Source organism: Rhinolophus hipposideros (genome assembly GCF_964194185.1).
Source record: "Rhinolophus hipposideros genome assembly, chromosome: X".
NCBI lineage: Eukaryota > Metazoa > Chordata > Mammalia > Chiroptera > Rhinolophidae > Rhinolophus > Rhinolophus hipposideros.
The window spans coordinates 83,484,786-83,556,874 of NC_138046.1; the positions used below are offsets into that span (position 1 = coordinate 83,484,786).

The following is a 72,089-nucleotide window of genomic DNA, read 5'->3' on the forward strand; positions in this document are numbered from 1 at the left end:
TTTACTCATCTGCTGTGTTTAACATTGATATTTCTTTTTTGTTCTTGGCTAATTTTGTAACTTGAAAAAAATATACGCAGACCTCCATTCTTTATTCCATCCATTTTTGACAGATAACTTTGACTGCTCACTTTTTAGGACAAGGATATCAGGCTATTACCCTCCCCCTGCTCATTCAATGACCAATATTGTCAGTTTCATCTTTTCTTTACATTGTCCAGATTATTAACATTTACTTTCTGTCCTGTAGCCACAACCAGGTCTTCCTTGCTTTTAGAGTCCTGGGGTTGACTCTAAAACCTGAAAACCAATAAACAGAATATACATTATCATATGCTATGTAAATGTTTTTCAAAGCCCAACCAATTTGTGAGCCAGGAATACACTTCCTTCTCCTCAAGTCCAACATCACAATCTTTGGGCCTCTCAAAGGAGAATGTTTCCATCATCAAGGTCAAAGGGAATCTCAATTGTATTTCATCAGCTGCTTATAATCATGTTATATTTTATTTTGTATTATATTTGGACAGTTATTTTTTGAGCTGTTACAGAGACATAGAGATAGAGGTAAAGAGAGATTCTAATAGTCTGTTTTTTCTTGAATTATTTGCCTGTATTATATTCATTCATTTAACAAATATTTATTGAGCATCTACGAGGGTCCAAGCAGTGTTCTAGAAGCTGAGGATACAGAAGTGAAGAATACAGACATCCTTGCCCCCATGGAGCTGATATTTTAGTGTAGAGAGAAAAAATAATCAGGTAAATATGTAAAGTATACAACAAGTTAAAATGTGATAAGTGTTATGGAGAAAAATAATCAGTGTAAAAGGAATGGGGAATGCCAGAATGGGTGGGAAGTTATGGCAGGTTTTTTTTTTTATTAAATTTATTGGGGTGGCAATTGTTAGTAAATTTACATAGATTTCAGGTGTACAATTCTGTATTACATCATCTATAAATCCCATTGTGTGTTCACCACCCAGAGTCAATTCTCCTTCCATCACCATATATTTGATCCCCCTTACCCTCATCACCCACTCCCCACCCCCTTACCCTCTGGTAACCACTAAATTATTGTCTGTGTCTATGAGTTTTTCTTTCTCATTTGGTTGTCTTGTTCCTTTGTTGTTTTTGGTTTATATACCACATATCAGTGAAATCATAGGGTTCTCTGCTTTTTCTGTCTGACTTATTTCACTTAGCATTATACTCTCAAGATCCATCCATGTTGTCACAAATGCTCCTATATCATCTTTCCTTAATGCCGAATAGTATTCCATTGTGTATATATACCACAACTTCTTTATCCATTCATCTATCGAAGGACATTTTGGTTGTTTCCATGTCTTGGTATGGCAGTTTTAAATAGGTCAGTCAGAGAAAGACTCTCTGAAAAGGTGGGAGAGCTATCCTGGGGAAAGAACTTTCCAAGCAGAAAGAATTGTCAGTACAAAGGCCCTGGATCAGGACTGTGCCTGGCATGTTTTGTGTTTTGTTTTGTTTTGTTTCGTTTGTTTGTTTGTTTTCTCTCTCTCTCATGTCTGCTGTTTTTGAGGAACATAAAGGTCACCGTTGCTAGAGTGGTGGAGGAAGGCAGGGAAGGAAGTAATAGGAAATGAGGTCAGATAGGTAATGGGGGCCTAACCTTATAGCGCCCTGTAATCCACAGTGGGGTCCACAGGAGGATTTTGAGCCAAGGTAGGAGAGGATCTGACTTGGGTTTTAAAAGGATCCCTCTGGCCGCCGTGAAACTATATTAGTGAGGGGTGGGGGGGAAATGAGAAAGGGAGAAACAAGAGGACCAGCGAGGAGGCTGCTGTAGTAGTATTTGCTTCAGTTGGAACCACTATTTCCTGGGTTTGCTGTTCTGGGCCCCTGTTCTGGAGATCCTTCTTCGGCTTCGGAAAATTAACTTCTAATATGTTTTTTGACAAATTTTCTTTCTCTTCTCTCTGTCTAGAACTATTATACAGATGTTGAACCTGCTAGATTAATCTCTATCTCTTGAATTTTCTCTCATTCTTTGCATTTCTTTTGTTGTTTTCCCTATGGTCTGGGAAATTTTCTCAATCTCATTTCCCAGACCTTCTGTTGATTTTTTAAATTTCATTTCTAAAGAGTCTTTCTTCACTTCGATTTTTCCTATTTTGTGGCATCTAGTTCTTGTTTTATTCATGTTTTATCTTCTTGATTTTGTTGAGAATATTATCATTTTCCTGAATTCTCTTTTGTCACCAAAATTCCCAAATTGCTCTGGGGTTAGTTGTTCTATTTGTTAATTTTAGTCATGCTGCAGGTTCCCTTAGTTTGCCTGAGGACCCTTCGTTATCCATTCCTAGTTAAAGGAAAAGGACTGGTAGCTGATGTGGATTTCTCTATTCTTGTCCAAGCAGGGTTGTTTTCTAGCTGGGGCTCTCTCTCATGAGAAAATTCTGACAGGAAACTTCATGCGGACTTGGGGGAGGTGGCAACTGACAGGCTATGGGATGCCCAAATACCAGAATAAGAAGATTTTGTTCCGTGGTGCCAAGTGCCATATGACAAGTGTGATTGTTCCCTACAGTTTGTAAACCGTCCTTAGAGATTTTGCCTGAAGGTAAGTGCCAGAGCTACATGTGTTCTTTGTAGGTAGACAAGGCAAAAAGATAGGGGTTCTAATGGATGCTGGAGTCCTGTGTGTGGACCTTAAGAAATTTACTTTTTTTTAAGGTTTTAATCTTTTATTAGATATACTTTTTAAAAGTTTATTGGAGTGACAATTGTTAGTAAAATCACATAGACTACAGGTGTACAATTCTATATTACATCATCTATATATCCCATTGTGTGTTCACCACCCAGAGTCAGTTCTCCTTCCATCACCATATATTTGATCTCCTACACCCTCATCTATCTCATCTCCCTCCCCCGACGCACCTTACCCTCTGGTAACCACTAAAATACCGTCTGTGTCTATGAGTTTTTGTTTCTCATTTGTCTGTCTTGTTCTTTTGTTGTTTTTGGTTTATATACGACATATCAGTGAAATCATATGGTTCTCTGCTTTTTCTGTCTGACTTATTTCGCTTAGCATTATAATCTCAAGATCCATCCATGTTGTCACAAATGGTCCTATTTCATCTTTTCTTACTGCCGAATAGTATACACCACAATTTCTTTATCCATTCATCTATCGAAGGACATTTTGGTTGTTTCCATGTCTTGGCCACTGTAAATAAAGCTGCAATGAACACTGGAGTACACGTGTCTTTATGTATAAATGTTTTCAGATTTTTTGGGTAGATCCCCAGGAGAGGGATTGCTGGGTCCTATGGTAATTCTATTCGTAATTTTTTGAGGAACCTCCACACTGCCTTCCATAGCGGCTGCACCAGTCTGCATTCCCACCAACAGTCTATGAGGGTTCCTTTTTCTCCACAGCCTCTCCAACACTTGTTACTATTTGTCTTGTTGATGGTAGCCATTCTGACTGGGGTGAGGTGATATCTCATTGTGGTTTTCATTTGCATTTCTCTGATGATTAGTGATGTTGAGCATTTTTTCATATGTCTATTTCCCATTTGTATGTCGTCTTCGGAGAAATGTCTCTTCAGGTCCTCTGCCCATTTTTCAATTGGGTTGTTTGTTTTTTTGTTGTTGAGTTTCATGAGTTCCTCGTATATTTTGGATGTTAGCCCCTTATCGGAGGCACTGTTTACAAAAATCTTCTCCCATTCAGTTCGTTGCCTCTGTATTTTGTCAATAGTTTCTTTTGCTGTGCAGAAGCTTTTCAGTTTCATATAATCCCATTCGTTTATTTTAGCTTTTACTTCCAATGCCTTTGGAGTCAAATTCATAAAATGCTCTTTGAACCCAAGGTCCATAAGTTTAGTACCTATATTTTCTTCTATGCAGTTTATTGTGTCAGGTCTTATGCTTAAGTCTTTGATCCATTTTGAATTAATTTTGGTACATGGTGACATATAGCAGTCCAGTTTCGTTCTTTTGCATGTGGCTATCCAATTCTCCCAGCACCATTTATTGAAGAGGCTGTCTTTACTCCATTGTGTGTTTTTAGCTTCTTTGTCAAAAATTGTCTGTCCATATTTATGTGGTTTTATTACTAGGTTCTCAATTCTATTCCATTGGTCTATGTGTCTGTTTTTCTGCCAATACCATGCTGTTTTGATTATTGTAGCCCTGAAGTACAAGCTAAAGTCAGGGAGTGCGATACCTCTAGTAATGTTCTTTTTTCTTAAGATTGCCTTGGCTATTCAAGATCTTTTGTGGTTCCAAACAAATCTGATGATTTTTTATTCTATTTCTTTAAAAAAATGCCATTGGGATTTTGATGGGGATTGCATGAAATCTGTATATTGCTTTGGGTAATATGGCCATTTTAACTATGTTGATTTTTCCAATCCATGAGTATGGAATGTCTTTCCATTTCTTTGTGTCTTCTTCAATTTCTTTTAAAAATGTCTTGTAGTTTTCAGCATATAGGTCTTTCACATTCTTGGTTATGTTTATTCCTAGGTATTTTATTCTTTTTGCTGCAATTGCAAAGGAATTATTTTGTATTTCTTTTTCTGAGATTTTTTTGTTAGTATGTAGGAATGCAATGGACTTTTATACATTGATTTTGTAGCCACCAACTTTACTATATTCGTTTACTGATTCTAATAGCTTTTGGTGGAGTCTTTAGGGTTTTTTATATATAGCATCAAGTCATCTGCAAAGAGTGACAATTGGACTTCTTCATTCCCAATTTGGATGCCTTTTATTTCTTTCTCTTGCCTGATTGCTCTGGCAAGGACTTCCAACACTATGTTGAAAAGCAGAGGTGATAGGGGACAGCCCTGTCGTGTTCCTGAATGTAGAGCAAAGGGCTTCAGTTTTCCACCATTAATTTTGAGGTTACGTGAGGGTTTGCATATATGGCCTTTATTATGTTAAGGTATTTTCCTTCTATACCTATTTTTTAAGTGTTTTAATAATAAATCGGTGTTTTCTCTTGTCAAATGCTTTTTCTGTATCAATTGATATAATCATATGATTTCTGTCCTTTATTTTGTTTATGTGATGTATCACATTGATGGATTTGCGGATGTTGAAACATCCTTATGCCCCAGGGATACACCCCACTTGGTCGTGATGAATAATCTTTTTAATGCATTGTTGTATTCGATATGCTAGAATTTTGTTTAGGATTTTTGCATCTGTATTCATGAGCGATATTGGTCTGTAGTTTTCTTTTTTGTGTTGTCCTTACCAGGTTTTGGTATCAGGTAAATGTTGGCCTCAAAAATGAGTTGGGAAGTACTATCTCTTCTTCAATTTTTTGGAAGAGTTTGAGCAGGATTGGTATTAGATCCTCTTTGAAGGTTTGGTAGAATTCACTAGTGAAGCCATCTGGTCCAGGACTTGTGCTTTTGGGAAGATTTTGGATGACTGATTCAATTTCGTTACTGGTGATTGGTCTATTTAGATTTTCCAGTTCTTCATGGTTCAGCCTTGGAAGGCTATATGTTTCTAAGAACTTGTCCATTTCTTCTACGTTATATATATGGTGGCATGTAGTCCTTCATAATATTCTTGGATGATCCTTTATATTTCTGTGGCATCCATGATAACTTCCCCTTTTTCATTTCTGATTTTTTTAGTGTCTTCTCTCTTTTTGTCTTAGTGAATCTAGCCAAGGGTTTGTCAATTTTGTTAATCTTTCAAAGAACCAGCTCTTATTTTTTTAAATTTATTAGTTTCAGGTGTACAAGAAAAGGTAATACTTAGACGTTCATCATTTATATCCCTCACACTGTGATCCCCCCTCCCACCATCCACTATCCCTCCGACCTCACACCGAGCCATCACATTATATATATAAAATTATAGTTGGCATTCATTAATGTTTAGCTTCTGTACTAGCTCTTTTTAACATTAATTTTTTCTGTTGTCTTTTTGTTCTCTATTTTATTTAGTTCTCCTCTGATTTTTGTTATTTCCTTTCTTCTGCTGACCTTGGGGTTCATTTGTTCTTTTTTTCTAGTTCTTTGAGGTGTAATGCGAGGTTATTTATTTGGGATTTTTGTTGTTTCTTGAGATAGGCCACTAATGATACAAATTTCCCTCTTAAAACTGCTTTAGCTGCATCCCAAAAATTTTGGTAGGATGTATTTTCATTGTCATTTATTTCTATGTATCTTTTGATCTGTCCTCCAATTTCTTCTTTGAACAGGTTGTTCTTTAAAAATATGTTGTTTAATTAATGAATGCCAACTATAATTTTATATATAATGTGATGGTTCAGTGTGAGGTCGGAGGGATAGTGGATGGGGGGAGGGGTTTCACAGTGTGAGGGATATAAATGATGAATGTCTAAGTATTACCTTGTCTTGTACACCTGAAACTAATAAATTTAAAAAAAAGAATGTAATCAAATAAAAAAAATGTTATTTAATCTCCATATATTTGTGGGGGGTTTTTTGCTTTCTTTTTGTAGTTGATATCTAATTTCAAAGCCTTGTGATCAGAGAATATGGTTGGTATGATTTCAATCTTCTTCAATTTGCTGAGGCTGATTTTATGTCCCAATATATGTTCCATCCTTGAGAACGTTCAATGTACACTAGAACAAAAACGTATAGTCTGATGTTTTAGGATGAAGTGCTCTATATATGTCAATGATGTCCATTTCATCTAATGTGTCATTTAGGGCTGCTATTTCGTTATTTATCTTCTGTTATGATGATCTATTCATAGCTGTCAATGATGTATTTAAGTCTCCTAGTATAATTGTGTTTTGGTCAATTTCTCCCTTTAGTTCTGTTAGTAGTTCCTTGGTATATTTCGATTCTCCCTGATTGGGGGCATAAATATTGATGACTGTTGTGTCTTCTTGTTGTATAGTCCCCTTTACCATTATGAATTGTCCATGTTTGTCTCTTGTTATCATTTTCACCCTGAAGTCTGTTTCATCTGATATCATTATGGCTACACCTGATTTTCTCTGGATACCATTTGCTTGGAGTGCCAATTTCCACCCTTTCACTTTGAGTCTATGCTTGTCCTTGTAGCTGAGATGTGTCTCTTGGAGACAGCGTATGGTTGTGTTTAATTTTCTGATCCAATCTGCTCCTCTGTGCCTTTTTATTGGTGAGCTCAGTCCATTTACATTTAGGGTGATTATTGATATGTGAGGATTTCCTGTCATTCTATCTTTAGTTTTCTGGTAAGGCTGTGTCTCCATTGTTTCTTTGCCTTTTTGTTGTTGTCTATTATTTCTGTGTGGTGGTATTCTATGACGTTTCCCTCTGTCTCTTCTTTTATGACCATACGTATTTCAGTTCTGGATGTTTTTTTAGTGGTTCCCTTAAGTTTATGTAAAAGAAAGTTTGATATTTAGAGTATTCCATTTTCCTCAGCACACTTAATTTCTCTATTCCCATATTCCAATTCAGGCCTTTACTCTCCCCCTTTTTATGTATTTGTTGCCATAAGTTGTCCCTGTTGATGTTGGTCGAATAGCCTCCTTTAGTATTTGTTGTAGTGCAGGTCGTGTATTATAAAAATTCCCTCAGCTTCTCTATGTCTGGAAAGGTCTTCATTCCTCCTTCATATCTAAAAGATATCTTTGCTGGTTATATTATTCTTGGCTCATAATTTCTCTCTTTCAATAGTTTGAATATTTGGTTCCAGTCCCTCCTGGCTTGTACAGTTTCTGCTGAAAAATCTGATGATAAGCTAATGGGCTTTCCGTTGTAGGTTACCGTCTTCTTTTCCCTGGCTGCCTTGAGGATTCCTTCTTTGTCGTTGATTTTAGACAGCCTCAATACAATGTGCCTTGGAGAAGGCCTGTAGGGATTGATGTAATTAGGTGTTCTATTTGCTTCTTGGATTCGAGGATCCAGTTCTTTCCACAAGTTTGGGAAGTTCTCATCGATGATTTGTTTGAATATATTCTCTGTTCCCTTTTCTTTTTCTTCACCTTTGGTATGCCCATTATTCTTATATTGTTCTTTCCGACGGAGTCAGAAAGTTCTTGTAGAGTTCTTTCATTTCTTTTAAGTCTCAAGTCTCTTCTTCCATCCTTGTCATTTCCAGGTTTCTATCTTCCATGTCACTGATTCTTTCCTCCATCTGGTCGACTCCTACCTAAGCTGGCTATTTCATTCTTAATTTCTTCTATTTATTTCTTAGTCTCAAGAAATTCTGTTTGGTTCTTTTTAAAAAATTCAATCTTTTTCGTAAAATGTTCCTGTTGTTCTTTGATCGTGTTTCTGAGTTCATTAAACTGCCTTTTTGTGTTTTCTTGTATCTCGTTTAGTTTTTTAAGAACTGCAATCTTGTATTCTCTGTCATTTAAGTCATATATTTCCACATCTTTAAGTTTTTCTCCTGGAGACTTCATTTTCTTTCTGAGCTGTCTTGTTGCCGTGGTTATTCATGGCAATTACTGATTATTACTTATCTTCCTAGACATCTACAGAAGTGGCTTCTGCAACAGGTTGTTAGGAAGAGGTCTTTCTTTTGTTTTCTAGGACTTGTTGGCAGAATGTTTTATTTTCTCTCCGACTACAGCCTTTTTTTTTCTCTCACACTGTAGTGCTATGATTTCTCTGCACTATTCCAGCTTCTCACACAATGGGAGGTTTCCCTGGGAGACTTCTCCTCTGTAGACAGTTAGCCCAGGTCACAGGGCGCAGTGTCCATGTAGGTATGCGGAGAGCTTTTGAAGTTCCAAAGCTCTTCCTGCACCAGATTCAGAGTCTGTGTGTTTCAGCAGCTCTGTTTACTCCTGCAGGGATCCGCCCAGATAGGTGGGGACAGGGGCGGGGTGAGTTGTGAGAGATAGCCCAGAGCAATGGCGGCGACCACCACCACAGCTACTCCTGCTTCCATGGCTCCCTCCCCTTTGCCGGAACTAGTTGGGCTGCGAATCTGTGTCTGCGGAGCACAGTTGTTAGAACAGCAAATATTCTGTTCTTTTGATCTGACACTGCTACTGCTCCGCTTCTTGCACCAGGCAGGTGGGGGCAGGTAGAGCTCTGGGAGGGTCGGGAGGGGACGGCCAGTCTCTGCCTAAGGCTTCCATTCTCTGCTCAGCAGTGAGGGCTTAAACCACCATTTTCAGCCTTCTTCCCTCAGTCTTTTCTCTGAGGTCTCTGCCGTGTGCATTGGGTTCAGACGTGTTATATGCTGCCCCCTCAGCCCTGTGGGCCATAAACGGAGCCCTAGCAGTCCAAGTTCTTCCCTCTCCCGCAGCTGCGGTAATAACGGGATGCATCAAGCTCGGAACACTGAGCTAGGTCTGTGTCCTGCACCCGTGGGGCTCCGTCTTCGCACTTCTCCCTTCCCTCCTCCCCCACTCACTCAATTCTCCCACCTTTAGGTGAATTCAGTAGTGGGCCTCTTCGTCTTGCCTGTCTGCTGTGTGGGGAGTCCATTGTGGCGTTATTGTTGTTCGATTTGTTGTAAATTCCAGGGGAGATTTACAGAGGCTCACCTCATGTCGCCATTTTGATGATGTCTCCCAAGTAATTTACTTTTTCTCAACTCCACTCCTCACTCTTGCCCTCCACAGTACCTGCAGACACAGTCCAGAGCATCTCTGGGTTCCCACAAATAGACTGATGCCCATAAACTTGGCATCTCCCCATCCCTCCCCCACTCAGGACTCTGGAAAAACATAGAGTTTCCCATACTTTTGATCTCAAGCGGGCCTCATCCTGCTCTAGTCCTAGCAGCTGATATTTACTGAACACTTACCATGTGCTAAGCATTCCAAAAGTACAGCCTCAATCTTCATAACAACTTCACGAAGTAGGTGCTATTGTTATCCTCATTTTATAGATGAGAAAACGGAGGCTACAGAGCAGTTAATGAACTTGCTCAATATCACACTGTCAGTAAGTGACAGAACTGAGAACGACTGTTATATTCTCAGTCCTGCCCTAGGCTGTGTTGGCTTCTGATTATCTAGAGTTTGTAAGTCTCATGCTTGTGGGAACCCTATTTTTTATAGGACCCTAGGTAAGTCCCTCCTGTCTCATGGTTAAAGTCAGTGCCAAAAAGAACAGGACTGGGGCTTTGCCCCACCAACTCCTCTCTCATATCTGCTACCTTTTTAAGATGATCAGTGCTAAGTGACCTTTCTCTGGCCTCAGTTACTGGGCTCCTGTGGATGTTTATAGGAAAGAAAAACTCCACCCTAAGCCAACATAGCAAACAGACAGACCCAGCACTCTAGTATGTTTAGTTTCCATTCATCTTACAGCTGGATGGGGGGAAAAAGGGAGGCATGAAACTGGCCCCTGTCCAGGCAAGATGCCAGACCCAGCTCTTGGACAATCCTGGCTTGTGTGGGCCTCAATGCTACATTCAGAGCCTTCTCCACCCTTCAAAATAGTCCCTCCCTCTCAAGAGAAGGGATACCTGGAGGTTTAAAAGAGCAAGAGTTTGGAGATCAGGCTCAGATCTTCTGGACATGAACAGCAGACCTGGGCCAGAGGTGGCATCATGTCTGGGTGGAGGTGCCTCATCTGTGTCAGCTTTTTGCTGACCATTCTCCTTGAACTGACATACCAGGGACCTCCTGCCCCCACCTCATCAAGCACAAAGGTCAGTTCTGGGATGAGGGAACAAAGCTCTGGGATTTATGAGAAAATTAGCTCCTTGGGGAGAATAGGGGAATGTTATTCAGCCTGTTTCCTCAGTCCCACGATGGATAAGGTTGGGCCAGAGAAAAGAATTACTATTTGCTAAGCACGTGTCAGGTGCTGCACCAGGAATTTTAGAGTTCTGATTTCATTTGGTCCTCACATAATCCCTGTGTGGTACGCTCAATTATCCCCACCACAGAGGAGGCAACAGAGGCTCATGGGTTAAGACACAGGAGGTGGCAGAATCCAAATTTGAACCTAGGTCCATCTGATCCCAAAAGCCCTCATTTCCCACTCCCCACACTGAGAATGAGCTAGAAGTACGTTATGTGTAGGTAAATGGAGGGATCTTGGCTTCAGGAAAGGTGAGGAAAAAGATCGATATCTTGCTGTGTCACCTCAGTCTTTGGGCCTACTTCACACATTCATAAAATGTGGACAATAATAGCATCTCGCTCTTAGAGCCAACGTGAGGATGAAATGAGATCATGGATGCCAGCCAAATGCTTATTGTGCCTTTAGTGTATGATTGTACTTATCAGGTGCAATTCTTCACACCTGAGAACCTGAAGGGGATATATATATACGTATATATATATGTGTATATATATATATATATATACACACACATATACACACATATATATATATACGTATATATATGTGTATATATATATATACACATATATATATGTATGTATATCAGTGCCTTGCACAGAGTATGGCTCAATAAAAGACAGTTGCTTTGTCATATGCTAAAGACTTGCTGCTCAAGTAAAATCCATGGACTAGTAGCATTATCCTCACCTGGGAGCTTGCTAGAAAGGCAGGAAGTCAGACCCCACCCCAGACTTGCTGAATCAGAATCTGCATATTAACCAGATCACTAGGAGATTCGTGTGCACATTATAGTTGGAGAAGCCCTTGTCCAGAGGTCCCTTGATTTGTAATCTTCTGTGAGTCTTTGGTTCTTAGACTTGGTAAAGCTCACTGAAATGTTAGATCCACGAAATGGAAAACAGTGACACTTTCTCCTCTCTAGACCTCAGTTTCTCCACCTGTACCCAAAGGCCTGTTTAGGAGTCCTGGGTTCCCAAGTACTAGCCCATCTAGACCAAGGATAGAGTCTACCTAACTTATCTGCCTGCCTTCTCTCCCAGTTGTTGATGACGAGTTATTCCATGCGTGCTACTGTGGTCTCCCGCTATGCCCACACCTTGGTCACCTCTGTCCTGTTCAATCCACATGCTGAGGCCCATGAAGCCATCTTTGATTTGGATCTGCCTCACCTCGCCTTTATCTCCAATTTCACTATGTAAGTCTGCTTTCAAACTCACTGTTTCATTCATTCATGCATATATTCACTCATTCTTTTGTTTGTTCTTTTAGCAGAACATAGTGATGAAGAGCATGCTCTCTGAGATCAGGTTTCTTGAGTTTGAATCCTGGTTCTGCAAGCTATGGGACTGAGGACAAGTTACTTCACTTCTCAGAGTCCCATTTTACACATCTGTAAAATAGGGACAAAATTAGAACCCATCTGCAAGGTTTAAATGAATTAATATATCTGAAAATATATGTTAACATCAGCTCTGAGCACATAGTCAGTCCTTGATAACATTAGCTTGATACTTTTTTACCAAACATTTACTGATGCTGACTGTGTGACTTACACTGTGCTGGATACTATGGGAAGAGGAAGATGAATTGCGCTTTGTCCCTGCTCCCAAAGAGTACATAGTCAAATGGGGGACATGAAAAAAGAAGCAGATAATTTTAATAAAGTATGCTGGGGGAAAAGAGAAGTGTGAATGTGGGATAGTGGGAATGTTAAGGCCTACCAGGAGATAGTGGCCAGTTCCCCAACCCCAGGCAATCATAGAAAGCCTCACAAAGATGACACCTAAACTGAGGCTTGAAATATGAGATGTTCACTAGGCAAGTAGGGTGAGGACAGGGCTGCGGAATAGGGGCAAAAGGAGGACAGGAGCAAATATCCCCTCATCAAGGGAACTGCAGGTACTTCAGTGTCACTGGAGTGTAGGGCACAAGCAGGGATAGAACGGGGTCAGAAATGAAACTGGAGAGGTAAGGAGAGATGAGGTGGTAGAGGGCTGCCAATGCCAGACAAAGTACCTAGCCTTTACTTGATTGTCTCCAAACCATCTTGTGTTTGCACACCCATCAGGAAAAATTGATCATGTACTCTCCAGATATGTATACTTATTAATTTATAAATTATATCAATATACTATTGAGCAAATATATTAGGTACATTATAAAGCAAATGCAAAAATGTAAGGAATGAGGGCAAAAAACCTATAAGTAGAGTGTTATTCTTTTCCCACTCCCTCATGATTTGTCCCCAGCACCCCATGGAGCATGAGCACCCCATTTTAGAAATAACTGTGGCTTATAATGAGGAGACTTGGCAGGGTTTTAAGCAAGGAGTGCCAATAATGAAGTGAGGTTGGGCTGAATGGGCCAGCTGCGAAGCAGGGAGCTCAGTAAGGAACCTGTGGCAACGACCACAAGGGAATCCAAGGGCAGAAGCAGTGTGGTGGGGGTGGGATTTGAGAGACCGTAACAGGAAAGAAACAACCTGATGTATATGGGAGCAAGCAACTGATTTCAATTTGTCTGACCTAGTAGATGACAGTGCTTTCCTTGAGAGAGTGAATGTGGGAGGAGGAGCAGATAAAGGAAGCTTAATGGGGCCTCATTAGCCCATATAGCACCGTACAGTGAGTTTGAAAAAGCCTTTGGGGAGAGGGACTCAGATTTGGTAGATGGGTGAGGCTGTCACAAGCAGACTTTTAGCCCTTGCTCAGACTCCCTTACTGGAGTGGGGGCTTTATACTATAAACAGCCTGTAAGCCTCAACAGCAGGCCTGGAGTCTGCGCTTTGTCATGAGGAACCTCCTGGCCTTGATGAGCAGCTGGCACTCTCCTGGAGAAAGGAAAGTTTGGAGGAGGTGAGAGGTGTGCTGCTGGCCAGGGAGTTCAGGGGAGAGGTGTGAGGTAGTCAAGGAGGACTTCCTGGAAGCGGGATTTCCATATGGGTAAGATCTAAAGGGACCAGGATCACTGCAAGTGAGGGACTCAGGGGGACCAAAGGCAAACAAGCAGACATAGGTTTGGAGTACAGGGTGCTAACTAGAGAGGTTGTTGGTCAAATGATGCAAGGGCCAAGCCGTCAGACAGAATTTGGATTTTTGCTTCAATAGAAAAAAAACCAAAAGAAATTTTTAGAAAACATTAAGCAAAGCAGGCTGGAGGAAATGTTCTTGGGCAGACTCTGTGGAAAGTATGTTGGCTAGAGGCAGCACACACAGAGGCCCCAGTGTGTTACTGCCAGACCAGCTCCACCCTACACCCCCACACTCTCCAGGAGACCTTGGGGCGATGCCAGTTCGGGCTACCCCCACACTAGCCCAGCCACTAGTCTGTTTCAGCTGCCTAGAAACTCTTACCGCCTGCGTGGTCTCTTCTGCAGTCTGCATATCCTCCTCAAGTGTTCCTGGAAGCTGCCTCTTTGGTCAAGTAATTTTCTCCCCACCACCACCACCCCAATATCCGTACCTCAGTTTCTCCATTTGCAAAATAAAGACTGTTGTTCCTGCCTCTTACAGAGTTGCACTGATGTTCTCTAGGACACGGCACTATCTATCACTCCTCAAAGGCCAGCTCTGAAACATCCCTCCACTTTTCAAGATTTATCCATGACTCTCATTCTCCACAGAAAAAGTCTTCACTGCCATATGAGTTCATTGAGTCTGGTGTTCAATGCCCTTTGTTATCTAGGCCTATCCAACCACTCCAAACTTCCCTCCATACCTCCTTTCCCTGCTCCTCTGCTACAACCAAACCTGACTAACTACTTGTTATTCCCTGAAACACATTCTGTGTTTTCCTGCTTTCTGTCCAAAATGTCTATTCCACAAATAATTGTTGAGTGCCTGCTGTGTGCTAAGCCATATTGCAAGCACTGAGGATACAGCAGCAAATAAGACAGACAAAATCCCTGCCCTCAAAAAGCTCACAGTCCAATGGAGAAGATAGACAAGGAAAAAATAAACAAGGAAGTATATGTCAGTTTGTAGATGAGAAGTGCTACAAAGAAATAGGAAATAGAGCAAAAGAGCTAGAGAGTGAGTGGGAAAGTGTTATTTTATTTATTTGTTTGTTTGTTTGTTTGTTTATTGGGAAGGTGTTATTTTAGAGTAATCAAGGATGTCTCTCTTGAGGAAATGACATTTGAACAAAGACCTGAAGGAAGAGAGGGTATAAGACTTGCAAAGATCTGGAGGAAGAGTGTTCTGGGTAAAAGGAACAGTAATTGCAAAGACTCTGACACAGGTTTGTGATAAACTGACACAGGTGTGTGATAAACAAATCAAGAAACAGTTAAGGAGGCCAGTGTGGCTGGAGCAGAATGAATGGGGGAAGAGTAGGAGGAGAAGGGCTTAAAGAGGTGACAGTGAGCCACACTGTGTAGGGTCAGGGACTTTGACTTTTACTCTGAATTGAGACGGGAGCCACACAGAGTTCTGAGCAAAGATGGGACATGCCTTAGGATTTAACAGGATCACTCTGACTGCTGTGAAAAGAACAGATAATAAGGAGGCAATGCTTTAAAGAGTGGGCCCAGTTAGTTATTGCATTTATCCAAGTAAAAGATGGTGGTAGTTTGGACCAGGGTAGCAATTGTGGGAGTGCTGAGAAGTAGTCAGATTGTGAATGTATCTAAAGATAGAGCCAAAATTCCCTGATGGATTAGATGTGGTGTGTGAGAAAAAAAGGGGAGTCAAGCATGACTCTAAGATTTTCAGCTGAACAACTATTTCCTGAGATAAAGGAGACCAAGGGAGGAACAGATTGGGGAGGTGGGGGAGGTGCCAGGAACTCGGTTTTGGATATGTTAAGCTTTAGGTACCTATTGGACATTCTACTAGAGATATCAAGTAAGCAATTGGATATACAGATTTGGAGTTCATGGGACAAGTCCACACTTGAGATACACAGATTTAGGATTAATCTGTGTATAAATGATATTTAAAGCCATGGGGCTAAATGACCTTACCTAAAAAGTCACAAAACAAAAAATAGAGGAGGGGAAAGGAATAGGAGGGGAGGGTAAGGGAAGATCAAGACCGAGGAAGAGAAGGAGCCAACAAAGGAGACTGAGAAGGCATGCCCTGTGAGGACCATTTATCCAAATTCGCCCTGTCTTTCAGGCCCAGAATCAAGGCCACATCCTCTAGGAAACTTTCTTGAAGACATGGGCAAAAGTGCTCTCTCCCTTCTTTGAATTCCTTTACGCTTTATTACCGTCCTTAGAGCAATGGGAAAACCAGGGGTAAGCAAGTCTGAGTTAGCATCCCATCAGTCTCTGAGCTCCCTGAAGTCAAGGTCCCCTCCCTACTCAGGGTCAGATGCCTTTACAGAAATTTGCATTCTGCTTTCATAATTTTTACTGCCTGTGCCACCTAACATATTATTTACTTAATACATTTTCTTTAAATAGATACACTTTTTAAGATTACCTAAGTTAGTTTTATCCTAAGAAACAATATGTGAGCTCATGGGTTCAATGTGATACTTATATGTTTAATGCACATTACAGTAAATACATAACAATTATAATTAAAATATTCAGTTGTGTCCCACCTCAAATCATTTTGTGTGCCAAAACATGGAATTCATTCAACACTTTGGGAAACATAAACTCCTAACAGCAGATCACATACCAACTGTGGGGTCTCTATTTCTCCACATGACAAAAGGAAATAATGATAACTATTTCACCTGGTTTTATTTCCGTCTCCTCTCCTCTCTCCTCCTGTTCCTGCTCTCACTCTGGTTTTATGGTACTATTTTGCTCTTTTTCTCTCTCCATCTCCCATCCTGCTCCTTCATCTTCTTTATATGTTTCTTTCCCTCTCTGGCTCTCACCATTTCATTTTATCCTTTCTTTTTCTCTGTCTGTCCTTCTTCTTTCCTGCTCCATCAGGACCATAAATAATAAAGTCTACATAGCAGAAGTCAAAGAGAAGCACCAGGCAAAGAAAATCTATGAGGAAGCCCATCAGCAGGGAAAGACAGCTGCTCATGTAGGCATCAGGTAAGCCTCCATCCAATCTGAAGCGTGACAAGTTCATTTTAGCTGTGTGATCAAGGGCTTATACATGTTCTCTCTGGGCCTCAGTCTCTACTTCTGCAAAGTGGGGACAATAATCTCTACTTCATAGGATTACAAGAAGATGATGTGATTTAATGAATATCAAAGCCTGTAAGGAGCAGGTGTTCAATAAACGGGAGTTTACTTCCCCATTTCTACTTTCCTCCTGCCAGCAGTATGTGGCTTGCTTAAGAATTGGCATCTTCCGGTAAGGTTATGTTCGAATGAGATTTTTCCAAATTGAATCCTGTTTCCTGAGTTCCATTCTGCTGGCAGGAATGTATTGTCTTCCTTCAGTGTTTCCTCCCAGCTTCCAGAAGAGTTTTGACAAGCACGTAAATGTTAGGTTTCACTACTGCATACTGAGACAAGCTTAGTCTAAAGCATGGGGGAGGGGGGGATGAGGGGCTATTTAAAGGGGAAGAGGCATACTGCGTTAATTGAAAACTCTTTTTGTAAAAGAAATCATTAGCCCCTTATTGTGCTATTCCAGATTCAGAGTTTCACCGACAGTTTCCTTATGACTAAACTGCCTGTGGTAGAATTTCTCAGGCAGAATATTTAGGAGGGTGAATGAGGGAGAAGGACAGCTTCATGAGTGGATGAGTGGGTGACTAACTGTGGACAAGAGATTTAGTTGGACTAGAAGCCTGATCAGGTCTACTGAGCAAGGGTGGGGGTGGGCAGAACTCGGTCACTAACAGCTCCCTCCCCCTTATGAGATCCCATCCCCTTCCCACCCTCCTCCTTTTCATGCCCAGGGACCGGGAATCAGAGAAGTTCCGCATCTCCACCACCCTGGCAGCAGGCACTGAGGTGACATTTTCCCTGGCCTATGAGGAGCTGTTGCAGCGTCACCAGGGCCAGTATCAGCTGGTGGTGAGCCTGAGGCCTGGCCAGTTGGTGAGAAGGCTGAGTGTAGAGGTTACAGTGTCAGAAAGAACGGGCATTGAATATGTTCAAGTACCACCTTTGAGGACCAGCCGCCTGCGCACAAACATCCATACAAGTATGTCGGCAAAACTACCATGAATGGGAAACTGCTCTTTACACTGAGCTTTCCTCTAGCACCACTTCTGCTCTGTGTTCGGCCAAGAAACCTCCACATTCAAAAAAATGAGGAGAGATCACATTTGGAGTTAAAGATTTTTGGGTTACAAACTTGGTCTCATCCTTCCAAGCTGTGTGAAATAGCAAGTTCAATAACCTCACAGAGTTATAATTTCCCTCAAGAAAAAACACAGATTGAGGAGGGGTTGCTGGGTGGGCTCCATGAAATCATGTGTTGACAATGCTAAGTGTTGTGGAAGCCACACTGGCCAAATCTTGCTTCCCTGTGGAATCACCACTCAGAATGGAAGGACCCTGTGAAGACAATATAAAGTGCAGGCTGTCCTTGATGGTACCATCTGAGACCTGTAGGTCAGAGAGATGTCCTGGCTGCCAGCCTTGCTTCAAATTTCATTGAGAGGTGTTAGAAGGCCAGACTGGCTGCATCAGAATCACTATGTTAGAAATACTGTTCCTGGACGCCACTTTCTGGAGTCCACTTCAGTAGGTTACGGAGGGGCCCAAAATCTGTTTCTAACCCGTTTGCAGGTGAACTTGGCATCCGGCCAGATCAGAGAACCACCAAGCAGGCCTACCAACCTACTCTGGGATGAGTGCACAGGCATAGAGAAATCGCCCAAGTCCTGTGGCCACCCTCACCAAGCCGTTTAGCTTGGAGGTCCTGGCTCATTTGACCACGCAAACCCAGAAACACAGTATGGCATGCAAAGGAGAGAGACAGACACACAGACCTGGGTTCTAGTCCCAGCTGTGGCTTTCACCTAAGGTGGGATGGACGGCACATCATTGAAATGCTCCGCTTCACTTTTTCCATCTGTACAATGAGGAGATGCCATCTGTGGCCCAGGACCATTACGAGAATTTGAGAAAATTCCTCCCTGCAATCACTGCTGCAGAGTAATGAAGATTTGATGATAACAGTAACTGCTGCATTATTGAGCACTTATTAGATCCAAGCATGGTGTTAAATGCTTTATATAAAAGGTCTCATTTAATCCCCACCGACACTGTCTACGAAATTGGAGCTATTATCATTCCCGTGCTACAGATGGGGAGACTGAGGCTTCGGGAGTGTGAATAACTTTCCAGGGCTGCACAGGCAGCATCTGAGTCCTCCTGCATTCTTAACCCTAAGCTAAAAATGGCAGCTCCCTCCCACTGCTCCTTAAAGGTTAAAACACAGTGTAGAGCCAATCCTGTGGGGATAAAACAGAACAAAGACCTCTGAGAGGAAGGAAGCCAAGGGAATGTATGTAAGCAGGCGCCTCAGAGAGTATAGGGGCTCAGTTTGCCCCTAAGCTTCCTGACAGCTGTAGCAAGAAGGCGGGGGAATGGGGGGTGTGGGAGGGGGCACAGAATTCCCAAGTTTCCATTTTCTGGGAAAAAAGGGAGGCACAGAGACATGTCTAAATGGACATTTGTCTTGGACTGAAATTCCAGAGCAGTTGATCTTGTGGCCAGCTCAGCAAACATCCGGGACCAGAAATCCATCTGTGACTGCATGAGGCGCTAAAAGGGTTATTCACACACGTGATTCTGAGAGTCAGAAGGCAGAGGGAGAAGAACATACAGGAAATTCTATCCGAGAGGAGACCCTTGGCACACTGCAATTCCCCACAGCAGTTAAGGGGCCTAGGAGGAAAGCGAAGCCCTGTCTGTGTGTCTGCCTCTCTCCACAACACTGAGTGCATGGCTTCTCCAGGAGAAGACCGGGGCCCCCGGACGACCTGGGGGCATGACACTCTTTCTGACACTGGGCCCCGGGAGGGATGGCAAGTGAGCCAGGGCCAAGTTGTGTGTGAGGATCAGACTGCCAGAGCCCGGGAGCTGAGAGGAGGCCTGGGTCTTTCAGGCTGGGTTTGCTGGAACAGGCAAAGCAGGGGGAGCTCCTTGCAGGATTTGGGGAGGAAGGACTGTGGCATTTGGGCAGGAGGAAAGTGTTTTAGGCAGAAGGAGCAGCAGGAGGTGCAGGGGTTACTTGCCACCCTCCCCAGGTATCGCTGCTTTTGATGCCCCTTTGCCTGGCTTTCAGCCTAGTGAGCCCTTCGTGCCATGCCAACCCACCCTCCCCACCTACACAGGTGAGGCTGACTTGCCTCCATCTACCAGAATTGAGAGGGGAGAGACCTGTGTCCGAATCACCTTCTGCCCGACACTGCAAGACCAGTCTGCCTTCTCCAGCTCAGGCATCATGGCCGACTTCGTGGTCCAGTACGATGTAGTCATGGAGGACATCATTGGCGATGTGCAGGTGAGGGGGCCACGGGGATGGGAAGAGCATGGGCTCTGGAGTCACACAAGTCTGGGCAACAATCTGGCCTCCACAAGCTGCTCATTTGGTTCTCCCTAGGGATCGGGGAAGACTAGTGAACACGAACAAGAAGATGTGCAGTGACACATGACTTCACACCTCGGGGGGCACATGTGCTCCCCCAAAGGGTTGGAGACCTGGAACTGTATACATTGAGTCGAATTCCAAATGAATCTGTCCCTAATTGAATCCAGTCATAGTTCACTCTTATCCAGTCCTTTTGGAAAGTGAATTATTGGCCAGTAATTGGTCTCTCACACTCATGGGCTGTCACGCTTTCTGCAGCTCTGACACTCTGATGTTCTCTTGGACTTTCTTGCTCTCTCTAACATTTAAAAATTCTTCTTGCCTCACTAGAGCCATCTGCCTAAACGGGGACCACTTAAATTCTGAGCTCCCACACTCATGAAGAACAAGCAGAGTTCTCCTGCCTTATCAGAGGGGTAGAGCACTGAGCCTAGTCCCGTGGCTTTACGACAATGATTGCACAGCAGCCTGAGATGTATGGTTCCAGCCTGCCTTCCCCACCACACCGCTCACTGCCTCAAGCACACAACCACACTCCAGCTGTCCCCCACACACACCACACCACACCCCTGTTCCCCAAAACACCTGAACCTGCCATTCATCTATGTCTGAGCATTTGCTCATACTATCTCTTGTGCTGGGAATATCTTCTCCCTCCGTTCCCCACTGGTCAGTGGCCTCCTTGTCCTTCAAGACCTTGCTCAAATGCCGCCTCCCCGATGACCACACCCCACTCACAATTCCTCTCTCTGCTCTGGGCTAATATAGTGCTTTGGTTACACTTGTCTTTGTGCACCCATTCATTCATTCATTCATTCATCCATCCATCCATCCATATGTGGGCACATCTCCATTGAGCAGAGCTACGCTAGCCCAGTCCTGTACTCGTTGACTCTGAGAACTCAGAAATGAGTTGGACAAAGCCCCTAATCTCCCTCCGGAATGCCCCAGTCTTGAAGGAGCCAGATACGTAGAACCATGACAGTCATAAAATGTGCTAAGCGTGTGTATAAATCTATAATAGGCGATGTGCAGATATGTATCGCTGAAGAGGTTTTGAAGAAAACCTTCCTAAAAGAATTGGCTTTTAATTAACATGGGAAGAATGAGTAGCGTCCATCTTTCCCTGGGCCGACAGGGTGATGGGAATGGCATGCAGAGACAGGTGGAACAGTATGTGCAGAGGCACAGGGATATGGCACAGCCTGCTGTATAAGGAGAATAAAAGTAATTCGCCTTCTCAGATTAGGAGTTGAGGGCACCCTGCCAGTAGGTGGCAGCAGGGTCTTAATCTGATATTGGGGGAGGGAGAGAATGAAGGTATTTATCTGCTTGTTTATTCTTTACTGTTTCCTCCATTGTCTGGAGTAGAAATACAGGTAGAATAGGTGGAGTAAGGCAATAAATAATGTGACCCATACTGCCATCTGTCATGTGTCCTGACTCCTGTGTCCCCCCAGTTTACCTCCCTTTCCTACTCGAGTATGCCCATCTTCCCAAGCCCAGCACATTCACCCCTTTATTCAGTCAGTCCGGACTCCCTAATATGTGTCACACCCACAGCTGACTGATGTTGGGAACCTGAGGTGAATCACACCTGTTCACTGTCTCTGGGTGAAACAGAGAGAGGCAATACTGTCATAAGATGAGAAGTGCCCTTTCAATGACAACCCAAAGTATGATGGAAGCCATCATGAGGGGAGAAGGTGGTCAGGGAAGGCTCCCTGCAGGAAGTGAAGAATGAGCTGGGTCTTAAAGAATGTGAGAAGAGAGCCAAGTTTGGAGGAGAGCTGTGCAGCAGCTTTGTGCAGCAAAGGTATTCTTGCAAACTGAGGTCTGCATGGTACAAAGAAGAGAGGCTGGAAATATCCAAGGGTGTATAGGGATTGACAAGTGGGTTGGAGTTCCTGGAGCATTGGTTTTAGGCACAAGAAATGGTAGGAGTTGAGCCTGAAGTCCGCGAGTGATGCGGGGGCATGACAAGGAACATGCAATTTGTCTTCAGGTGATCAGGGAGCCACGAGAGGCATGACATTATGAGCTTTGTGTTTAGAAAGACTTGATCGAGCAGGTGTCACAAAGATGTATGGATGGGAGGGGCCATAATAGAAGCAGGGAAACCTGAGAGAAAGAAGGCCTGAATTTGGACTTTGTAATTTTGGCATTGAGTGGAAGCGTGGACCTGAGATATCCAGCAGTTGAAACCAGCAGGAATTGGTGGCTGGTTGAATGTGCGAGGGAGGGAGGGGCACAGGAGGACTCAGGGGTGACACTCAGCTTTGTATCTGGAGTGACCATGTAGATGATGGCACCTCTAAATGACAAAGGCACACAAGGGCAGAGTGGGGGGTGGGGAATAATGAGTTTATTGTTTGGCAGGATGCATTGGAGGCATCTTCAGACATCTAAGGGCATGTGTCTGACAGTGAGTGGGTATGCGGTTGTGGGGGGAGGAAGAGCATAGATCACCGGACTGGAGAAAGAGATGTGGGGTCATCAGTGGACATTCAGCCATTGAATCCAAGGGAGCTAGCCAGATGCCCCAGGGAGAATGTGTGGAGCACAAGAGCAGATCCACCATGGCAGTTGCTAAGGCAGAGATTCCCATTCAAAGACCTGTTGCTCTCTTCATCCCTCAGGGTGTCCGGCCACACCAACTGCCAACAGCCTGTTCAGAGCTCTAAATTCCCACCACTTCTCTCCATTGTGCTACACAAACATAATCATTTTCTTGCATGCCATGACTGAAAAATATTGGGACACACTTCTTAAGGAACCAGGGGAGAAAATGCAGCCCAAGAATGAGACTGAATCAGATGGGCCAGAGAGCTAGTGGTAAAATATGGAGAGTTCACCATCTCAGAATCTCGAGGGAAAAGATTCTTGAAGAAAGCAGAAATAACCATCAATTGTGAAACTCACTGGGGAGGTGCAGTCCGATGAGAACTGAAATGCACCCACTGAGTTTGGACATTGTTACCATTAGTGAGAGAAGGGTCAGTGTGAGGTGGAGGTGGGAGCCAATCTGCGGTGAGTGGAGGAGTGACATGGAGAAGAGAAGACCCTCGCAGGTGCCGATTTCATGACCGTGGCGTGTTGCAGGGAAGAGAGAAGCTGGTTTGAAGTTTAGGTGGGATTGGGATCAATGCGGGTTGTCTTAGTGGATAGAAAAAGACACAAAAACTTTATATTCTCAGGAAGAGCCTGTAGGGTGTATGGGGTGGGTTGGAAAGCAGGGTCCTGACGGGTGGAGGAGGTGCTAGCGGCTAGTAGTATGTTAGGTGCAAGGCAGGACTGTTTTGTCCTTCAGTAGAGAGAAGAGTTACATGGGGATGTGGACCCTGTGTCAGGGTGGAGTGGGTAGTCCAAGGGACATAGCCTGGTGTCATTAATTTTGTTCATGAGGAAGGAAGGGAGACATGTCTTGAGAGTAGAAGGGCGTGACAACCACCCATAGGAGAGTGTGAGTGGTTGGTAAACTGGCTCATGCACGCCTCTGGCTTATAGGATGTGAGGTGTGGGGCCACCGGTGAGCCTCGGACCGTGGAGAGGTGGGCCTGTGATTTCCCAAGAAGCTCTCACCTACCCGTGTTTGCGAGCAATAGAGGCGACAGCTGGCCTCTGCTTTTAGGTTGGGCAGTTGCAGGCTGGTTGACCCAGGCCTTTGGGAACTGCTGTAGAGTGCCAGGAGAAAGTGGAGACATGCACTTGTGAATTAATTCAAAGGCTGAGGTGGAGGAGAAGAACGAGATGTCCTCCCATGTCCTCCGAGATCCCCTGAGGGAGGAGGAGATAGAGTGTCCAGCCTTGTGATCAGAGAGTGCCTGAACGGTAGAGAGGAGAATAAACTGGTTATCCTAGGGCAGAGCTTGCTTCAGGTTACTGAGCAGCACAGACCCTCAGCAAGCTCATACTTCCCTAGGCTGAGCTGACACTGGTCCTGGGGGCCCTTCCTGCTCTCCCTCCCATTCCTTCAGCTGTCCCAGCCCACAGGCTCTGCGGAGGGAGAGATGGAGTGGGGGAAGGGGTCAGCAGCCAATCACATCCCCTACAGCCTTAGGCATCTGCACCTGGTCTAACCAATCCCCTCTGAACAAACAACTCGCTCAGCCTCTGCTCTCTCCTCCCCTCCCTGCTCTGCCCAGCAACAGCAGAAAGGAGGTTTAAGGAGGAGAGGGAGGCCCTGCAAACTCCCAGCCCCTGGCAGCAACGGAGCTGGGCCCCAGGCTCACTCTATAGAGGGAGGTTAACACAATACTTACAGTTCCTGGAGCCCAGGCAAAATGTCCCTAGGGGCCCTCAAGACTGTGCAAGCCCAGCTCTCATGGACAGGAACTCATACATTACAGAGATCCTGCTTCTTGGAGCCTTGGGCCACAAGCCAGTCTAAATCACTCCACAGCTCTGGGGCATGTCCTGGATTGACAATCTGAACGGCAGAGACACAGTTCTGGGGGAGGAGATGGACATTGAACAAACAAGCACACAAATGCCTATTTAACTAGAAACAGTGATAAGGCCTAGGAAGGAAAAGAACTGTTTGTTATGTAGGAGAATAAGAGGGGCCTGATTTAGACTGGCTTTTACAGTTTGTGTTGGTTTCACTTCCTTTTGTCCAGATTTACGACGGCTATTTTATTCATTACTTTGCCCCCAGAGGCCTCCCACCTGTTGAGAAAAACGTGGTGTTTGTTATTGACGTGAGCGGCTCCATGTTTGGTACCAAGATGAAGCAGGTAACAAGGACCTTGTGGACCTTTCATAGCTCTTCTTTTATAAGGCTCAGCAAACAGAGAGTTCTGAAACATTGGTTCCCTGGGGCCAGAGACCGCACCATCGCATCACCCTTGAATCTTATAGGCCTGGGCCTACCTTAGGGTCCAGGCACCTTATCTATCAGAAGCCTTGAATCTTATAGGCCTGGGCCTACCTTACGTTCCAGGTACCTTATCTATCAGAAGCCTTGAATCTTATAGGCCTGGGCCTACCTTAGGATCCAGGTACCTTATCTATCAGGAGCCTTGAATCTTATAGGCCTGGGCCTACCTTAGGTTCCAGGTACCTTATCTATCAGGAGCCTTGAATCTTATAGGCCTGGGCCTACCTTAGGGTCCAGGTACCTTATCTATCAGGAGCCGTGTAGACCCGGAGCCACAGAATTTGAGGAACATTGAAACATTGGACTATGGGGCCTGAAAGCATTGAGACCTTCAACCACAAAACTCCTGGGCTCACAAGTTCCCAGAACGGTAGAGCTTTTGAGATAGAGTACTCTGGTATTATTAAAGGTGAGTTAAAAAAAAAGAAGAAGAAGAAGAAGAAGAAAGGAGAAAACCTCAGGTATTTTAGACTCTGAACATTTCTGTTGCACAAGTTTTTGGGGTTTGTTTTTTGTTTGTTTGGTTGTTTGTTTTTACTTGAAAGCCAGAAAAATACAATGTACTGGCACCATAGTGCTTAGAAAGCATAGAATCCTGGGTCCATCTAGACTTAAATGTTGTAGTTCTTCTATCAGAGCACCCTTGAAACAGAATATTGGAGTTATAGACCAAAGAGATTTTGACTTTGAGCTTGAATTCTTAATGTTTTGTAAGCAGTATATCAAACCATAGTTCTCTGGGGTTCTACAATTGTAAGGTTCAAGTGTCCTGGGGCAGTATAGCTTTTGTACCTTGTAATTATGAACTACAAAGCCCATGGGACCTAAGGCTAACTGACTTGTGTTTTACCACAGTGCAGTTAAATCTGAAGAAGGGAAGAATTAAAAACTATCTCCCTCTAGCCTTTGGTGTAGAAGAAGCTATATACCCAACTCCAAACCTTTTACCCTTCCCATCTCATGTAAGATGGTAAAAAACTGAGGAGTACTTGTGAAGGTCATATTCCAGGGGCACAGGTACCCTAAAAGATGAAACCTAATGATAAAACTATGGAATGCTTCCCCTCCTCCACACATTACTACCACATCAACTATGCTCCTATATAACAAGAAAAGGTTTCAGCTGAAAGAACTGGAAACCTACACTCTATTAAGAAAGAATCTTTAGGGAAACCCAAGGCAACAGAGGAGACGATAACAGGGACCCTATACAAAATTTTATCTTCTGACACTTGCAATTGCAGCAACCAGCAAACATAATTTAACTCTTAGCCATGTAAATATAAAACCTCACACTAACGGCTATTTACCTTAGTTCCTTTTACCTGATACATCCGGTCTGGCTTTCAACAAAAACTTACAAGGTATGATAAAAGTAAAAACACAGTCTGAAGATGTAAATCAAGCATCAGAACCAGACTGATACGTTAGAATAATCAGAGTGGGAATTTTAAATAACTGATTAATATGCTAAGGGTTCTAATAGGGAAAGTGGACAACATGCAAGAATAGATGGGTAATGTAAGCAGAGATGGATGCCCTCAGAAAATGATAAATAAATACTATAAATATAAAACACTGTGATAGGAATGAAAAATGCTTTTGATGGGCTCATTAGGAGACTGAACATGGAATCAATGAGCTTGAAGATATGTCAATAGAAACTTCCCAACCTGAAAAGGAAAGAATGAAAAAACAAAACAAAACAAAACAGAACATCCAAGAACTGTGTACTATTACAAAAGTGTAATGTATGTGTAATAGGAATACCAGAAAAAGAAAGACAGAAAGTAACAGAAGAAATATTTGAAGGAATAATAGATACAAATTTTCCAAAATAAATGACAGCCACCAAACCATAGGATCAGGAAGCTCTGAGAACATTAAGCAGGAGAAATACCAAATAATCCACAGGCACATTTTATTCAAACTGCAAAAAATCAAAGACAAGAAAGAACACCCTGGAAAAAAAGAAAGCCCGTAGAAAATAACACTTTACTTATAGAGGAACAAGGATAAGAATTACATCCCACTGCTCTTGAGAAACGATGCAAGCAAAAAGAGTGGAATGAAATATTTAAAGTGTTGAAAGAAAAAAAGCACTAGCCTATAATTCTGTATACAGCAACATTGTCCTTCCAAAGTGAAAGAGAAATAAAGACCTATTAGCCAAAGAAAAATTGAGGGAATTATCTCCAGTAGACATGCCTCTCACAGGTAAATGTTAGAAGTTCTTCAGAGAGAAGGAAAATGGTATAGCTCAGATACTTGAATCTACATAAACAAAGGAAGAGTGTTGGAGAAGGAATAAATGAAGGTAAAATAAAATATTTTTAAATTAATTGATCTAACAGATAACAGTTGGTTCAAAATAATAATAGCGACAATGTATTCAGTGAATCAGCTTATTGATAAGTGAAATTAATGACAGCAATGGCATAAGGGACAGAAGAGAAGAATTGGGAATACTCTTACAAGGTGCAGATGCTCCTTGACTTACGATGGAGTTATGTACCTGGTAAACCCAACATAATTTAAAATATCATAAGTCAAAAATGCATTTAATATACCTGATGTGCCAAACATTATAGCTTAACCTAGCCTACCATAAACATGCTCAGAACACTTACATTAGCCTACAGTTGGGCAATTATCTTGAGTTTCATTTCAAGAGTAATTGACTTCCTCATCTTCTTCTCACCAGAAACAGTAGACATAGATGGATGTCTTGTGACATAATGGGATGTGAAATTACAAAACACAATATCCAAAAAAAACGCTGGCAACACAGTACACTGTGGAGTATCTGTTTTCACCCTCATGGTTGCGTAGCTGAGTGGGAGCTGCAGCTCACTGCCACTGCCTAGCATCGTGAGAAACTATTGGTCCTCATATCACTAGTCCAGGAAAAGATCAAAATTCAAAGTATGGTTTCTACTGAATGAATATTGTTTTTGCACCATCATAAAGTCAAAAAATCTTAAGTCAACCATCGTAAGTCAGGGACTGGCTGTACTTGCACTACACATGAAGTTGCATAGTGTGACTTGAAAGTGAACTTGTGTTAGTTGTAAAGGCATATTGTAAACTCTAGGACAACAACTAAGAAAAAATTTTTAAATATTTTAAAATAGATATGCTAAGAGATAAGAGAAAACAGGATCATGTAAAACACTCAATTGAAAGCAGTGAAGGCAGAAAAAGAGTGGAAGACAAAAAAAGAGAACAAGGGCAATGAATAGAAAACAATTCAAATATGGCAAATATTAATCTATATAAGTAATCACTTTAACCATAAATGGCCTAAATACACAAATGCAAAGACAGAGACTGTCAGTGTTGATTTAAAAACAAACAAAAAAGACCCAACTATATATTATATACAAGAAATCCATTTTTAAATACAAAGACACAGATAAATTAAAGTAATATAGTCATGGGATGTACAGTACAGCATAGGGAATATAGTCAATAGTATTGTAACAGCTATATACGATGTCAGAGGGGTAGTAGACTGGGGGGGATTATTACTTTGTGAGGGGTATAAATGTCTAACCATTACGTAGCTTTGTACACCTGAAACTAATACAAAAAAATTTTTTTTTAAGTAATAGAATGGAAAAAAGATGTACCATGCCAACAATAATCAAAAGAAAGCTGGAGCAGCTTTCTTTAATTTCAAACAAAATAGACTTCAGAGCAAGTGAATTATCACGGATAAAGAGGTGCATTGTATAATAATAAAAGAGTCAATTCTCCAAGCAAACATAGCAATCCTTAATATGTATGCACCTAATAATAGAGCGTCAAAATACATGAGGCAAAAACTGATCTAACATCAAGGAGAAATAGATGAATCCAGTATAATAGAGACAAACTCCTCTCTATCAGAAATGGACAGATCCAGCAGGCAGAAAATCATTAAGGACATAGTTGAACTGAACAGCACCATCCGTTAACTGGATCTAATTGGCATCTACACAATACTTCATCCAATGATAGCATAATACACATTCCTCTCAAGTTTACATGGAACATTTGCCAAAACAGACTATGTATATTGTGAGCCATTAAACACACCTTAACAAATTTAAAAGAATATAAATCATACAAAGTATGCTCGCAAACCAAATGAAATTAAACTAGAAATAAATAACAGAAAGATAGTGGAAAAAATCTCAAAATAATAGATTAAACAACATACTTCTAAAAACATAATCTGTCCCTGGTTAACAAGGATCTCAGAAAAGGCCATCCTCTATGTCTTAGCCCTCTCAATAGAAACAAGAATATGGTGCTCACTCCCTATCCCAGAGTGTGTGACCTCTCCCCTGAGTTCATTCTATGGCAGGAAGGACTCTGGTCCACTTAGAAGCATTCAAGTCATCTTCTATCAGTTCAAGATGTAGAAAAATGTGGGCCACGAGTGTCCTTCCTGGGGTTTCTGGAACCTATAACGATATAAACGGTAGAAGGTATAATATTATGCTTAAAGTCACTGGATTTAATACCTCCAAAATATAGATTTGAGTCCCTGGTCCATCAATGATTAGCTGTGTGACCTTGAGCAAGTCATTCCACCCCTCTGGGCCTCAGTGTCATCACCTGTAAATGGGGGATAATATTAGCATCTTCCTCATTGTGTTGCTGTGAGGATTAAATGAGTTGATGCATCTAAAGTATTTAGTACAGTGCCTGGAACATAGCAAGTGTCTTATAAATGGTCCCTAATACTAGAACCTACATACCTGAAACTCCTATGTGCCTAGCCCTATGCTAAATACTATCATAGAGAAGGGAGCCAAGAAGAAGAAGCGTTCTAAGCCCTGTTCAAAGAGGGCTCAATATCTGGATGGAGAATGAAAATACTTTACATAAGACAGTTGGTGAAAAGTCTGAGACAGGGAATGTCTGGGTGAGAAGGGCATGGCTCAGAATAGGCAATAAAAGAAGGACTTCCCAGAGAAGGAGCAACTGAAGGAGCAGTGAAGACATGAATAAATAAAGGAGAAGTGAGAAGATCTGCTATCTAAAGGACAAAACAAGAGCACAGTTGTGGAGACAAAATGGAATCTGGGTTATCTGGGGGCTGGTGAAAAGACCAGCCTGGAAGAAACAGATGGTGAGGTAGAGTAACAGAATAGATGGAACAGAACTAAAGCATGCAAAGTCATTGAAAGATAGGCATAAAGACCTGGAATCATAAAGCTCTTAAATTTTAGGGTCCTGGAATCATTGAATCCTGAGTCATGGGGTCCAAGAACCATAGAACATATGAATCCTAGCACTCTGAAAGCATAGAGCTTGAATCTTCCAGACCACCACTGTCCAACAGAACTTGATAATGGAAATGCTCTAAAATTCTGAGGTTTCCAATATAGTAGCCACTGGCCACATATGGTTATTGAACACTTGAAATGTGGCTACTACAAATAAAGAAAAAAAATTCTTTGATTTTAACTAACTTACATTTACGTTTAAATAGCTCCATGTAGCTAGAAGCTATCATTGGGCAGTGCTGGTCTGGGTTTTGGGCCATAGAGCCTACAGAGCATTTTGACCTGAGAATCCTAGACTGACAGAGTGCTGGAGTCAGAGAGTCTTAAAACCGTACCACACTTAGACCTTAATACCTTGTATAGAAAGAGCGTTTCAGTCTTGAGCAAGACCTCAAGTCTTGATCCATCTCCTTTACTTTATCCATATCCCACAGACTAAAAAAGCTATGGATGTGATCCTTGGTGACCTGCAGGCCAATGACTACTTCAACATCATCTCCTTTTCTGACACAGTTAGTGTCTGGAAAGCTGGAGGCTCCATCCAGGCCACCACCCAGAACATCCACAGTGCCAAGGACTATCTGGGACACCTGGAAGCTGATGGTTGTAAGTGTTAGAGCTACCTACACAGATGGGCAGGCTGAGGTGATATGGGAAATTCTCGAAAGGCTTCCTTCATTCCCCCACCCACTTCATCTCACACAATGCCTGGAATATCACCATTACATTTTACACAAATACGTGCCTTTCATGTCCCTTTTCCTGGTGGAAAGAGCACAGCTGATTCTCCATGTATTTTAGGACACATTCCTTTTTAGACCAGAGTTTCCTCCTCTTTAAACTACATATGTAGAAGAATTTGGTAAGGCTTTTTAAAATCAATAATCTAGATATTCATTTCCAAGCATTTGAGCAAGTTGCTGCCCTGATTCTGGCTTTTGATCAATCTTCTCTCAATTACTAAAGTCTTCCCACCATCACCACCACCACCTCCTATCAACTCAGCCCTTTCTTTCCCTGTAGCATGGAGGTGGGAGTGCTATCACTGGGGCGCTGCCAATTTGACTAGTGAATGAGACATCCCCCAAGGGAACAGGCAAAGCACAGTCTGATCCAGGGAGTTATAAAAGCCAAGGACATATGGGCCTCACTCTCAGATCTCAGAGAGCCTGTGTGAGGGTGGGGGACTTGGGAAGAATAAGCAGCAGAAACAGTCTAAGCAAAGATGAGGAGATATGACTGAGCCTGGGAGGTTGGTGAGGCATCCAGTGTGTCTGCAATGGGGGTAGAAGTAACTAGAAAAGATGGTCTCACAGTCTGCTCCCCAATTAGGGACCGACATCAATGCAGCTCTGCTGGCAGCTGCTTCAGTGCTGAACCATAGCAACCAGGAGCCTGAGAGGGGCTCCAGTGTGTGGAGGATCCCTCTCATCATCTTCCTGACAGATGGGGAGCCCACAGCCGGTGTGACAACCCCCAGTGTGATCCTATCCAACGTCCGTCAGGCGCTGGGCAACAGGGTGTCCCTTTTCAGTTTGGCCTTTGGGGATGATGCTGACTTCCCACTGCTACGTTGCCTGTCCCTGGAGAACCGGGGAGCAGCCCGGCGCATATACGAGGACACCGATGCAGCCCTACAGCTAGAGGGCCTCTATGAAGAGATTTCCATGCCTGTGCTGGCAGACGTGCGTCTGGACTACCTGGGTGGTTTGGTTGGGGCCTCCCCTTGGGCCCTTTTCCCCAACTACTTTGGTGGCTCAGAGCTGGTGGTGGCAGGCCTGGTGCAGCCAGGTGAACAGGAACTGGGCATCCACCTGGCAGCCCGTGGCCCCAAAGATCAGCTACTTGTGGCCCACCACAGTGAGGTGGCCATCAATAGCAGCCAGAAGGCCTTTGGTTGCCCAGGTGAACAAGCCCCCAGTGTAGCCCACTTCATACGCCGCCTCTGGGCCTATGTCACCATTGGAGAACTGCTGGAGGCACGCTTCCGAGCCCGTGACACCACCACTCGCCACCTGTTAGCTGCCAAAATCCTCAACCTGTCTCTTGAATACAACTTTGTTACACCTCTGACTTCACTGGTCATGGTGCAGCCCAAGGAGGCCAGTGAAGAGGCCAGGAGACAGACTTCTTCCACAACTGGACCAGGCACCATCACGCCCTCAGCCACCAACAGGCATGGCCCAGGGGCAGGCACAGCCCAGCCAGCCTTTGTGTCCAAGGTCTCTCCCAAATCAAGGCTTGTGAAACCAAAGTTCTACTTATCCTCAACTTCTCCTGCTACAAAGAAGATGACCAGTTCCAAGGAATTGGAACCACTGGGTCAGAGCCCTAGTACCCTATCCACCTTAGTACACCCAAGGCCCAAAATTCCAGCACAACATGATTCTGGCACCTTGGCTCCGCCAACTCTCAGGACAAAATCTGCTGCCTTTGTGCCCTCAAATTCCAGTACCCTATTACTTCTGAAGTCCAGCACTATATCACACCAGAATCCTGGTACCCTATTGCCCATGAATTCCAACTTACAAGTCCCACCTCTGAAACTTGGCACCCCATCCCAGCCCAAAGCTGGCACTATGAAACATGCCACTCCACTGCATTCCAAATCTGGTGCTCCATCATCACAACCTAAACTTGGTTCCCCATCAAACGCCCAACCTGGGGTATTCACATCACAGTCACCCAAAAATCTGCCGTGGCCCAGGCCTGGAGTCTCCACACTTCAGATCCCCAAATACCCACCACACAACAGACCAAGGGTTCCTGTTCCCAAGACCCCAAATAACCTATCACCTCCTAGACCTGGGATCCTCTTACCCAAGACCCTTAAAGTCCCACCACCTCTTAAACCTAGTGTTCCACCTCACCAAACTTCCTCAAGTTTATCAGTTTCCAAACCTAGGACTCCAACCCCCAATAAACGCAATACTCCATTACCCTCCAGACCTGCCAAACCTAGGCCCCCACCTCCTCAGAGCCTAAGCACATTCCCAAGCACAATCTCAAATCCCACAACTCCCAGAAGTAACATGACCACCTCTGTCCTTGGAGAACCACCCCCTACTCCCTTTAATCCCACCCTGGCCTCTCTGTTGTCCCCTGGAAAGCTCCAGCATCAGCATGACCTGCTGCCAGGGCCCCAAAGAACCAGGCAAATTCTGGGACCATCCGTGTCAGCAGTCCCAAGAATGGGTCTACCCAATAGCTCTAAGCCTATGCCAGAAGGAAGCCCCTCAAACCTGCCAGTCTTGCTGCCTTCTAGCACCCTCCCTGAGACAGTCAGCCTGCTCCTTCTCCCTGAGGAGCTAGAGCTTCTGTCTGAGTCAATGGTGGAGTCCAAGTTTGTGGAGTCCTTGAACCCACCGGCTTTCTATACCTTCCTCACTCCTGATGAAGATGGTGAGTGCCATGGACAAGAGGTAAAGACACGAGGGGGAAGTATAAATAGACAGCATCAGAAACCGGGAGTGTATAAGGCTTATGCAATATGTGCATTTTGCACATGAGGAAACTGAAGCACAAAGAGAAGTGAAGTAATTTGCTCCATGTCACACAGCTAGTGAGAAAGTTGAACCTGTATAATCCAGTCCCAGACTGAATGTGCTTCACCATTCCACTATTCTGCCTCCCTGAGAGGAGTGACATTTCCTGGGTGACATTATAGGGCAGGATTAGAACCAGTTGAGGGTGGCGGTAAATCACAGGGATACAAATTTTGGTATGATATCCTCAACATGCCCCTCTCCCTCACCACCCCCCCCAATATCCCTTCCATGTTCAATTCCTGACAATGTTGCCTCTAACATATTTGCCAAATGCACCCACTTCTCACCAACCCAACTGTCACTATCACAGATCAGACTACCTTTTGTCTCACCTAGAAAACTGTCCCTGCCTCCTCACTGATCTCCCTGCTTCCTCTCTTGAGAGAATCTCTTGGCCATTCTCCTCCAGCAACTAAAGGGATCTTTTAAAAACATAGATTACTTCATGTCCCTTCCCTACTTAACTCCCTAAGGGTTTTCCTTCCTTTACACTTAGAATGAAGTCCAAAGTCCTCTTTATGGTCTACAAGGCCCTTCATGATCTGCTTCTATCCCATACCTCTCTGATCTCACCATCTCCCACTCACTCTCTGAACTCTAGCCCCACTGGTCTCTCTGGTCCACCAATGGGCCCTGCCCCCACTCCTGCCTCCACCCAGGGACTGCTTTCAAGCTGTTACCCTGCTTGGTAGCCTATCTGACCTGCCTTGCCCTGTCACTTTCCCGGTACCCTCATCTCTTCCATTGCCACTCATACTCTAGCTCATGACTTAGATCTCAGTCCAGATGTCCTTCCCATCCACCCCCACAACCCCAGACTACATCAAGTATCTGTAACTCCCTCAATCACTCTGTTATTTTTTCTTATAGCATTTATCATCTTTGGTAGTTAAGATTTCATTCATGTCTGCCTCTCAGACTAAAATATGAGCTTCATCAGGTCAAAAATCATGATTGCCTTTTTCACCACTATATCCCTGATGCCTAAACAGTGCCTGAATAAATGAATGAATGCTATGAGGATGAGGAAGAATTTTTAATATAACTAAGCTTGAAATACTAAGATGCTGTGGAGAGCATAAGGTCCCAGTCTTGGCAATATGCAGGTCAGATTGGGTCTCCAATGGGGACTCTCCTGGTCATAAGGAAGGTACGCCCTTTGGTTGGCCCAGGGCATCTTTTCCCTGGGAGTGTGAAATCTTTCTCTAATTTCTTTTGTGCTTGGCAGGAAATCCACATTGGGAAGGCAATTCTGAAGAGACCCTGGGAGGAGCTGGAGGCAGCATGGACTCTCAGGGAAGTTCTGTGGAGCTAGTAAAAGGTGAACAAGGAGCTCCCCTGACTAAGACCCCTAAGGTTTCATTTCCATTTAATTAGAATTCTCACAGGTATTGTGTGAGCCTAAAGGAGAGACCAGACAATGTGTTAATTTTCCATTACTGAATAACAACCGTATTTCCCCAAAAATAAGACCAAGCCGGATAATCAGTTTTAATGCATCTTTGGGAGCAAAAACGAATATAAGGCCCGGTCTTATTTTACTATAATATAAGACTGGGTCTTTAATATAGCATAGTATAATATAATATAATATAATATAATATAATATAATATAATATAATATAATACCAGGTCTTATATTGCTTTTTGCTCCAAAAGACGAGAGCTGATTGTCTAGCTGTCTTATTTTCGGGGAAACACGGAAATTACCACAAAACTTAGTAGCTTAAAGCAACACCTATTAATTATCTATCTCATGGTTCTGTAGGTCAGAAGTCTGGACACATGTTAGTTGGATTCTCTGCTTAGGGTCTCACAAGACTGGAATCAAGGTGTCTGTCAGACTGAGTTCTCGTCCTCTTCCATTCTCGTCCTCTTTCAGCTTATTGGCAAATGTCAGTTCTTTGAGTTTGTAGGACTGAGATCCCTTTCTGCTTGCTGGCTGTTGGATGGCAGTCATTCTCCACTTCTAGAGACCACCTGGGCCACTTTCAGGCCCCAGAGGTCTTCTGTATTCCTTGCCACATGGCCCCTTCCATGTTCAAGGACAGCTATGGAGAATCTCCCTCATGTCAAATCTTTCTCACACTTCAAATTTCTCTGACTTCTCTGACCCAGATTTAAAGGACTTGTGTGATTAGCTCAGGCCCAACTGGATAATATTCCTATTTTAAGGTCAACTGCACCACATAACATAACCTATTTATGGGAGTGATATCTCCTCCTATCACAGTCTTGGAGATTTTACAGGGTGTGTACACCGGGGGATCTTGGGGGCCATCTTAGAATTCTATTTACAGCAGGCAGAGAGTATGAGAAAATATAATTTGAGTTGGCCTTGAAGGGTAACTAGAAATTGATCCTTGGTAGATAAGGAAAAGGAAAACATTCCAGGTAGCGGGGAAACAGAAGCAAAGGGCCACTAGCAAGAGAAGGCTGGGCACTCAAAGTCAGTTCCGTTGGGCTGAAGCATAAAGGGAAGACTAGAGAGCTAGGCAGGGGCTGAATTCCAGAAAAGACTTAAATGCTGAGCTCAGAAATTTGGCCCTTATCTGGGAGGAGGTGACTCAGAAGCCAGGGTGTCCCAGAGTCCTGGGAATGTGATAGATCAGTCCCCTAACCAACACAGTCCCCTCTCCTTTGCAGGCATGTTGCCAAGCATCTTCACCTTCTCATCCTCAGGTAAGCCAGCCACTCTCACTGTACCGTTTGAGTATAGGACAGCTTGTGCACTGGGACTAGGGCTGGGCTCTCTCTGTGGGGAAACAGACATGGCTTCCTACCTTCCTCTCCTCTCGCCTGCCCTCTCCTCTCCTCCCATTTGTTCTAGGGCCATAACTTCAGAATTTCATCTCCTGCCTTGCAGTAGATGGGGACCCCCACTTTGTGGTCCGCATCCCACGCTCAGAAGAGAGAATCTGCTTCACACTGGATGGGCGCCCAGGGGACCTGCTACAGCTCATAGATGACCCAAAGGCAGGTGAGAGCCCCAAGAACTCCACCTCATATAACACCACAGCCAGATATACTCATGTCAGCACCCCCAGACATTTATGGACTAATACAAACACACAACAGTGCACATCACTAATATACAAGTAAACACCTAGACAAATGAAACACACATGAATATACTCAAACACCAAGACACTCACAGATACACACACACACACACACACACACACCTAGACATACAGTAAACTCACACAAATATATACCCAGACACACACATTTTGATACTGTCCACACCCACACAAAGTGACGTACAAATATGCATCCAGATACACAGTGACACACAATACGTGCCCTGATATACACAATGGCACATACATCAACACAGTCAGACATACATGCACTAATACTCCAGATTCATCCCAATACCCAGGAATTCAACACACACGCAGGCACATATATTCTGCTATTCTAAACATACGAAACACACCAGTGCACACAATACCCACCATGACACCCCCGATACACATCAGTATCTGCCAACATACCACCAGACACATACGACATAAACTATTCAACCAAGACGTATAACACAACATATCCAGAGATACACAGAAACATACAACCAAAAAAATACACACTCCAACACAGCATCTTCTGTAAATATGCAGATACACTGATAGGCTCAGAGATGCTCATGTGAACATAGCCAACACACACATTTACACACTCAGAGGCAAACACATGCAAACACCCCCACTGGGGTGAGTATGCACACACATACATATATGCCTACACACTGCATAAGAAGGGGCAGCTAGATGGGCTGTGGCAGAAACACTTTCCCCAGAAACTCGCTCTCTAACCACAAATCTGCACCCTGGGCCCTGAGCCCTCACCCCTTTCTGTGCTGTGAGTGACTATGTAAATGACCATGTGAAGCCTATGCTCCAGGCACACACTCTCCTCCCTCCAGGGCTGCATGTGCGTGGACAGCTGCTTGGGGCACCACCAAGGCCAGGCCATGAGGACCAGATCCGCACCTACTTCCAGTTCATCACAGTCACTACAGACAAACCCCAGGCCTACACAATCAACATCACCCGCACTTCCATATCTGTACGAGGCGAGGGTACCTTGCTTCTGTCCTGGGACCAGCCTGCTCTGCTAAGGAGGTCTCAGCTGGAGCTCCATATGGCTCCTACAGCCCGCCTCACCCTCCACCTTGGGCCCCACCTCGAGTTTCTAGTACTCCGGCACTGCTACAGGCACCCCAGCACCCTGCAACTACCCCACCTGGGATTCTATGTGGTCAATGGCTCAGGCCTCAGCCCCATGGCCCGTGGCCTGCTGGGTAAGTTCTGCTGAGGCTAAGAGGGGCCAGGGAGCACCAGTCCAAAGAGACACCCTGCCAGGGTGAAAGGCCAGTGAGCCCCCAGCACCCTGTCACCCAAAACCACAAAGAGGAATCACAGCCAAGCTCTGCCCTTGGGATGCTCCTAGTCTAGGGAGAAGACAGACCCAGAAATGAATAGTGACCACAGGAGTTATTAGTGCTGGATAGAAAGCAGACCAGGGCACTGGAGGTACCCAGGGTGGGGTACCTCGCCCAGCTTGGGAGCGCAAGAAAGATCTCCTGGAGAAGAGAAACTCACAGTCTGAAAGTCTGACCAAAAGTGGTAAAGGAATAGAGGTTAGAGGAGATGGAGCTGGAGTGGTCAAAGTTGAATTCCAGGACGAAGAATTTGGCTTTATCTTGAAGACACTGGGGAGCCATAAAAGGTTATAAGCAGGGGAAAGACACAGTTAGATCTGGGTATAACAAAGATCCTTCTGGAGGTTTCTGTGAATGGGCATTACAGAAAGTCAGATGGTACGTCAGGAGACACTGGCAAAACCTGAGACAGAGGTCTACACAAGTGATGACAATGATGGTGGGTTGGACAGATATTTGTACTTCCTCTGGGCCACCCCACTCCTCTCCTGCCCTTCCCACCAATGTTCCCTGTCATTGCCTTCAAACCTGACTTTCCCCCTTCTCTTGCCATCTCATCCACCTTGGCTCCCTACTTCCTTGCTACACTCCTGTGCCATCTGGCTCTTCCACATTTCCCACAATGCCCAGCCTCTTCCCTTCTCCAGACCTTAGCTGCCCCTCATCCCTCTCACTTCTATTTCTAGATTTCCCAATTTAGGCTCCTCTCAGAGCTCTCAGTGGGGAGCTCACCACTGCCCTGACTGGTGCTGCATCTTTCTCCCTCAGGGCAGTTCCAGTACGCAGACATCCGACTGGTGGCAGGGTCTACGGGGCCATGCTTACGGAGGCAAAAAGGCCCAGATGTGCCTGTGGTTCTAGGCAAGAAGCTGCTGAAGTACTCGCCAAGGCTGCTGCCCCGCTGGGCTTCCTGCTGGCTAGTGAAACGTTCTCATGTACAGCAGCTGCTGGGCCACCCCTACCTTGCCTATGTCCTGTGATGGCACCTGAACCCCAGAGCCTGGAGACCTGAGTTTAGGAGACTCCGAAGCCAGGGCATGGGGTGAGCCAGGAACAAAGACCTAGAAACATGAAGACACACACAGGGAAAAACACACTCCCACATGCACAAAGTGACACATATACAAGGACAGACAAACATACATAGACATGCAGACCTAGAGGCCTAGAGACTTAGGGACTCCTACCTCCTCACAGTCCTTCCTATTTTCAGTCTCTACTCTCTTCAATCCATATTCCACACCAGTTTAGAGGTGACTTTCTTAAAACCAAAAACTGAGTCACCAGTCCTGCTCACAACCTTCTCTGGCTCCCATCGCGTATTTAAGGCTCTTGGAGTTCTCCTAACAAGCTATACTGTCTCCCACTGCTGGGCCTTTGCAGGTGCTTTTCCTTCTGCATGACTCCCTTGTTTAGCTTCATGTAGGTAAATTTTACCCATCCTTCAAGTCTTAGTTGTCATCTCCTCTAGAAGGCCTTCCCTGATCCTTCTCCCTAGATTGAGTTCAGTTCCCTTCTGTGTCCTCATAGCCCACCCCACTCCATCCAAGCTCACAGCATTTATCATACTAGTAATTATCTGTTTACTTGTCTGGATCCCTGACAGACTGTGAGCTCTTTGAGGGCAAGGAATTTTTCTGAATTATCTATGTATCCCCAGTGCTTGGCACATAATAGGTGCTTAGTAAATATTTGCTAAATGAATGAATAAAAAAGGAACCTATGACACAGCAGTAGACATACACATATACGTACAACCAAAGACACAGGATCACACACAGAAAGACAGCAACAAGAACACAGACATGGATGAAGAAATAGTGTGATAGAGACATTCAGAAACACAAGGCACAGGGACCTAAAAACAGAATGCATGTAGAAGAGAATGCATGTAGGGACACATAGGCATACAAAGAGGGTGGCAAGGATAGCATTTGGGACATAAACCCAGAGAAACAGATGTTCGCTTGCTGGGCTTCTGTATTCCCATTTTGAGGTACATTTTGAGATCTGTCCCTGTCACAGGCAAAGAGGCAGGGTGACAAAAACAAGGTCACCCAGGGACAGGCACACAATAAGTATTGTGAAGACACCAAGACATAACAACATGCAAACTAAGAGATAGATATGCAGAGATTCAGATACAGGAGCAGAGTGGTCAAGACACACAGAGGAATATAGAGACACAGGGGCACAGAGGTAACCAAGGAGACATCAGTCAAGACCATAGTCCAAAACACCAAGAACAGAGAACTAGAAACACAAAGACATACTGACATACTGACTTGCAGACATGGGGTAGGGGTGAGAGGGGAACACAGAGACACAGGGTTAGAGGCCTACACATATGTAGAAACAGATGTTACACAGGCTCAGACTTGGTGACAAAGACCCAAGGACACAGTCACATGCAGAGGAACACATTAAGAGTGAGACAGGAACACAGACTTATATATTTAGAGATCCAGTGACAAAGACATGGGGATAGAGACACGTGAGCAGTGACAAACACTGGCAAAAAGATAGGGGTCAGGCCAGGTACCAAAGACACAAGGACAGGCAAGTGGATTCCCATATAATGGAGACACAGACACAGTGACAGGGAGAGAGGAATTTAGAGACAGAGATCCTAGAATAAGTAGAAATGGGGATGTGAACCCCCAAATTTGTATCCACAAATACAGTCATATGGATAGACGTTGGGAGAGAAACACAGGAACACATCTAGTAGGATCAAGATAGGAACAAAGAAACTTAGACACATAGAAACAGACACATAGAACAAAAGCAAATGGGCAGGACACAGTGACAAGGGAATCTATCCAGAGAGGCAGGGATGCAAAGACACGGAATCAACATACACGTGGGGCCACCCAGAAATGGAGACACACAAAAAGGCAATCAAGGCCACAAATGAAGGGGTAGGGACAGTGAATCAGCCCCAAGGAAACAGAGAGTGTGGCTCTAAAAGAAAAAGACATGGACCCAGACACCAGACACAAACAGAGGGACAGGGACACAGAGGTGGTGAGTGAGGTCGAAACAAAACCAGGGACAGAGGAAGACAGAAAAAGAAACAGATGCAGAGAGACAGCCTGCCAGACAGACCCATAGAAACAAGCACACAGTAATAGGGACCCAGAGAAAAGATCAGGGACTGAAAAAGAGAGCGTTACTGAGTCACAGGACAACTTAAGGCACAACCACAGCAACATAAAGAAACAATAATACAGAGACATTGGCAAAAGTGGGGAAAATAAATGGAGAAGTGGGATAAAGACAAAATCACAGACATGGAGGGCAAAGTCCCAGAGATGCAGACTCCGGGACTCACCAACAAAGGGCACATGGAAGGAGGCATATGCAGATTCACGAGCACAGACACTGGAATACAAAGACTCAGGGAAAGACACCGAGACACTGGAATACAGACACTCTGGGATACTCTTAAACTGCATCACCAAGGTTCAGGGATATGCAAAGACTTGAGGATGTACAGGGATAGGAACACGCAGATACTGGAACACAGAGGCTCATGGGTGCCCAGACACAGAGATACATGGAAATTCAATCACATGCAAAGATGCAAGGACATGTAAAGATTCAGGGACATGCAGACTCCGGGATGCACAATGACTCAAGGACACATAAAGACTCAGGAACATGCAAAGATTCAGGGACACGTAAAGAATCAGAAACACACAAAAACTCAGCAATGCACAGAAAAAAGGCATGTACAAACACTTGAACACAGAGGCTAACTGGATGCCCAGACACTGATACAGAAATCCATGGGCACACTGAGACAAAGATACACAGACACTAGATCACAGAGGCTCGGGATATGCAAAAACTCAAGTACATTCAAGGAAAAAGATGTACATGCACTAAAACACAGGAATCAGGGACAGACAGAGACAAAAACATGGAAGAAGATGAATACAGAGATTCAGGGATACCCAGAGATAGGAATATACAGACACTGACACACAGAGACTAAAAGCATCCATGTACAACACAGGGACGCATAAAAAGTCAGACACAAAATCTCACAGACTTACAGAGGACCAAGGACATGCAGATACTAGACCACAATATACAACTGAAATCACAGACACCAGAATACAGAGATATTGGGACACAGGAACCTTGGGAAACTAAAATACATAGACACTGTAACATAACCAAAAAATTGCTCATACAGATATTAAGATACACACAGTCATAAGGAAATGTAGAAACCACTAACAAACCAGAAACACTGACACATACAAACACTTAATACACATGGACACTAAAACAGATGTCAGAACACACAGGGATGCTGGTACACAAAGACAATGGGACCAGATACTGCTATACAGGTACTGGTACACGCAGACACTGGGATACACAGACAAAGGGATATATAGAACCTGGGACACACACACACACACACACACACACACACAGGAACACACACCACTGAGACACAAAGGAACTGGGGTACAAAGACTGTAGCACAAAAATCTGAAACTCAGAGACATACGGTGATATGCTGATACTGGGAAACACAGACAATAGGACACAGACACTGAACACACAGACACAAGGACATACAAAAACATTGACACTCACAGACACTTTGATTCACAGTGAAACAAGCAAACACTGAAATTTACAGACACTGGGCTACAGATACTGAAATACACAGAAACCCTTAAACTAAGAGATTTATGCAACATGCAAATGGTCACTAGGATACACAAATGCTGGGACATATAGACATGGTGAACACAGATATTGGGACATACACAGACATCAAGACACACAGACATGAGAACATACAGTCATTAGGACATAAACAGATGTTGGAACATCCAGGCATTAGAGTACAGGGAAGCTGTGATCTACAGATATTGGGAAATATGCAGATACTGGGAAATATACAGACACTGGCACACAGTCATTTCAACACTCAGACACTGGTGCACAGCTGGGTAGAGACAGAAATTGGAACTTATAGACACTGGAGTTCAAAGACACTGGGATACATAAACACTGAGACACACAGACATTTGGGTGAATACACACTGGGACCCAGCTGCTGAGACACACAGACACTTGGATGTACAGAGACACTAGGGGATACAGTCACTAGAATGCTTAGGCACTGGGAAACAGGGTGCATAGACACCGATACAACCACTGGGACATACAGACACTGAGATACACAGACACTGACAGATGCAATGTTGTGGTAAACAGACAATGGAACACACAAATATTGGGGTGCTCCAAAACTGGGACATACAGACAGTGAAAAACACAGACACTCGTAGTAAACACTGAAACTGACAGTAATAGGATACACCAAACACTGGGATATACAGAAACTTGGATATAGTTAGTTCCTGAGAAACACTGAAGCTTAGACACATTACAACATACTTACACAGGGACACAGTTGCTGGAACATACAGACACTGCGATATGCAAACTCAAACACACAGAAACTGGAGTACAGACACTAAGGCACACCAAACACCAAAACACGTAGACACACTGCAACATGTTTACTCTGGAACACACAGTCCCTGGAACACACAAACACTGGGACATAAAGACATTGACACAAACACTGGAATATACAGTCATTGGGACATGCAAAGACACTAGGACACATAACATTGGAACTTACAGACATGGGGATACACTGACACCAGGACATACAGACATTCTTTTCACCAATACTGAGATATACTGACACTGGAACAAAAACCCTAGAGCACACAGACTGGGATACAGACACTGAAGCACACAGAAACACTGAAACATACAACACTGAGATATACGACCAACGTGCTGACACTGATATACAGACATTTGGGGCACACAGACATCAATGCACTCATTTACAGAGAAAAAGAGAAATTAGTATACGCAGACGTAATGGTACATAGACACTGAGACATATAGACTTTAAGACACACAAACACTTGGGTATACAGAGACATGAAGACATACAGTCATTGAGACACTCAGACACTGGGACACGTAGATAATGGTGTACAGTCACTAGGGCACACAGACTGGGATATAGAGGCACTGGAACATATAGATACTGGTGTACACACTCAGGGAACACAAACATTGGGACATACTAACCCTGGAACATCCACAGATGGTGTAACACACACATACTAAGAAACACAGGTACTGGGATGCACAAACACTGTGGCACATAGACCTGGGGACACACAGACAATAAAACACATAAATGGGGATGTACTGGGGTACATAGGCACTGGGACAGAAAAACTCTCTCTCTCTCTCTCTCTCTCTCTCTCTCTCTCTCTCTCTCTCTCTCTCTCTCTCACACACACACACACACACACACACACACACACAGCTTACAGAGACCAAGACACACAGACCCTGAGATATATAGTCATCAGGAAATATACAACATTGGAACACACAGACAATAGACACTGGGAAATAGTCATTAGTATATATAGAAATAATAGAACATATTGGGACACACAAACATAAGCACACTTGGTCAACAGGACACACAGAAATATAATGCACACAGACACTGGGACACACCGACACTGGGAAACACAGATACTGGAGCACCTAGGCTGGGACAAACAGTCATTGGAACATACACAGACCCTGAGACACACAGACACAAGGAAACAGACATTGAGATGTACAGCCACTGGTACATACGGAAAAAACAAAGACACTGAGATATACACAGATACTACGACACATGAACACTGTTCAATAGTTATTGGGATATGTACAGACATTGGGGCACAGAGACAAGGGCACCTACACAGAGCAGTAAATACCAACACCGAGACGCTGGGATACACAAACACTAATTCTAAGACACATAGACACTTGGGCGTAGATAAAAGCTAGGACATACAGTCACTGGGATACTCAACCACTGCAACTGAAAGACACTAGGACATAAAAACTTTAGGACACACAAAAGCTGAAACATATTGACACTTGGACACACCGTCACTGGGATATACACGAACACTATGACAGTCAAACATTAAGAGACAAAGACACTAGGATACACAAACAATGGGACATATAGACAGTGGAATATGCAGACAATGAGACACAAAGAATCTGGGAAACACAAAGAATCTAAGTTGCTTTTGATGCCAGGCCTTGCAGGACCAGAATGTTCTACCATTGGCAAAGAGGAGAAAAGGAGAGAATAGGGGAGGGAGGAGTCTCATCCTGAGTCTTGAGACAAGAGTGAGCACAAGAGTACTCTGTGTGAGGTGAGTGCTGACTGGAGAGGAAGGTAGACGGCAAGGAGGAAAAAGTGAAGTGGAAGAGGGAACGTGGATAAGAAATGTGAGCTTTCTTCCAGGGCCAGTACAGCCAGTGCAGCCTGAGGCAAGGGGTGGAGGCGTTTGGAACCTGACTTGAGGAGCTTGGTCTGAGGATAGGAGGAGAAGAGAGGGGAGAAGAACAGGCCACGGTGAGGTGTTAGTGGGTGGAATGGGAATGAACAAACACAAAGTCTCCATCCTTGGTACACATTCACACTCTTCATTCATTCATTCAACATATGTTCACCACAGACTTCCTCTGTGCCAGACCCTGTGCTGAGCCCTAGGAATAAAACAGATAATGTGACCTCGGCCTTACCTTTCATGAACACTGAGCCTTCTTGGGGATATAGATGTTGAAGCAGACAATGATGATACAATGTGACCAGTGCTCGGACCGAAGTGAGCACAGGGGTCTGTGGGAACCCACGAAGCTAAGGGAATCCAGCCTGGGGGTCAGGGCACACTTTCCAGAGGAAATAATCAATATCCAGGCCCAGTCTAGAAGTACAAAGAAGAACTAGTTACAAAAGAAGCAGTGGTGGGGGAGAGCATTTCAGACAGAGGGGCTATTTGACCAAAGGCTGAAAGATTCATTCTTTTATTCAATTATTCATTTCATTACCATTATTGATCACCTAATATATACCAAGCAATCTGCTAGGTGCTGGGAATTCAGAAGTAAACAACTGGACATGGCCCAAGCACTCTTGGAACTTATCTTCTACTCATATAAGGTAAAAGAAAATACTGCCAAATTTGTGTAGGGAATAGTTCAGCATAGCAGGAATAGAGATATCAAGGGAGAAAGAGGAGCATTACATGAGATGTGAATGGGAGGCAGGAGCCAAATCACCGAAGTTCTTGTGAGTCATAGTATTTGGACCAAGGCTGTGGCAATGAGTTAGAGAGATGAAGGCAGGTTGCAGAGATAATAAAGATATAGAAGGGAGAAATTATGAAGACTAATTTGATTGCAGGTGAGAGAGGGAAAGGTGTCTAGCATGACTTCCATGTTTATTTCTAGTTTGGGAAACTGAGTGAATGATGGAGCCATTATTTCCTAAGATGGGGGAACATAGGAAAAGAGCTAAGCTTTGGTGGGGAGCCTACACTAATTTAAGGTGTCTGTGGAATTCCCAAAACATTTATTCATTAATTAAGCTCATGTCTTTCTCCAAACATCTTGGGATTTCATAGATCTCTTTGTTAGGATGATTTCGGTTGCAAGCAATAGAAAATCCAACTCAAACTGCCTTAATAAAGGGAATTTATTGGCACATGCAACTGAAAAAAATTCAAAAGTATGGTGGGTTTCTGATGAACGCTGAGCCAGTTCAGCTGCTCAATGATGCCACCAAGGCAACATCCAGCTTCTTACTATCTCTCTACTCTGCCTTCCACAGAATCACTCTACCCTAAGTTTGGCTACCCTAATCACAGGGTGCCTCAGTGCCTATACACCCAAATGTCTGTGTGTCTCAATGTTTATGTGTCCCAGTGTCTTTGAACTCCAGTGTCTGTAAGTTCCAATTTCTGTCTCTGTATACATATCTATCTATCCCAAATAATTGTGAAATGCACATTTTTTTCAAGCACATATGGAACATTTTTCAAGATAGACCATATTGAAAAATGTGGTCTAAAAATATTACTGACACATAATACAAGTGTCAGTAAATTTAAAAGGATATATGCTCTGTAATGTTGTAAAGATTATGTGAGGTGCCAGATGAGCACTGGACTTATCAAGGGGATCAATTCACAGACTGTGTAGATGTCTGACCAATGCTCTGTACACTTGAAGCTAAAGTATAATAATATTGTATGCCAACTATAATTAAATATAGATATAGATACATATAGATGTAGATATAGATGTAGATATAGATACAGACATAGATATGGTTACGGGAGGTGGAGTACACCATAAAGAAAATAGTCAATGGTATTGTAACAGTTATATAAGATGTCAGAGGGATAGTAGCTTGAGGGAGGGGGGTTATCACTTTGTGAGGGGTGTAAATGTCCATTACGTTGCTTTGTACACCTGAAACTAATAAAATAAAATAAAATAAATAATTAAAAGTATATGCATTCTGACCACAATGAAAAATGAGAAATCCCCCAAATATTTTGGAAAAGAAATTTCAGAACAACCCAATTAAAAAATGGGCAAAAGATTTAAATAGGCATTTCTCCAAAGAAGATGTACAAATAATCAATAAACACATCAAAAGATGCTCAACATCATTAATCATTAGAGAAATATAAATCCAAACCATGAGATATTATCTCACACCCATTAGAATGGCAACTATCAAAAGGAGAAAAAAAGGAAATAAATATTGGCAAGGATATGGAGGAACGGGAATACTTGTGCACTGTTGGTAGAAATGTAAAATGGTGCAGCCGATATGGAAAACAGTATGGTAGTTCCTCAAAAATTTTAAAATAGAATTACTGTGTGATCAAGCAATTCCACTTCTGGGTATACCCCAAAAGAATTGAAAGCAATGTCTTGGAGAGATATTTGTACACTCACATTCATAACAGCATTATTTACAATAGCCAAAATATAGAAGCAACCCAAATTGTCCATTGATGAATGAATGGATTAACAAAGTATGGTGTATACATACAATGAAATACTGTTCAGCAATAAAAAGAAATGAAGTACCAATGTATGCTACAACATGGAAGAACCTCAAAAAATGATAAGTGAAAGAAACCAGATAAAAAAGATTACATATTGTATGATGCCATTTATATGAAATGTCTAAAAAAGTAAAATATTGAGACAGAAATCAGGTCAATAGATGCCTAAGACTGGAGGTGGGAGTTCAGATTAATTGTAAACCAGCAGGGGGGAATTTTTGGAGGTGGTAAGAATATTCTAAAACTGGATTGCAGTAATGATTACACAACTCTATAAATTTACTAAAATCTTTGAAATGTACATTTATAATATGTGAATTTTATGGCATATGAATTATACCTCAAGATAGCTGTTTTTTAAAATTACTCTAAGATGCTGAATTTTCAAACCAGTAATATCATAAATAAGTAAATTCAGTGGATTTGTAGTATATATACAGCTGCAAAACAACAATTAGCCCCTCTTCTTTCAACCAGATTGCTGTTTGAACCAACCAGATTGTTTCAACCAGAATGACTGTTCTCTCCAGTCTTGAAGGAGTGGGAGTTTCCCAGTACCCAAACAAGAGTAGGGCATCCCAGGTAAAGGAAACACATTTGGTTTTTAAAAAGCCTGTAGCTTTCAGGAACTCTACGTAGTTCAGTATGTCTGAATTAGAGGATTCAAGCTGGGGAGAAGGAGAGGGAAGCCATAAATAATAAGCTGTGGACTGTCTATACCTGCAGTTCTTGGAAAGCCTTGAACACTGGGCTGAGGAGCTTTGACTTTATCCCAGGGGCAGTAGGAAGCTAGTGAAGATTTTGGGCAGAAGACTGACATGTTTGGATTTTCAGATTAGGAAAAGCTGTCTGGAAATTTCTGTAAAAGATAGATTGGAGAAGAGTAGCCTAGGAGCTCCTATTAGCTAGGCACTGTGCAAGCTTCTGGAGACAGAACAGTGAACTACACAGACAAAAGTCCTCGCTCTCATGGAGCTAGTGAGGGAGAACAAACAATAAACACACAAGAAAAAGAAAAATAATTAATTTCCAAGAGCAATAGATGATATTAAGAAAATAAAATAGGGTAAGAAAGAGTAACTGGTGGGGTTCCTTTGCCTAGGTAGATCAGGGAACACCTACCGGAAGACGTCACATCGCATCTGAGACGTGAATGAAACAATGCACCCAGTCATGGGAACATCTGGGGACAAAATGTTCCTGGCAAGAAGGAACAACTACAGCAAAACCTCTGAAGCTGGAACCAAATTGGAGTGTGATGAGTGTGGTCTGTTTTAAGATTCTGTTTTAGGAGGTAATAAGGCCTAATCTAGGGCAAGGGCAATAGGGCTTCAAGGAGTAGATGAATACAAGAAATATTAAGAAGGTAACATTGCCTGGACAAACAGCTCAAAATGACAGAATAGAACCTAAGCGAAATGTAACTAAATGACTAAGTCTGGTAGTAGGATGCCTGGCAGAGTGAGTGATCACCAGTAGCCATGACAGTACGTCTTCCTAGCCTTGGAGTTCAGTGATTTAAAAAAATATATATCTCAATCTTTTTAGAGGCAAACTGTATGTATTTCATGCAACAGTGAATATTGATTATTTGCTATGTATCAAGTACTGTTCTGTGTTAGGGGTACAGCAGTGACAAAACAAAAGCACCTGCCTTCATGGAGCGTATGTTGTAGTAGAAATAGATTTAAAAATAAACAGAGCTGAGATTTAAAAAAAAAAAACAAAGGAGAATAAGGAATAGAGCTTGTGGGGAACGGAGCATGCATTACTTTAGAGTGGTTGGTCGGGGAAAGTCTTGCACATGTGACAATTGGGTAACTAGAATAATCAACCATCTGGTTTTCCCAGCACTGCCTTGGTTTTAGCTGAAAACTGCACATTCTGGGAAACCCTTCAGTTCTAGGCAAACCAGGGCAGTTAGTCACCCCAAGAATGGAAGGAGGTGTGGGAGTGTCCATGCAATTTTCTGGGGGGAAAAAGTTGTGCAGATAAAAGGAACAGCCTCATCTCACCTGATACATTTTTGCTCTTTCACTGCAGCAGGATGGGAAAGTGTCTTTTCCCCCATAACACTTCTACCTACATTGTTCGAAGATAAGGAAACTGGAAGGAATGATCTGGAAACATTGCGGAAGGCAAATGATACCTCAGGTCAATGCAATGTGTTTTTGCTCTCTTTTTTTACACAGGTGCTAGAATAACTCAGAACTGAGTTCTGAGCATAGCAAAACTAAGGTGTGGTCATACATTTAATGTTCAACATATCTAAAGATAGTTACTCAATGCAATGTTGAAATAAATTCTTGGCTGGCATCTTTGTGGCATGAAATTGCACCCAGGGACCTATGCCCTCCCTTTGCTAGGCCCTTGAATGAATTCCAAGGTCAGGAATGTGGAACTTACTCTGTTGGCAATGAGTCACCACTGAATGGTTCTGAACAGGGGCAGATTATGATGGCAAAGGAAGGCTTTCAAGGGAATCAGGTTGTATTGTGGGAGAAAGGAGGTTAAGGCTCAAATAAGACAAATCAACTAGAAAGACCCTTGGGAAGGAGGGTATTCTGTATTACTGGATCTAACTAAAGGCAAATATGGAAGCCAGTTCCATGTCAGCTTGAAGCCCAGCCCCTGAAATGATGGGTGCTGGAGCAGAGACTCCACAGACAGAGAAAACCTACCAAGTTTAAGTTGAATAGGTGTCCCCTTCCCCCAGCCTGACTCAATGCCCTCCTGCTCTCTCCTCCTGTAAGTCAATTTCCATCTTGGACAGAAAATTGGAAAACTCACTTATAAAGAGGCTGAAAACTCTTAACAGAGTTTACCTTACTGGGGGATTAGTCTCTTGACCAGCTTTACCCCAAAGAAGTGCCTCTGACAAATGGTGGTATTTCAGGCATCAGTAGAAAAGGACAATGAGAGGTTTTCTTTTTGGTTGGAGGGAAGATATAGAACTTCTTGCCAACCCAGTCAAATTAGTCAAGATTTACCTCAAACTGACATAGAGAGAAGTCATAGTCAGCTTCCAGAATGAGTTTTCCATCCATGGAGCTGTCTAAAATGTGGCTTATTCCTTTGCAGGCACCTTGGGGAAGAATGGAAGTCAGTCCTCCTTTGGGTGGACAGTTGGTTTTAGATGAATTCCCAGGCCTTTTCCACTCCTGAGATGGGATCTAATGATTTTACAAATGAGTCTTTCCTCCTGTCTCCCTACAAAATACATTTAGAAGCTCCACTCTTGGTCTTGATGGAGTCTGTTAACCTGCAGGACCTGATCCAAATTTTGAGTGGTTACTCCCATTATGCTATACACTACTTGGACCCTGGACTCATCTTATTACAGCATATTCTACCCTTCCAACCTCTAAGATCTATAGAGTATTATGTTCAGTGAAAAAAGTCACACAGATGGAAAAAAAAATACTATAGGATTTCACTTATATGTGGAATCTAAAAAACAAAATAAAAATGAAACACAAACAGACTCATAGATACAGAGAACCAACTGGTGGTTGACAGATGGAAGGGGGGCTAGAGGACTGAATTTAAAAGGTTAAAGGGATTAAGAAGCACAGACTGGCAGTTACAACATAGTCACAGGAACGTAAAGTATAGCACAGGGAATATAGTCAATAGTATTATAATAATTATGTATGGTCCCAAATGGGTGCTAGGTTTATTGGGGTGATCACTTTGTAAGTTATATAAATTTCTAATCAATATGTTGCATACCCGAAGGTACTATAATACAGTATATCACTGTAATTTAAAAAATTAATTTTAAAATATATTAAATAAATAAATATGATTAATATGCTAAGGGTTCAAACTGATAGTGTACAGAGCATGCAAAAACAGATGGGCAATGTAAGCAAAGAGATGAAAATTCTAAGAAAGAATCAAAATTATATGCTAGAGATTCACCAAAAAAAAAAAAACAACTGTAAGGGAATGCAAGAATGCCTTTAATGGGCTCATTAGTAGACTGCACACTGCTGGGGAAAGAATCTCTGAGTGTGAGAATATCTAAATGGAAACCCCCAAAGCAGAAAAGCAAAGAAAAGAAAGACTGACAAAAATGGAACAGAATATCCAATAGCTGTGCAACAACTACAAAATATATAACATACACTCACTAGGAATACTAGGAGGAGAGGAGAGACAGGAAGAAAAGAAATATTGCAAGTACTGTTGATTGAGAATTTCCCAAAATTAATGTCTGACATGAAACCACAGATCGAGGAAGCTCAGAGAACACCAAGCAGGTTAAAAATAAAAATAAAAAATACACATAGGCATGTCATATTCAAACTGTAGAAAATCAAAAAGAAAGGAAAAACACCTAACCTATAGAGGAATGAAGAAAAGAATTGCATGAGATTTCTCCTCAGAAACTGTGCAAGCAAAAAGAAAGTAGAGTGAAATAAAATACTGAAGATAAAAACACCTACCTAGAATTGTGTGCTCTGTGAAATCATCCTTCAAAAGTCAATGAGAGGCTTCTGGTCAAGATAGAGAAGTAGAAAAATGCTTTGCTTGATCCTCTAATGACTACATCAAAATTACAACTAAACTACAGAAAAACCGTTGTTGAGAATTGCCTGAAGTCTAGGTGAACAGAAGTCCTATAACTAAGGATATACAGAAGAAGTCATGTGAAGACTGGTAAGAGGGGTGGAGACACAGCAGGGGCTGGTCCCACACACAGATGTGGCAGTTAATAATAGAGAGAGATATCTCACCTACAGAGTTCCCTCCCAAGGAACTAGAAGTCTCACCAACACACCAGCTTCCCCAGCCCATGGTTTCATGCCAGGAAGAGAAGTCCCCACAACTTCTGGCTGTGAAAACAGACGGAGATTGTGGCTGAGAGAGATAGAGGACTGCTGGAGACTGCTGGATTCCAGGCACTCCTCTTAAAGGGCCTGTGTATGGACTTACTCACTGAGGGACTCACTTGGTCTGAGCTCCAGCAATGGAGCAGTAGCTCAAAGGCACCAGAGACATAAGTGAAGAAATTGAATTGTCTGGCTTCAGGGAGGGGGATGAAGGGGCTGCTTCCTAGCAGACAGAGTACTGGCAGAAGCCATTGTTCCTTTATTGGGCCCTCCACCGACCCAGCATGCAGACACAGGAAGATGCCATACATTAGTCTCCATAAACCAAGCAAACACTGTTCCTCTCTCCCTGGTGACTCCCTGAGATCCTGCCCCACTCAAATAGTGAGCCCACCCAAGCCACTTCCAGGGGATTTTCTATACAAATGACCTGTCTTGGCTCATGCTACAGACTTTCTTAAAATCTCTGTAAGATTCACAAACCCCAAACAAGCAGCATATCACCTCAGCGTTCCCTGTACCGCTTGCTAAGCAGTGCCAAGCTCAGCACTAGCAGCAGGGGCCCTCAGATCACAGCTTAGCCTCTCCTTGGTACCATCAAGCCCAGGACACCACCTTCACCATCTGTGGAAACCATCTGCAGATCACTTTGTAGCTCTTACTAAGAGGCGCAGGGCAGGGCAAAGGCAGCATCTGACATTGGCCTGTAACACAGCACCAACCAAGAGACTCCATACCCAACAAACCTGGTGGCTAGCTTCAGACCACACCAGAGCACCACCCAACCATTTCCACAAATGAAACAACCAAAGGGCAGACTCGGCAGGCACCAGAAACCCGATAAAGCAAATCCTGTACTGTATGGTCAGTCCCATCACAGCTCCTCCATTATAGTCACTACCTGTCCTCCCAACCAATAAGCATCCCACTGACATGCAAACAGTAATCAAGGTTCAACTACAACAAGAGGGCACACAAAACCCACATGAGGAACATGCCTGGAACATCTGGCTCAGGTGATGAGGGAGACTATGACAATGGGCCCCATAGGACACCTACTACAAAAGGCTACTAAGACCAGAAGACACAGCAGCCCTACCCAATACATAGAAACAAACACAAGGAGGCAGACAAAATGGGGAGACAAAGAAACATATCCCTCCCCCCCAAAAAAAAACCAGAACAAAGCTCCAGAAAAAGAACTAAACGAAATGGAGATAAGTAATCTACCAGATGCAGAGTTCAAAACAATGGTTATAAGGATGCTCAATGATCTCAGTGAGAATTTCAACAAAGAGAAAAGTAACATAAAAATAGAGATAGAAAACATAAAAAAGAATCAGTCAAAATGAAGACTACAATAACTGAAATAAAGAATACTTTACAGGGAATCAACAGTAGATTAGATGAAGCAAATGATTGAATCAGTGATTTGAAAGACAAAGCACTTGACCAAAAACAAAAAGTGGTGTGAGGTGAGCCTCTTGAAATTTCCTCTAGAATTTACAACAAATTGAACAACTATAATTCCACAAAGAACTCCGGGCACAGCAGACAGGCAAGACTAAGAGGCGTGCAACTGAAATCACCTAAAGGTGGGCAAATTGGGCAAGATGGGGAAAGGGAAGCAGGAAGTTGGGAGAGGCGATTCACATGGGCACAGGACACAGACTGAAGCTCAGAGCTCTGAGATTGCTGCATTCCAGAACCACTGGAACTGCACGAGGGGACGAAATCAAACTGCTAGTTTATGGTCCTGTTTATGGTCCACAGTTCCACCTAAGGGATCAGCATATAACTCAGCTTAACCCAGTGTTCATGACAGAGACCTTGGAGCAAAGACTGAAGGAAGAAGGGTGAAAACGATGGTTTAAGCCCTCACTGCCAAGCAGAGAATGGAAGGCTTAGGCACTCAGCCTAATGTCCCCTACCCATCCTCCCAGAGCTCACCCCATTCCCAACGTTCCAGTGCTAGAAGCAGAAAAGTAGCAGTGTCACATCAAAACAACAGAATATTTGCAGTTCTGGGAACTGTGGCCTGCAGTGAGAGACTCACGACCCAACTAAATCCAGCAAGGGGGAGGGTGCAGGACTGGCTGTGGTGGTGCTCACCACCATTGCTCTAGGCCACCTCTCACAACCAACCCTGCCCCTGTCCCCACCTATCTGGGTGGATCCCTGAAGGAGGAAACAGAGCCACTGAAACACACAGGCTCTGAATCTGGTGCAGGAATAGCTTTGGAACATCAGAAGGTCTCCATATCCCCCAATGAAGGTGGCATCCTATGACACAGGTGAACTATTCACATAGGAGATGCCTGCCTTCCAGAGAATACCCCCACTGTGTGAGAAGCTGGAACAGTGCAGAGAAAATATAAAACTACAGTGTGAGAGAGAATGAAAAGCTGCAGTTTGAGAGAAAAATAAAATATTCCATAAACACCAACAGAAAAACAAAAGAAAGACCTCTTTCTCTCAACCTGTTGCAGAACCCACTACTGTAGATGCCTAGGAAGACAAACAATAATTCATTAATTGCAATGGATAACCAAAGTAACAAGACAGCTCAGAAAGAAAATGAAAAGTCTCCAGAATATGACTTAAAGACAGAGAGATATGTGACTTAAATGACAGAGAATTCAACATTATACTCCTGAAAAAACTCAACAAGATGAAAGAAAACACAGAAAGGCAATTTAATGAACTCAGAAACACAATCAAAGAACAACATGAGCATTCTACCAAAGAGAGTGAAATTTTAAAAAAGAACCAAATAGAATTTCTGGAGATTAAGAACTCAATAAAAAAAATGAATAATGAAATATCCAGCTCACATAGTAGAATTGACCAGATGGAGGAAAGAATCAGTGACACTGAAGACAGAAATCTGGAAATGACACAGATCGAAGAGAGAGAATTGAGTTAAAAGAAATGAAAGAACACTATAGGAACTGTCTGATTCCAGAAAGAGCAATATGAGATTAATGGGTGAGACGTCATCAAAATGGTGGCGTGAAGTAAGCCTCTGTAAATCTTCCCTGGAATTTACAACAAATGGAACAACTATAACTCCACAAAGGACTCCCTGCACAGCAGACAGGCAAGACGAAGAGACCCACTACTGAAATTACCTAAAGGTGGGCAAATCAGGCGAGTAGGGGAGGAAGAAAGGGAGAAGGGCAGAGACAGAGCCACGTGGGGGCAGAACGCACCCTGGCTCAGTGCTCCAAGCTCACTGCATGCCAGAACTTCCTCAGCTGTGGGAAAGGGAAAAACTTGGACTGCTAGGGCTCCGTTTATGGCCCACAGGGCTTAGGGGACAGCATATAACATGGCTGAACCCAACGCTCATGGCAGAGACCTCAGAGAAAAAACTGAAAGAAGAATGCTGAAACGAGTGGATTAAGCCATCAATGCTGAACAGAGAATGGAAGCCTTAGGCACAGAGACTACCGGCCCCACCCTACACTACCAGAGCTCGCCCCGCCCCAACCTGCCTAGTGATAGAGGTGGAACAATAGCAGTGTCAGATCAAAAGAACAGAATATTTGCAGTTTTGAGAACTGTGTTCTGCAAACACAGATTCGCAGTCCAACTAGTTCCAGAAAAGGGGAGGGACCTGCGGAAGCAGTACCACCTGTGGTGGTGGTCGCCGCCATTGCTCTGGGCCACCACTCACAACTCACCCCATACCTGGCCCCACCTATGTGGGGGGATCCCTGCAGGACTAAACAGAACTGCTGCAACATATGGGCTCCGAATCTGGTGCAGGAAGAGCTTTGTAACTTCAAAATCTCTCGACATACCCACACAGACACTGCGTCCTGTGACCCAAGAGAACTATTAAAAGAGGAGAAGCCCATCTCGCAGTGAATCCCCCCATTGTGTAAGAAACTGGATAAGTGCAGAGAAAACGTAGCACTACCGTGTGAGAGAGGAAAAAAAGGCTGCAGTCGGAGAGAAAATAAAACATTCTACCAACGAGTACTGGAAAACAAAAAAAAGACCTCTTCCTATCAACCTGTTGCAGAAGCCACTCCTGTAGATGTATAGGAAGAGAAATAATACATCAGTAATTCTCATGAATAACCAAGGCAACAAAACAGCTCAGAAAGAAAGTGAAAAGTCTCCAGAAAGGGAACTTAAAGTTATGGAAATATGTGACTTAAATGACAGAGAATTCAAGATTGCAGTTCTGAAAAAACTCAACAAGATGCAAGAAAACACAAAAAGGCAGTTTAATGAACTCAGAAACACAATCAAACAACAACATGAGCATTCTACAAAATATATTGAAATTTTAAAAAAGAACCAAATAGAATTTCTGGAGATTAAGAACTCAATAGAAGAAATTAAGAATGAAATAACCAGCTTAGTTAGTACAGTTGACCAGTTGGAGGAAAGAATCAGTGACATCGAAGATAGTAACCTGGAAATGACATGGATGGAGGAAGAGACTTGAGACTTAAAAGAAATGAAAGAAATCTACAACAACTTTCTGACTCCATCAGAAACAGCAATATAAGAATAATGGGCATACCAAAGGAGAAGAAAGAGAAAAGGGAACAGAGAATATATTCAAACAAATCATCAATGAAAACTTCCCAAACTTGTGGAAAGAACTGGATTCTCAAATGCAAGAAGCAAATAGAACACCTAATTACCTCAATCCCAACAGACCTTCTCCAAGGCACATTGTATTGAAGCTGTCTAAAATCATGGACAAAGAAAGAATCCTCAAGGCAGCCAGGGAAAAGAACACGGTAACCTGCAAAGGAAACCCAATTAGATTATCATCAAATTTTTTCAGCAGAAATCATACAACCCAGGAGGGAGTGGAACCAAATATTCAAACTATTGAAAGAGAGAAATTATGAGCCAAGAATAATACATCCAGCAAAGATATCCTTTGGATATGAAGGAGGAATAAAGACCATCCAGACATACAGAAGCTGAGGGAATTTTCTAATACACAACCTGTACTACAAGAAATACTAAAGAGCTGTTGGACCACCATCATAGGGACAATTTGTGGCAACCAAAACATAAAAAGGGGTAGAGGAAAGGCCTCTACCAGTATGTGAAAATGAAGAAAGTAAACGTTCTGAAGAAAATGAAATACTCTAAATATCAAACTTTCTTTTACATAAACTTAAGTTAATCACTCAAAAAAAATCCAGAACTGAAATATATACTGTAATAAAAGAAGAAACAGAGGGATACATCACAGAATAACACCACACACAAATACTAGACAACAACAAAAAGGCAAAGAAACAATGGAGACACAGCCTTACCAGAAAACTAAAGATACAATGACAGGAAGTCCTCACACATCAATAATCACCCTAAATGTAAATGGACTGAACTCACCAATAAAAAGGCACAGAGTAGCAGTTTGGATCAAAAAACTTAATCCAACCTTATGCTGTCTCCAAAAGACATATCTCAGCTACAAGGACAAGCATAGACTCAAAATGAAAGGGTGGAAATTGACACTCCAAGCAAATGGTACCCAGAGAAAATCAGGTGTAGCCATAATGATATCAGATGAAACAGACTTCAGGGTGAAAATGATAACAAGAAACAAAGATGGACATTTAAAAGTCGTAAAGGGGACTATACAACAAAAAGACATAACTGTGATCAATATTTATGACCCCAATCAGGGAGCATCGAAAAATACCAAGCAACTACTAACAGAACTAAAGGGAGAAATTGACCAAAACACAATTATACTAGGGGACTTAAATACATCATTGACAGCTATGGATAGATCATCCAAACAGAAAATAAATAATGGAATAGCAGACCTAAACGACACATTAGATGAAATGGACATAATTGACATATATAGTGCACTTCATCCTAAAACATCAGACTATACATTCTTTTCGAGTGTACATGGAACATTCTCAAGGATAGACCATATATTGGGACATAAAATCAGCCTCAGCAAATTTAAGAAGATTGAAATCATGCCAAGCATATTCTCTGATCACAAGGCTTTGAAATTGGATATCAACTGCAAAAAGAAAGCAGGAATAAGCACAAATACAAGTAGATTGAACAAAATAATTTTAAAGAACGACTGGGTCAAAGAAGAAATTAGAGGAGAGATCAAAAGATACATAGAAACAAATGACAATGAAAATACATCCTACCAAAGTTTATGGGATGCAGCGAAAGCAGTGTGTTTTTTTTTAATTTATTGGGGTGACAACTATTAGTAAAATTACATAGATTTCAGGTGTACAATTCTGTATTACATCATCTGTAAATCCCATTGTGTGTTCAACACCCAGAGTCAGTTCTCCTTCCATCACCATATATTTGATCCCCTTTACCCATATCTACCTCCTCCCACCTCCCTTACCCTCTGGTAACCAAGAAACTATCGTCTGTGTCTATGAGTTTTTGTTTCTCATTTGTTTTTCTTGATCTTTTGCAGCTTTTGGTTTATATACCACATATCAGTGAAATCATATAGTTCTCGGCTTTTTCTGTCTGACTTATTTCACTTATCATTATAATCTCAACATCCATCCATGTTGTCACAAATGGTCCTATTTCATCTTTTCTTACCGCCAAATAGTATTCCATTGTGTATATATACCACAACTTCTTTATCAATTCATCTATCAAAGGACATTTTGGTTGTTTCCCTGTGTTGGTTACCGTAAATAAAGCTGCAATGAACATTGGAGCACACCTGAATTTATGCATAAATGTTTTCAGATTTTTTGGGTAGATACTCAGGACATGGATGGCTGGGTCATTTGGTAATTCTATTCGTAATTTTTTGAGGAACCTCCACACTGCCTTCCATAGCGGTTGCACCAATCTGCATTCCCACCAACAGTGCATGAGGGTACCTTTTTCTCCACAGCCTCTCCAACCCTTGTTACTATTTGTATTGTTGATGATAGCCATTCTGACTGGGGTGAGGTGATATCTCATTGTGGTTTTTGTTTGCATTTCTCTGATGATTAGTGATGTTGGGCATTTTTTCATATGTCTATTTTCCATTTGCATGTCCTCTAATGAGAAACGTCTCTTCAGGTACTCTGCCCATTTTTCAAGTGGGTTGTTTTGTTTTTTTGTTGTTGAGTTCATGAGTTCCTTGTATATTTTGGATATTAGCCCCTTATCAGAGGCACTGTTTGCAAAAATATTCTCCCATTCAGTTGGTTGCCTCTTTATTTAGTCAATGGTTTCATTTGCTGTGCAGAAACTTTGAAGTTTCATATAGTGTCATTAGTTTATTTTAGCTTTTACTTCCCTTGCCTTTAAAGTCAAATTCATAAAATGCTCTTTGAACCCAAGGTCCATAAGTTTAGTACCTATGTTTTCTTCTACGCAGTTGATTGTTTCAGGTCTTATGCTTAAGTCTTTGATCCATTTTGAATTAATTTTGGTACATGGTGAGAGATAGCAGTCCAGATTCATTCTTTTGCACGTGGCTTTCCAATTCTTCCAGCACCATTTAATGAAGAGGCCGTCTTTTCTCCATTGTATGTTTTTTGCTTCTTTGTCAAAAATTGTCTTTCCATATTTATGTGGTTTTACTTCTAAGTTCTCAGCTCTATTCCATTGGTCTACTTGTCTGTTTTTCTGTAACACCATGCTGTTTTGATTATTGTTGCCCTGTAGTACAAGATAAGGTCAGGGAGTGTGATACCTCCAGCATTGTTCTTTTTTCCTTAAGATTGATTTTGCTATTCGGGGTCTTTTGTGGTTCCAAACAAATCTGATGATCTTTTGTTCTATTTCTTTAAAAACTGCCATTGGGATTTTGATGGGGATTGCATTAAATCTGTATATGGCTTTGGGTAATATGGCCATTTTAACGATGTTGATTCTTCCAATCCATGAGGACGGAATGTCTTTCAATTTCTTTGTGTCTTCTTCAATTTCTTTCAAAAATGTCTTATACTTTTCAGGATATGGGTCTTTCACATCCTTGGTTAAGTTTATTCTTACGTATTTTATTCTTTTTGCTGCAATTGCAAAAGGAATTTTTTTTATTTCTTTCTCTGAGATTTCATTGTTAGTATATAGAAATGCAGTGGACTTTTCTAAGTTGATATTGTAGCCGGCAACTTTACTGTATTCATAGATTGTTTGTAATACCTTTTCGGTGAAGTCTTTAGATTTTCTATATATAGCATCATGTCATCTTCAAAAGGTGACAATTGGACTTCTTCATTCCCAATTTGGATGCCTTTTATTTCTTTCTCTTGCCCGATTGCTCTGGCAAAAACTTCCAACACTATGTTGCAAAGAAGAGGTGATAGGGGACAGCCCTGTCGTTTTCCTGAACGTAGAGAAAATGGCTTCAGATTTTCACCATTAATTATGAGATTAGCTGAGTGTTTGTCATATGTGGCCTTTATTATGTTAAGTTATTTTCCTTCTATACATATATTAATAAGTGTTTTAATCATAAAAAAATGTTGTATCTTGTTAAACACTTTTTCTGCATCAATTGATATAATCATATGATTTTTGTCCTTTATTTTGTTTATATGATATATCACATTGATGGATTTGTGGATGTTGAACCATTCTTGTGCCCTGGGGATGAAGCCACTTGAACGTGATGAACAATCTTTTTCATGCATTGTTGCATTTGATTTCCTAGAATTTGGTTTAGGATTTTTGAAGAGATATTCATCAGAGATATTGGTCTGTAGTTTTCTTTTTTTGTGTTGTCCTTACCAGGTTTTGGTATCAGGGTAATGTTGGCCTCATAAAATGAGTTAGGGAGTACTGACTCTTCTTCAATTTTTTGGAAGAGTTTGAGCAGGATTGGTATTAGATCCTCTTTGAAGGTTTGATAGAATTCACTGGTGAAGCCATCTGGTCCAGGACTTTTGATTTTGGGAAGGTTTTTGATGACTGATTCAATTTCGTTACTGGTGATCGGCCAGTTAAGATTTTCCAGTTCTTCATGGTTCAGCCTTGGAAGGCTATATGTTTCTAAGAACTTGTCCATTTCTTCTAAGTTATTAAATTTGGTGGCATATAGTCCTTCATAGTATTCTTGGATAATCCTTTGTATTTCTGTGGTGTCCGTGATAACTTCCCCTTTTTCATTTCTGATTTTGTTAATTAGTGTCTTCTCTCTTTTTATCTTAGTGAGTCTAGCCAAGGGTTTGACGATTTTGTTAATCTTTTCAAAGAACCAGCTCTTTGTCACATTAATTTTTTTCTATTGTCTTTTTGTTCTCTATTTCATTGAGCTCTGCTCTGATTTTTGTTATTTCCTTTCTTCTGCTAACCTTGGGTTTCACTTGTTCTTCTTTTTCTAGTTCTTTAAGGTGTAACATGAGGTTATTTATTTGGGATTTTTCTTGTTTCTTGAGATAGGCCTGCAATGATATAAATTTCCCTGTTAAAACTGCTTTCGCGGCATCCCAAATATTTTGGCAGGATGCATTTTCATTGTCATTGTTTTCTATGTATGTTTTGAGTTCTCCTCTAATTTCTTCTTTGACCCAGTCGTTCTTTAAAAGTATGTTGTTTAATCTCCATGTATTTGTGTTTTTTCCTGCTTTCTTTTCGCAGTTCATATCCAATTTCAAAGCCTTGTGATAGAGAATATGCTTGGTATGATTTCAATCTTCTTAAATGTGCTGACTCTGCTTTTATGTCCCAATATATGGTCTGTCCTTGAGAATGTTCCATGTACACTCGAAAAGAATGTATAGTCTGATGTTTTAGGATGAAGTGCTCTATAAATGTCTATTATGTCCTTTTCATCTAATGTGTCATTTAGGTCTGGTATTTCGTTATGTATTTTGTGTTTCGATGATCTATCCACAGCTGTCAATGATGTATTCAGGTTCTCTAGCATAATTGTCTTTTGGTCAATTTCTCCCTTTAGTGCTGTTCATTGTTGCTTGGTATATTTCGGTGCTCCCTGATTGGGGGCATAAATATTGATGACGGTTATGTCTTCTTGTTGGATAGCCCCTTTACCACTATGAAATGTCCATCTTTGTCTCTTGTTACCTTTTTCACCCTGAAGTGAAAATCATATTTCATCTGATATCATTATGGCTACACCTGATTTTCTCTGGATAACATTTGCTTGGATTGTCAATTTCCACCCTTTCACTTTGAGTCTATGCTTGTCCTTGTAACTGAGATATGTCTCTTGGAGACAGCATACGGTTGGGTTTTGTTTTTTGATCCAATCTGCTACTGTGTGCCTTTTTATTGGAGAATTCAGTCCGTTTACATTTAGGGTGATTATTGATATGTGAGGATTTCCTTTCATTTTGTCTTTAGATTTCTGGTAAGAGTGTGTCTCCATTATTTCTTTGCCTTTTTGTTGTTGTCTATTATTTCTGTGTGGTGTTATTCTGTGATGTTTTCCTCTGTTTCTTCTTTTATTACAGTATATATTTCAGTTCTGGATTTTTTTTCAGTGCTTATCCTTAAGTTTATGTAAAAGTAAGTTTGATATTTGGAGTATTCCATTTTCTTCAGCACGCTTACTTTCTCCATTCCCATATTCTGGTTCAGACCTTTACTCTACCCCTTTTTATGTTTTGGTTACCGCAAGTTGTCCCTGTTGATGGTGGTTGAATAGCCTACTTTAGTATTGCTTGTAGTGCAGGTCGTGTATTAGAAAATTCCCTCAGCTTCTGTATGTCTGGAAAGGTCTTTATTCCTCCTTTGTATCTAAAGTATATCTTTGCTGGCTATATTAGTCTTGACTCATAATCTCTCTCTTTCAATAGTCTAAATATTTGGTTCCACTCCCTCCTGGCTTGTAGGGTTTCTGCTGAAAAACGTGATGATAATCTAATGGGCTTTCCTTTGTAGGTTACCGTCTTCTTTTCCCTGGCTGCCTTGAGGATTCTTTCTTTGTCATTGATTTTAGACAGCTTCAATACAGTGCGCTTTGGAGAATGCCTGTTGGGGTTGAGGTAATTAAGTATACTATTTGCGTCTTGGATTCGAGGATCCAGTTCTGTCCACAAGTTTGGAAGTTCTCATCGACTATTTCTTTGAATATACTCTCTGTTCCCCTCTATCTTTCTTGTCCTTTGGTATGCCCATTATTCTTATATTGCTCTTTCTGATGGAGTCAGAAAGTTGTTGTAGAGTTCTTTCATTTCTTTTAAGACTCAAGTCTCTTTCTTCTTCCATCTGTGTCATTTCCAGGTTTCTATCTTCGATGTCACTGATTCTTTCCTCCATCTGGTCAACTCTACTACCTAATCTGGTTGTTTCATTCTTAATTTCTTCTATTGAGTTCTTCATCTCCAGAAATTTTATTTGGTTCTTTTTTAAAAATTTCAATCTCTTTGGTAAAATGTTCATGTTGTTCTTTGATTGTGTTTCTGAGTTCATTAAACTGCCTTTCTTTTTTTTTTCTTCTTTTAGGTGAGTTTTTTCAGAACTGCAATCTTGAATTCTCTGTCATTTAATTCACATATTTCCATATCTTTAAGTTCATTCTCTGGAGACTTTTCATTTTCTTTCTGAGCTGTCTTTTTGCCTTGGTTATTCATGGCAATTAATGATTTATAGTTTCTCTTCCTAGACATCTACAGGAGTGGATTCTGCAACAGGTTGATAGGAAGAGCTCTTTCTTTTATTTTCCAGTACCTGTTGGTAAAATGGTTTATTTTCTCTCCGACTGCAGCCTTTTTTTTCTGTCTCACACTGTAGTGTATATTTTCTCTGCACTATTCCAGCTTCTCACACAATGGGGGCATTCCAAGGAAGGCAGGCTTCTCCTTGTTAACAGTTCGCTTGGGTCATTGCACACTGCATCCCTGGGGGAATGCAGAGAGCTTCTGAAGTTCCAAACCTCTTCCTGCACCAGATGCAGAGCCCGTGTATTTGAGCAATTCTCTTTAGTCCTTCAGGGATCTGTCCAGATAGGTGGGGACAGGGGCAGTGTGAGTTGTGAGAGGTGTCCCAGAGCAATGGCAGTGACCACCACCGCAGTCAGTCCTACTTCCACAGCTCCCTCCCCTTTGCCGAAACTAGTTGGCCTTCGAATCTGTGTTTGCAGAACACACTTCTCAGAGCTGCAAATATTCTTTCTTTTGATCTGACACTGTTACTGTTCTGCTACTAACACCGGACATGTGGGTCGGGGCGAGCCCTGGAGGGGAGGGAAGGGGCGGCTAGTCTCAGTGTCTATGGCTTCTGTTCTTTGCTCGGCAGTGGGAGCTTAAACCACTGTTTTCAGCCTTCTTCCCTCAGTCTTTGCTCCAAGGTCTCTGCCATGAGCGTTGCGTTCAGCCGTGTTATATGCTGCCCCTCAGCCCTGTTGGCCATATACAGAGCCCTAGCAGTCCAAGTTCCTCCCTCTCCCTCAGCTACGGTAGCTCCAGGATGCAGCTAGCATGGAGTACTGAGTTAGGTCTGTGTCCTGCGCCAATGTGGCTCTGTCTCTGCACTTCTGCCTTCCCTCCTCCCCTGCTCGCGCAATTTGCGCTCCTTTAGGTGAATCCATTAGCCTCTTCGTCTTGCCTGTCTGTTGTGCAGTGAGTCCTTTGTGGAGTTATAGTTGTTCAATTTGTTGTAAATTCCAGGGGAGATGTCCAGAGGTTTGCCTCACGCCTCCATTTGATGATGTCACCCTCTGCTCATTTTTTAATTGGGTTGTTTTTTCTGTGTTTTTTTGGTGTTGAGTTGATTGAGTATTTTATAAATTTTGGATACTAACCCCTTATCGGATGCATTGTTGACAAATATATTCTCGCATTCAGTAGGCTGCCTCTTTGTTTAATTGATGGTGTCCTCTGTTGTGAAAAACTTTTTAGTTTGATATAATACCATATGTTTATTTTTTCTTTTACTTCTTTTGCCAAAGGAGACATATCAGTAAAATATTACTCAGGGTAATGTCTTCAAATTTACTCCCTATACTTTCTTCTAGGAGTTTTTCAATTACATATTTTTATAATGCATCATCTATATATTGCATTGTGTGTTCACCACCCAGCCAGTTCTCCTTACATCACCATATATTTGGCCTCCTTTTCCCTTTTCTACCACCTTACTACAAAAGAATGCACAAGAAATTAGCAACAGACTTCCCCGTAAAAGGCCTCAACAGAGGCACCTGGAGGAGGCCTCTGCAGAAGGACCCTATAAAGGACCTTTGATTGAAACACTGGGTGAGAAATGCATTCATGCAGGAGAGCATGGTGGCCGAGTGCCTGAGACCTAGACTGCAGCACCAGAGACTGCAATGTATGGGCTGTACAAGTCTCCTATGTGGAGGGCAGCTCCTTGCATAAGGACTGCCAGCTAACACCTTTGTAATTGCTTGTCATCACGCTTGAAAACATCCTGCACAAGATCTTGCCTTGGAGCCAGGCTTCTCAGAGGAACAGCCCTACTAATAAAGGATAGGAATCCAAGGAGGTGAAGGTGGAACAGACAACAAGATATAAAACAACAAGCATGATCCTGTGTCACTGCATTACTAATGCTTGTTGTCAACGGAATGTCAACGAGAAATGAAGCTCTCTCAAAAATAAGGAACTAAGAACGTCATAGGAATGGCAGCAGCGGGCGCACTTTTTGAGTTCTCCTCTGGATCTTATCACAAATGGGACATCTATAACCCACAAAGGACTCTCTGCTCACCACGCAGAACAGCTAAGAGACTCGTGCAAGGATTACATACCCAGAGGCCAACTCCAGACCAAACTAGAGTACTATCGGGTTTGACCTACAAGTGACATTCCCAGAGGGAATTCTCTACAGGCACAAGAGACCATAGAGGCCAAACCAAATTTAAGTGGTCAACCCTCACGCAGCAGTACACATTGCGGTGGGCAGAGTCAAGTCTCACAACTAGTCAGCCTAGGAATTAACCCCACCTACTCACAAGCAAAAAGCAATTGAAGATCTTCTTTAACAGGACAATATACACAACACAAGAGTCACCTTTGGAGCACATGCAGAGGAGAAGAATGAAGTAGCGCAAGTCAAATATAACAGACACATACTACATAAGATAACCCAGCAAGAACTAAGAACTCCAGGGGATCTACCTAATACATCGAAGCAAACACAGAGAGTCAGCATGAATGGGGAAACAAAGAAACATGTCCCAAACGAAAAAAACAGAAGAAACCTCCAGAAGTGGAACCAAATGAAACAGCGGTAACCAACCTATCAGAGACAGAGTTCAGAACACTGATGATAAGAACGTTTAAAGAGCTTAAAGACGACATAAAGAAGAATGTAGAAATCATAACGAACAACCAGTTAGAACTAAAGAACACAATTATCGAAACAAAGAACTCACTTGAATGAATTAACAGCAGGTTAGATGAAGCAGAGAATCGAATCAGCGACTTAGAAGACACATTAGCAGAGATCACCCAAACAGAACAACAGAAAGAAAAAAGAATAAAAAACAATGAAGATGGTTTAAGAGACCTCTGGGATAACATCAAGCGCAATAACATGTGCATCATAGGAATACCAGGAGGTGAAGAGAGGAAGCAAGGGATTGAGAACATATTTGAAGTAATAATGTCCGAAAACTTCCTTAACCTGATGAAGGAAACCAACATACAAGTCCAGGAAGTGCAGACAGTTCTAACCAGGATAAACCCAAACAGGTCCACACCAAGACACATTATAGTTAAAATGGCAAAGCTTAAACACAAAGAGAGAATCCTAAAAGCAGCAAGAGAAAGACAGAGGGTTACATACAAGGGAACTCCCATAAGACTATCAAATGACTTTTCTATAGAAACATTGAAGGCCAGGAGGGAGTGGCAGGAGATACTCAAAGTGATGGAAAACAAAGGCCTACAACTTAGATTGCTTTAGTAAGCAAGGCTATCATTTAAAGTTGATGGAGAGATAAAGAGCTTCCCTGAAAAGAATAAGCTAAAGGAATTTATAACCACCAAGCCAGCATTGCAAGAAATATGAAAAGGACTTCTGTAAATAAAAGAAAGATGAAAACAATCTAACTACAAATTTAAAAATAGCAATAACAATGTACATATCAATAATCACTTTAAATGTAAACGTATTAAATGCTCCAATCAAGAGACATAGGGTGGCTGAGTGGATAAGAAAGCAAGACCCTTGTATATGCTGTATACAAGAGACTCACCTCAGATCAAAAGACACACACAGGCTGAAAGTGAAGGGTTGGAGTAAGGTATTTCATGCAAATGGAAATGAGTAAAAAGCTGGAGTTGCAATACTTATATTGACAAACTAGACTTTAAAATGAAGAACATATTAAAAGACAAAGATGGGCACTATATAATAATAAAGGGATCGATCTGAGAAGAGGGCATAACCCTAGTAAACATCTATGCACCCAACATAGGAGCATCTAAATATATAAAACACATATTGACTGACATAAAGACAGAGATCAGCAGTAACACTATCATAGTAGGGATCTTCAACACACCTCTGAGAACAAGGGACAGGTCTTCCAGACAGAAAATCAATACAGAAACAACAGCCTCAAATGATACACTGGACCACTTGGATTTAATCGATATTTTCAGAGCTTCTCACACCAATGCTGCAAAATACACGTTCTTCTCAAGCACACATGGAACATTTTCCAAGATAGACCATATGTTAGGCCACAAAACAAGTCTTGATAAATTTAAGAAAATTGAAATCATATCCATTGTCTTCTCTGACCACAGTGCTATGAAATTACAAATGAACTACGAGAAAAAAATGGAAGACACACCAATACATGGAGGCTGAATAACATGTTACTAAATAATGAATGGGTCAGGCCGGCCCCGTTGCTAGGCGGTTAGAGCTCAATGGTCCTAACTCTGAAGGATTCCGGTTCAATTCCCACATGGGCCACTGAGTTCTCAACCACAACGTTGCCAGTTCAGTTCCTCGAGTCCCACAAGGGATGGTGAGCAGCGCCCCCTACAACTAAGATTGAACACAGCACCTTGAGTGGAGCTGCCGCTGAGCTCCCAACTGGCTCAGTTGGTTGGAGCGCATCCTCTCAACCACAAGATTTCCAGTTCAACTCCCACAAGGGATGGTGGGCTGTGCCCCCTGCAACTAGCAACGGCAACTAGACCTGGAGCTGAGCTGCACCCTCCACAACTAAGATTGAAAGGAAAACAAATTGACTTGGAAAAAATTCCTGGAAGTACACCCTGTTCCCCAATAAAGTCTTGTTCCCCTTCCCCAATGAAATCTTAAAAAATTAAAAAATTAATAATAATGAATGGGTCAACCAGGAGATCAAGGAAGAAATCAAAAGATATCTCGAGACAAACAAAAATGAAAACATGATGACCCAAAATTTATGGGATGCCTTGAAAGCAGTGTTAAGAGGGAAATTCATAGCATTGCAGGCCTACATAAAGAAACAAGAAACATCACTAATCAACAGTTTATCTTCACACTTAAGGGATCTGGAAAAAGAACAGCAAAATAAGCCCAAAGGGGGTACAAGAAAGGAGATAATAAAGGTCAGGGTGGAAATAAATGAAATAGAAACCAGAAAAACAATATGAAAGATCAATGAATCCAAGATTGGTTCTTAGAGAAGATAAACAAAATTGACAAACCTTAAGCCAGATTCATTAAAAAAAAAAAAGAGAGGACGCAAATTAATAAAATCAGAAATCAAAGAGGAGAAGTGACAACAGACACTGGAGAAATACATAAAATTTTAAGAAATTACTATGAGCAACTATATGCCAACAAATTTGACAATCTGGAAGAAATAGACAATTTTCTAGAGGTGTACAACCTTCCAAGGCTAACTCAAGAAGAAACAGAAAACCTGAATAGACTGATTACCATCAGGGAAATTGAATCAGTAATCAACAATCTCCCAACAAACAAAAGCCCTGGACCAGATGGCTTTAAGGTGAATTTTTAAAAAGGTTCAAAAAAGAATTATCATCTATTCTCCTCAAGCTGTTCAAAAACATCCAGAAGGAGGGAAGACTCCCACTTTTTATGAAGCCACTATCACCCTGATCCCAAAATCAGAGAGACACCACAAAAAAAGAAAACTACAGGCCGATAAGCTAATGAACTTAGATGAAAAATCCTCAACAAAATATTAGCGAACAGAATTCAGCAATACATTAAAAATATCATACACCATGATCAAGTCGAATTCATCCCTGGTATGCAAGGGTGGTTCAACATCCACAAATCAATTAATGTGATACACCACATTAACAAAATCAAAAATAAAAATCACATGATCATATCAATAGATGCAGAAAAAGCATTTGATAAAATTCAGCAGCCATTTATGATAAAAACCCTTAAGATAGTGGGAATAGAGGGATCATATCTCAGCATAATAAAGGCCACATATGATAAACTCACAGCTAACATCATACTCAATGGGGAAAAGCTAAAACCATTCCCCCTTAAGATCAGGAACAAGGCAAGTTTGCCCACTTTCTCCACTTCTAGTGAACGTAGTGCTGGAAGTTCTAGTCACAGCAATCAGACAAGAAAAAGAAATAAAAGACATCCAAATCGGTAAGGAGGAAGTAAAATTGTCATTATATGCAGATGATATGATACTATATAGACAGAACCCTAAAGACTCCACCAAGAAACTATTAGAGCTGAAAGATGAATTTAGTAAAGTAGCAGGATACAAAATTAATATTCAGAAATCAGTTGCATTTGTATCTACAAATAATAAAACTTCAGAAGGAGAAATTTTTTAAATAATCCCATTTACAATTCCAAAGACTATAAAATACCTGGGAATAAATTTAACCAAAGAAGTAAACGAACTGTACTCAGAAAATTATAAGACACTGAAGAAAGAAATGAAAGAAGATACAAATAGATGGAAACACATCCCATGTTCATGGATAGGAAGAATTAATATAGTTAAAATGTCCATACTGCCTAAAACAATATACATACTCAACGCAATTCCTATCAAACTACCAATGACGTTTTTCACAGAAATAGAACATATGATCCTAAAATTTATATGGGACCATAAAAGACACGGGAGAGCCTCAGCAATCTTGAGAAATAATAACAAAGTGGGAGGTATAACAATACCTGACTTCAAATTATACTACAAGCCTACAGTAATCAAAAAAACATAGTATTGGCATAAAAACAGACACATAGATCAATGGAACAGAATAGAGAGTCCAGAAATAAATCCATGCTTATGTGGCCATTTAATCTATGACAATGGAAGCAAGAATGTACAGTGGGGTAAAGACAGTCTATTCAATAAATGGTGCTGGGAAACCTGGACAGACACATGCAACAAAATGTAGCTGGACCACCTCCTTACACCATATACAAAAATAAATTCAAAATGGCTTAAAGACTTAAATGTAAGATCTGAAACCATAAAATACCTAGAAGAAAATATAGGAAGAAACTTCACAGACATTACTCGGAGTAACATTTTTACTGACATATCCCCTCGTGTGAAGGAAGTAAGTGAAAAAATAAACATGTAGGATTACATCAAACTGAAAAGCTTTTACACAGCAAAGGAAACCATTCATAAAACAAAAAGGGATCCTACTGAATGGGAAAAGGTATTTGCCAATGATATATCTGATAAGGGGTTAATATCACAAATTTATTTTAAAAACTCACTCAAATCAACTCCAAAAAAACAAACAACCCAATTAAAAAATGGGCAGAGGACATGAAGAGACATTTTTCTAAAAACGACATACAGATGGCAAACAGACATATGAAGAAATGCTCAACTTCACTAACCATCAGAGAAATGCAAATAAAAACCACAATGAGATACCACCTCACCCCAGTCAAAATGGCTGTCATCAATAAATCAACAAACAAGAGCTGGCGCAGATGTGGAGAAAAGGGAAAGCTTGTGCACTG

At 42.1% G+C, this 72,089-nt stretch overlaps 1 protein-coding gene across 1 annotated transcript; it reads left to right on the top strand.

Annotated features, from left to right (window-relative positions):
- Positions 1 to 10,497: 10,497 nt before the first annotated feature.
- Positions 10,498 to 39,363, top strand: ITIH6 (inter-alpha-trypsin inhibitor heavy chain family member 6; the record flags this gene model as incomplete). The annotated part of the gene is made up of 13 exons (XM_081042686.1): positions 10,498 to 10,599; positions 11,801 to 11,955; positions 16,654 to 16,764; positions 17,583 to 17,830; positions 19,974 to 20,143; positions 24,850 to 24,966; positions 30,823 to 30,994; positions 31,721 to 33,790; positions 35,165 to 35,257; positions 36,583 to 36,618; positions 36,803 to 36,916; positions 37,865 to 38,242; positions 39,152 to 39,363. 13 exons carry the CDS (start codon positions 10,498 to 10,500, stop codon positions 39,361 to 39,363), a joined length of 3,978 nt encoding a protein of 1,325 aa, XP_080898812.1.
- Between the last annotated feature and the right edge of the window lie 32,726 nt (positions 39,364 to 72,089).